At 33.9% G+C, this 72089-nt stretch overlaps 2 protein-coding genes and 1 long non-coding RNA gene across 3 annotated transcripts; 1 reads left to right on the top strand and 2 right to left on the bottom strand.

Moving 5' to 3' along the window:
• Positions 1 to 1428: 1428 nt before the first annotated feature.
• On the top strand, positions 1429 to 2360 carry LOC106799521 (protein MAIN-LIKE 2-like). Its single transcript, XM_014778364.1, has 2 exons — positions 1429 to 2010; positions 2091 to 2360. The coding sequence occupies exons 1-2, from the start codon at positions 1429 to 1431 to the stop codon at positions 2358 to 2360; spliced, it is 852 nt and encodes a 283-aa protein (XP_014633850.1).
• Positions 2361 to 21764: 19404 nt separating this feature from the next.
• Positions 21765 to 22264, bottom strand: LOC106794592 (uncharacterized). The gene is made up of 3 exons (XR_001382736.3): positions 22206 to 22264; positions 22008 to 22103; positions 21765 to 21926 (listed from the first exon to the last, which is right to left on the bottom strand). It is a non-coding gene; the product is annotated as an uncharacterized lncRNA (long non-coding RNA).
• A 25548-nt stretch (positions 22265 to 47812) lies between these two features.
• Positions 47813 to 53860, bottom strand: LOC100798775 (transcription factor UNE10). The gene is made up of 6 exons (XM_003516760.5): positions 53392 to 53860; positions 52431 to 53067; positions 51262 to 51363; positions 51076 to 51141; positions 49033 to 49416; positions 47813 to 48180 (listed from the first exon to the last, which is right to left on the bottom strand). Exons 1-6 carry the CDS (start codon positions 53490 to 53492, stop codon positions 48094 to 48096), a joined length of 1377 nt encoding a protein of 458 aa, XP_003516808.1. The 5' UTR covers positions 53493 to 53860; the 3' UTR covers positions 47813 to 48093.
• Between the last annotated feature and the right edge of the window lie 18229 nt (positions 53861 to 72089).

Below are 72089 nucleotides of genomic sequence, written 5' to 3'. Positions count from 1 at the left end.
CAAATCCAAGCCATTCCAAACCAAATGCATATACCTTGACATAATTAGCTTAATTAAAATTTAAAAAATAAAAATAAGGCTATAAATTGGCAGGAATTATGGGTAATTAGTATTACTAATACTCAATACAAACCAAATATCCTTATTTGCTGATAAAGCCTAGCTGTCTATTTCTGACCATTAAATCCCTTCCTTGACAAGGATGAAAAGCTCTTATTGAAAGAATAATAGACAACTAGGACACATTAAATGACACATGTGAGCTATGTATCTAGCCCTTCCTAGTAAGAACAAATGCTTTGTTCGGGTGCTTACTCTTTTCTCCATACCTTACCATATGAACTAGAATATTGTAATAGTTCACTTTCATTGTAACTAAGATTCATGTGCAGTTGGTGATTACAAATCCAAGCACCCACATGGATCCCCAAGCCTTGTTCCCTTTTTGAATATTTTACCATACTCTCTATTTTTATAAATTCTCAATTCACAATCAATCAAAGTGTTTGACTTCACAATCATATAATTTCTTTGATTTAACTTGAACTTAGAGATGAATTAAAGGAATTTATATGACAGTAATTGATTCTAATAGCAATGTATAAAGGAAAGAAAAATAAACCTTCTGGTTTAATAACTAGAATTGTGTCTTGAGAGAATCATAATGACAGGATTTGAGTTCTACTAATCAATTGAATTATATTTGGTGTGATTTATATATGCATTTGTTATATATGCATTTGTATGTCAATTATTTGGATAAATTATGTTGATCTAAATATATAATCTGTGGATTTGGATAAATTATGTGGATTAGTTAGGATTCCAAAGCTTTGTTACACAAATTATTTGAGTGTTTAATTTGACGAAAAAAAGTAAATGTTCTTCATGATTTCAGGTCATGGTTAGAACACGAGGTCTACGTCGTGTGGTAGGCACAGGTAGAGGCAGAGACCTTAGTCAGGATGTGCCTAAGGATGTTCCTCGACGTCGTAGGCCCACTACCTCAGCACGTAGGCAACGGGTTACCCAGAGAGTCGAGGATGTTCCTCAGTTGCCTGAGGATGTTCCTCAGTTGGCTGAGGATGTGCCTCATGCGTCTGATGGTAGCCCAGAGAGGACAGGAGCTGCCGATGGTGCTGAGATAGATCGATTGGCTAGTGATAGGACAGCTAATGATGATGAGGGGTTCCCCGGTGGGCCACGCGATCCATCTATTTTGATAGGATTTGCTGATCATGTGGCACACAGCATATGGAGTGGACAGGTACGTACTTATTTTATTCCAATAATTAGAAATTAGTTTCTTTTATTTTCAAATACACAAATTTATAAACTGTTATTCAATTTAGGAGCGACCCAATCTCAAGTTGGTCTCCCATGGTAAAAGTAGATAAATTTGGGAGACCGGCTGCTGAGATCGAAGGTATGATTGCGGCCACCGGATTGGATCCATTGATCAGGTGTTCTGTGATCACCTCTGATCCTGGACTCATATCCGCCTTTGTTGAGAGGTGGCATAGGGAGACGAGCAGCTTGCACCTCCCAGTAGGGGAGGTGACGATCACTCTAGACGACGTTTCGTCACTGCTGCACATTTCGACTACTGGCGTGCTGCATTCATTCGAGTTGCTGGTTACATCAGACGCAGTCGCCCTGTTGACGGAGCTACTTGAGGTCACCGCAGACAAGGCTACAGCTAAGACATGTCAGGCAGGTGGGCCTCATGTTCGGTTGTCCTGTCTTCAGGACATGTACCAGAGTAGGTGTCGGGCCAGGCAGTGGGTTGCTGCAGCTCGGACATACCTACTTCATTTGGTTGGTTGCACTCTTTTCGCTAACAAGAGTGCAACCCATGTCCATGTTGTGCACCTGCAGGCATTCAGAGACTTAGGTCAGGCAGGGGCATTCTCTTGGGGAGCGGCCGCTTTGGTCCACTTGTACGATCAGCTTAACGAGGCGTCCCAGGCCCCTACATGGCAGATGGTTGGTTACATTTCACTACTTCAGGTGAGTATCGCTGCTTGTAATTTAAATTAAAGTAAAATTCAACCCATGTTTGATTGCTGATGTTGACTTTGTGTTTGTAGTGCTGGATTTACGAGCACTTTCCATCAGTCCACAGGTCTGTTGTTGACGATGGTTATGTTGAGGCTAGCCCACATGCCTGTAGGTGGCTTACGGGTAAGGCCCAGATGACCGGGATTAAGGGAGCCCCTTACAGAGCACGTATTGATGCCCTGACAGTGACCGACCTCTGTTGGATGTCGTATGCTGAGCATCGGGGAGTTCGAGGCTATGACTTGATCTCCTCCTACACGGGGCAAGTCAGATGGGGTCCGATCATCGTCTACCTTTGACCAGAGAGGGTGGTTCAGCAGATGGGGTACATTCAGACCATTCCTCCGCCACCGGTTCGTGATTCGTTGACAGGTACTAATATAGACGACCGGTGGGTACACTTTTCAGATCATGTGGCGCCTACAGGGGAGCTCTGTGTAGTTCCTGGGCAGGTGGCCCCAGACTACATGGAGTGGTTTTTTCAGATTTCACACCTCTTTGTGACGCCGACGGAGGACACTACTGAGCTGAGACCTGCGCCTCCCCCTCCCACTCATGATGATGACTTCGTCGAGCCACCTGTCGCCGAGGTTCCAGTCGCGTCAGATCCCCCTACGCATTCTGTGGTAAGTTGTGCACTTTTTGTTAACTTAATTATTTTTTATAAATTTATACTGACTTGTTATTTTCATTGAGACAGGTTGATTGCACGGCATGTGTTAGGATGGGAAGGATTGGTGAGCATTTGGAGCACGTCATCAACCTCAGGATGGTGACTGTAGGGACTGACTTATATCATATCATGGATCTTTGTCTAAGGATAGCTAGAGATGACGACCCAGATGATAGTCTTAGGCCGCGACAGAGACCCCGCATAGATTAGGATTTATCTTTTTTATTGTATTTGTTTATGAATTTAAATTTTAGTATTTGTTTTTGTATTTGTTAAAACATATTGACTTAGATAATGTCTCTATTTCTTTATGTATTTAAATTATCTTTTTACTTAAATTGTTAATTTTAGTATTTGTTTATGTATATGATAAATATAAGTTAGAAATTTTTTAAAATAAGTTAGAAATTTTAAAAAATAAGTAAGACATTTTAAAAAGTAAGTTAGAAATTTTAAAAAAATAAGTTAGAAATTTTAATTGATTGAAACAAATAAGTTAGAAATTTCAATTGAATGTAATTGAATGGACAAAATAAGTTAGAAATTTTAATTTATACTGAAAATTATTATATAATTTAAACAACAATAAGTTAGAAATTTCAAAAAAATAAGTTACAAATTTTAAAAAAATAAGTTAGAAATTTAAAATAATAAGTTAGAAATTTTAAAAAAATAAGTTAGTCATTGAAACAAATAAGTTCCAAATTTTAATTGATTGAAACAAATAAGTTAGAAATTTTAATTGATTGAAACAAATAAGTTATAAATTTTAATTAAATGTAATTGATTGGACAAAATAAGTTACAAATTTTAATTTTTACTTAAAATTATTATATAATTTAATCAACAATAAGTTACCAATTTCAAAAAAAATAAGTTAGAAATTTAAAAAAAAAATAAGTTAGAGATTTAAAAAAATAAGTTAGAAATTTCAAAAAAATAAGTTAGAAATTTTAAAAAAATAAGTTAGTCATTGAAACAAATAAGTTAGAAATTTTAATCAAATGTAATTGATTGGAAAAAATAAGTTACAAATTTTAATTTTTACTTAAAATTATTATATTATTTAATCAACAATAAGTTACAAATTTCAAAAAAATAAGTTAAAGATTTCAAAAAATAAGTTACAAATTTTTTTAAAAAAATAAGTTAGAAGTTTTAATTAAATGTAATTTATTGGACAAAATAAGTTACAAATTTTAATTGTTTTTGGTTGTGTAATTTCTTTTCAATTGCTTGTAATGCAGTGGATAAAAGTACTGTTTGCACCTTTTTTTTCTCTTTGTAACTCCTTATAAAAAATTTTGATAAAATTTGATTATAAAACTTTTATTCCTTTTTGATACATACTACACATTACAAACGGGTCACAAACATAACAAATTGACACACTAAGACATATTGCATCGACTACAACATCATGGACACAAATTTAATTTGCACGAAACAGCCTAACATTTAACTAGCATTCAATCACGCAAGGACGTAACCACATCGTCCTCATTTTCCATAACCACTTTACTAAAGAGAGCCAAAATTTCTATTGGCACAAATTGTTTCCAGTAATTGGACTCTACCAGCACCTTCAGCACGTCGTCGTCACATTTCAGCTCAATAATTTCAAATTCTAAAACTTTCTCAGAATACTCCAAATGACTAGGTTTTCGATAAAACAAACACCTTAAAACTTGGGATTCGTGAATCCCATGAGGAGGATTCCCTTTAGGTGTTACTTGCTTGATCAAATCCTTCAGTTGATCTATGCTACATCCTTTTGGAATATCAATTTTTTTTGGATTTATTCCGGTGAATGCGTAACCCACAAAGTTGTTTTGGCATGGCATGTTCCACCTTCCGTTGTAATACAGAACCGCATCATGTGTAGGGATGCTGGGGCGTTCAAGTAAGTTTAAAATTGCATCTGTTGTTCTACCAACGGTACATAACAACTCAATCGGTCCAACAAATGAAAATTGATCATTATACATTAACATGGTGTTCACATCCATGTCATTTTTCAATTGCATACTTTCAAAGTGAATGTTGTTACCTGTATCTTCCACTGGTCGCCGGTAATGAATTTCATCCACAACTTGATTGTTGTTTTGTTGAAGGCTATTGTGTATTCTGCTTTTGAGAGTTGAAAAATCGCATAGGTTTGGTACTCGCATGGGCACTGGACTATAACTTTGAAAATAAACCCCACATTCATTGTGAATGACGGTTCCATTTGGAAAAATGAATGTCAACCTCGAGTTCACGATCCTCTGGGATGAAGTCTCTCCTAAGAATGTCATTGTTTATCGAAAATTAATTTGACAAACTCTAAATACCAGTTGTTCTTGAGTACCATGGACATCCCCATCTGTCATTTATATAGATGGCCCAGCCAGGCACATGGCTTCACTTTTACTAGACCCGTGACTATTTTACATTGTGAAGCGTAAAACTAAAGCAACCTTCAGCCACGTCATTCATTGTCAGGTCACGTCAGTCATTGTCGTCTGGCGTCATTAACTATTGTGTAACATCAAATCCAGTTCACAGAACTGCTTATTTCATCAAACCTTGCGTGGAAGAGTCAGTAGAAGGAAGGCCCAAAACTCAAAAAAGTTGGTTTCGGGCCATGTAAAGTTGCCTAAGTACCCCTGTTCGGGGATTTTTAAAAATTATCTGGGAAAGCCGTGAGACTCTCCAAAGGTGCTCTGCCTCATGTTTGCGCATCAACGAATCCAAAAATAATAATAGGAGACACCGGTTCATTCAAACAGGGCCTGCAACGGAAGGCCCAAAACTCAAAAAAGTTAGTTTCGGGCCATGTAAACTTGCCTAAGTACCCCTGTTTGGGGTTTTTTAAAATTATCTGGGGAAGCCGTGAGACTCTCCAAAGGTGGCCTACCTCATATTTGCACGGCAACGAATCCAAAAAAAATAACAGCAGACACCGGTTCATTCGAAAAGGGCCTGCAACAGAAGGCCCAAAACTCAAAAAAGTTGGTTTCGGGCCATGTAAACTTGCCTAAGTACCCCTATTCGGGGTTTTTTTAAAATTATCTGGGAAAGCCTTGAAACTCTCCAAAGGTGGTCTGCCTCATGTTTGCACGTCAACGAATCCAAAAAAAAATAACAACAGACACCGATTCATTCAAAAAGGGCCTGTAACAGAAGGCCCAAAACTCAAAAAAGTTAGTTTCGGGCCATGTAAACTTGCCTAAGTACCCCTGTTCGGGGTTTTTTTAAAATTATCTGGGAAATCCATGAGACTCTCCAAAGGTGGCCTACCTTGTGTTTGCAAGTCAATGAATCCAAAAAAAAATAACAGCCGACGTTCATTCGAAAAGGGCCTGCAAAAGAAGGCCCAAAACTCAAAAAATTAGTTTCGGGCCAACATTTCCTCTTTAGGGACGACATGTGGCCTGCTACTCTGGCACTTATCTGGCATGTCCATCCTTCTTGGACACCTCACTTGTTTCTCTTTCGGCCGCCATCGGTCTTGTCGTCGTCGAAGGCGCCCTTGCGCTTGCCGGCAAAACCTTTTCCGGCGACCTCCTTGCCTTTTCCTTTGGCCTTGTTCGTCATTTCTACAGAGAATGCAATGAGACCAACGCCAATTGCATGGTCAGAGTTAGAGAAATGGAGAGAGGAAGAAGTGTGTGACTGGAGTGTGTATAACTATGAAGAACGAGGAGTCCAAAATGAATTTTACTTTAAAAAATTTCAGGAAAAATGTGACCGACACATATAATGCGGTGCGTAGAAGAATCGGCCATTGGTCAACTTCTCAGAGGAAAAAATCATTTAACTAGTACAAAATAATCTTAAAATTAACAAAATAATTTAACTAAGTAACCCACGGAAGAACCTTCTTCCGTGGACTCCACGAAGAACCTTCTTCTGTTGAGTCTCGCGGAAGAAGGTTCTTCCGTGAGTCCACGAAGAAGGTTCTTTCGTAGTTCTTCTGCAGTTGACAGTGGCGGAAGAATTCTTCCGTGGGACTCCACGGAAGAACCTTCTTCCGCAGTTGACATTATAACTGCAGAAGAAGGTTCTTCTGTGGAGTCCCACGAAAGAATTCTTCCGCCCCTGTCAACGGAACAAGTTTGCAAAAAAGCATGAAGGGCATTTTTGGGATTTTTAAAATTTGCTGGGTGCCCCTAGCAAATCCCTTTCTTTCCCACAAATATCCCTCAAAATAGACTCTCGTTCAAGCCCTTTCCAAAAATTGCATTGAATCACCGTTGTTCCCTTCAACCAGTTTGGATTCATCAATTTTGGCTTCATTTTTTGCTCCCCAAATGCATTGAAGGATGGTGAAATTTGATGCTCCCTTTAACCTAATCTCATCAAGTCATTTCATACCTTCATATTTTCCACCTCAAAGACCCATTCAATAGAGAAATCAACACTAATCAATGCAACCTCGTATTTGCCTATTGTCTGCCACTCACAACTCAAAGTGACCCTAACCCTAACCAATGTCTAACTGCCAAGCCCAACATCGTGAATTAGTAGCAACCCTGACTAAGCTAGCGATCATTCACCCGCTTTAAGATGTTGATTCACATAATTGCATGTAGCAACCTCATCATGGAGTCGCAATGATTGGGTTACTTGAAACAAGTTTTCCTCCTTGTTGATGGTGTATTGTTGCTCTTTGCTCGCACTCACAGTAGGGATTTGACGAAAGAAAATTGCAAGGAGTGAACATTGGGAATGTATTTTTAGGGATATTTTGGAAAAATATAAATAAATAGGGATTGTATTATTATAAAGGAGGAGTGCAAATAGCAATTCCCTTTCATTTTAATGAATTGGTGTGACTCAGGCTCATTTCAATTAAATTTTCACCTACCAATCAAAATTTGAAGTGAAACCCCATTTCATGTCTACTTGGTGGGAGAAGAAAATAAACTCAAGGGACCATAGGAGAAGAGGATGGGTGCTTACCAACTAGAAATCAATCAAAAATCTCTTGAGAGGGACAAGAACCAAATCTCTTCAATGTAAAATCCAACTCTCTAGCTCTAGAGATGAAGAGAAAGCTTGTAGAAGGTGGAATGAGAAAAATGAGAAATCGAAGCCCTGTTTCAGATTTTGAAGCTTTTTAGGAAAGGATTTATGTAGTGGATTGGGTTTCTCCTAAGTTGCTACCTATTTCCTCTAATATTTATATTTATTTTAATTATAATATTTTATATAATTAAAATTTATAATAAATAAATAATTTTAAATATTTACTAATACTACAATTAGAATTTGTAATATATAAATATTTTAGAACTTATAAATTTATTTTAGATTTACAGTCAATAATTTATATTATGAAACAAGGTTATCTTGAACTATAATATTTTATTGGAATTAAATTTATGAATAAGGATAAAAATCATAGATTAAGAGATAAGAAGTTAAGAAAAAAATTTCCATTGAAGAAATATTCCTAAAAAACTCTGTTATGGAAGAATAACTCCTAAAAACTCTGTTATATACAGAGAATTGAATTTCAATATTATTTTAGTTATATAAAACAAAAATTTATCCTATGCATTAAACTCATATAGGCTTAAATCCAGATAAAATATGGAGATACAAAATAAAAAAACATACTAATAAAATGAGAAAAAGTAATTAAAGATGAGGAAAAATAAAATTTAAATTAAGAGATCTTTTCACTACTTTATTTATGTGTTTAGCTTGGTCGTATTTTATTGTACTAATTGACATTCTGTTTGCATTGATTCAATAATCCTTGGTACTTGCTTCATAAATTCACTTTGACAATAAAACTATTTTATTTATAATTTATGTAACGACATACAGGGATGATTAAATAGTCCATTATCTTCATTACTTTTTTTAATCGGTAAATTTAGTTATTAGAATGTTGGTTTCGTTGACAGAAGAAATTGAAGTCGCGACCTTTTCTCCGTTTTCCTTCTCCCTTAACATGTAATCCATCTTATATCTCCCATTTTCTTCATTACTACTAGAGTCCTGTACAATGCGAACTTCCTTTTCAGCTTGGAATTGTGTGAGGAATACAAGGAATCAATGTTTCTTTAGGAATGAGTCCTTCGACAGTGAAGATCTCATTATGTTTTTAGCTTGGAATTAGCTACACGATCTGTCGGATGGGTTTTGTTACTCCTACACACAGTGGTGTATTAACCCAGGAGCTTGCTTGTGCATTAAACAGAGGTCAGGTCCCACGTGAATGCTGATTTCGCAGGAGTATACTTGAGGATGGGGATAGAAATTTTTTCATAACAGAGTCGGGATGCTTACTACAGTCTCAACGAAGGATCCTTTTCGTAACTTGATTTCGATCTGTTATTTGGTATACTGTCCAGTTCAAATGGGAGGGTGCTTTCTTTGAATTTAGTGTTTGTTTTGCTCTAAATTCCTAGTAACCAGCTGTTCATATTCTATCATTGCTGATGTATGTGGGTTGGAGATTTGCCGTAGTTGGTGGGATTTTTATCATGGGCTAAGACAATTCTGTTTTAGTGTCCGAAGTTATGTTTTTTGGCTAGGTAGGAGGCTTTTCGTTTTCAATTACTTCCTTGGGGGTAGAATCTTCGGTTATTCAAGTTTTATGTTGTTTTGTAACTGCTTGTGTTTTATATATATACTAGTAGCTAACCGTGCATACGCACGGGTCGTTCGTCAATTGATTTTCGATTAATAAATATAGTATAAAAAAATACAGTAATATAGAGGATTACTACATAGGCAAATTGGTAAACAAAGAGAACTTACGCAAAAACAAAGCAGTGAAAGAAAAACAAAAACAAAAAGGAAGAAGGAAATACCTGAAGGTGAGTGTGTTGCACTCGAGAAAGAGAAATGCAAAAAGGAAGAAGGAAATACTTGAAGGTGAGTGTGTTGCGGTGGAGAAAGAGAAATGTGAATCCGAAAGGAGAAGAGGTAAATCTGACGATGGAGGCTGAGTTATATCCTACAGGAACAACAGAGAGATAAACCATGACTACCTAACCCATCCTCAAACCCTAACCAAAATCGTAAAAAATAGAATGAAGATGAGAAGAGAGCTATATCAAGAACAGAAAATGCAACACACACAGCATAATACCCACCATAACGTTTCTGGAACCCTCCTACAAAGATGAAGAGAGACGAAAAATCTCAGTCTGTCGCTGCCACATGTCAACAACTCTGCCACGCGTCAGCAAATTACGCAAAGGGCAAAATGACCAAAAAACCAACAAATGTGCCACGTGTCAAACTGCTAGGTAGGGGCACAACAGGGTTTTCCAGGGGCTTTTTTCCACCGTTTTTTGTTGACTTTTCCACGAGTCACTATCTGATTGGCAGATTTCAATTCCCCATTTAATTTCACTCAATCAGAGCTGCGCTTGCCACATGTTGCTTCCTGATTAGCGAATTTTAAATCCCAATTTAATTTCATTTGATAATCAAAACTGTAAATAACTAAAACAAAAGATGGATGAAAACTGGAGAAAGAAAATATTAACAAAGAGAGAGAGTAATAAGGGAGAGAAAGAGATAAACGGAGGAAGAAAAGATTCAGGATTTGAGCCAAATTATTATGTGAAATTAAATGGAAAGTTGAAATCCGCCAATTAGAGAATGACACACGCTAGGAACCTCAAAGAAAAATCTCAATGTTCACTCCTTGCATTACAACATAAAAAAGGGCCTTTAGCTAGAGCATACATAATAATAATAATAATAATAATAACAATAATAATAATAATAATAATAATAATAACAGCAACACTTGTTTTCCTCGTCGTGGTTGACCATCATCTCAAGGCTATACCTGACAATGTATATAAGAGTGTAAGAAAGTGATAAATGAAAGGCACACCAATCGAGCAGGAGTGCAATAACTGCTGCCAAGGTTAACATTAGTTTTTTTGTGGCATTGAATGCAATCTGGATAACACGATGAATGGTTATCCATAACAATTCTATTAATGGTGTTGATAGTAAGACAAACTATTTATGGCCAAAAACATAGGGATCCGATTTCGGGCCAACTGGTGGAGGAATTCAATAAACAACAACACTTTGATTAGAATTAATAGAGTTTGGTTGCCACTACTTTGGATTGGACTTTCTATTGCACAAAACAAATAGGAAACATAAATAACAGGTTTAGCTCATAAATGTAGTTAATCTCATAAATGGTCTTGGACTCAACTCTTGAAATAAATACATCCTTTGACAATAATTGACTTGAGAGAATTGCTAACTAATATAGGATTATTTTCTGACTTAACAAAGTAGTAAAACACTTGCATATCATCATCTTTTTCTCCTAAGCCAACATTTCCAAAACAACCTTTATCATAGGGTAATTCAGATTCAGATCGATTAATACAATCTATATAGGAGTTCACACAGATTGGAATTAGCTAGTCAAATAGAAGGGTAACAATAATTAAATCCAAATCTAGTAATTATTATTATAGGAATTAACATAAAAAGTTTGTATATAAAAAAAACACCTATTTGAAAGGTAAGACCTGAAAATGAAGAGAAGCAAAAATTTATTATAAAAGACATAGTGAAGCCAATACATATCACATTGTATAGAAGACATAGTATATGTTCACTAAATATAGTGTAGGAGTAGAAGGTCAACATATCCAAGGATATCAGAAGTACCTTGGAATATACCTGAAGTATTTGGGTATGCTAGCAGCTTAAAAACTAAATGAGAAATCTGCTACTTTCAACTGAGGCAAAAAATATAAGTTAGTCTCATTTGTGTCCCAAATCTGCTATGGTACCTCCCTTTTCCTGCTGCATCCCAAATCTCAAACATTTTTCATGCATATCCCGAACCAAAATTGATTATCTTTCCATCTTCCCCATAAGGAAATAGGAGAGGGTATTGCAAAGCTAGACAACTAGAATGTAATTCATGGATCCTTTGTAATTGTCCATGCTGAGTTTCAACAATAATATCTCTTTTTGAATTTGCATCAAAATCGCCTGGTCTGAAGGAGTCATACACATATGTTGTTCCTTAACACAAATTTTAGAATTAACTGTCATATTGAAGAGAAGCAAATAAGAAAATGATATCAGGTTTTCTAACACAACAAGTAATTTTATACCTTAGTTTTAGGGTACCACAGAAATATGAAAAACGCCAACTTAGCTTCACTATACATTGAGACCCTTCATGAAGAAAGTAATTCAAAAATAAGAAATCATAAACTTTTTTTTGGTAATAAGCAGATCTCAGTATAAACTTTTTTTATCAATAAGAAATCCCTATGGATTACATGCTTCCATGGCAATATATAAGGGATTGGGCCAATGATGCAACATACTGCCTCTATCACAAAAGAAACATTAATTTGTCAGTCACTATGGAATTTTGTAAGCCATAAACAATAACATATGGGTAGAGGAAAAGAAGGAATGTTGTTGTATGATATATACTTACAATAGTTACACACTTACATGCCTTTTTGATGAAATATTTGCATTTTTGCAATTCCTTGTAAACATCACCTTTGGGTGCATACTCTAAAATCAAATAAACTCGTTCCTGCAATAGATAATTCATAAATCATAAATAGGGAAGTATCCCAAAATCAGGACACGCATGGAGTTCCAAGATTAAAAACCAAAACTTCATTTAGGCATCTCACTAAACACATAACTTACAACCCATTTCACCAACAATGTAACCGCATGACCATTAATGCTTCCTAAAAGGAAAATGGTTTTCTTTGTTATCACCACCTACACACACCAGGAACCTCAAAGAAAAATCTCAATGTTCACTCCCGGCATTACAACATAAAAAAGAGTCTTCTGCTAGAGCATACATAATAATAACAACAACAACAACAACAACAACAACAACAACAACAATAATAATAGTAATAATAATTAAAGTAAACAAATAAACAACACAAACTAAGAGAGAGTAGGAAAAAAACCGTACATACTTACCAACAACCCCATGCTTTCTTAGCATTTGTGTAACAATCAACACCAAGTCAGTAGCTATGACACCATCTCGTAGTTTGCCTAATAATTTGAACCCAACAACACCTGGTAAGACCATGCTCGTGGGCTGCAAAAATATGAGATAAATAAATATTTCTTACAATAGCTCCTCCATTGGTCAAAACCACGCAGGTCTATACATCATTACAAACAACATGCATACTGTTAAAAGAAATTCGAAGATACTCAGAGAATAAATTAATTTCATTCTCTAATTTTAAAAATAACTCAAAGGGTTCTATAACAAATTAACATGTTAGTTTTACCTGGCCAAGCATTGTAACTTTTGCTTCTATTTCACCAACTCCCCATCCAGCAATACCCAGGCCATCAATCATAGTTGTGTGTGAATCAGTTCTCGTCATTTGTGTTGAACACAACTCTACCAAGGTATTATAAATTAACCTGCAAAATTAAAATCACAAAACTTGATTCAGAAGACAAATTTGAATCACGGGATGAATTTTTTTTCATTGCATGTAAAATTAAAATTATTCTAAATATAAAAGTATCACCAACTCTCTCACATACTGTCAAAACAGCCACCAAAATCCTGGAATAGAGAGAATATGAAAAAAATAGTCTTTAATATATCCCAACATTTTATTTTTATACGTGGTAGCATGAGAAATAATCAGAATCCAAACACAACTATTTTCCATGTTTGCTATGGTGGCACGCCAAAGACAGTTCACTCATGCCTTCCCCTGCATTGGTAAAAAGCAATTATCCAGGTAAATTCTCTAATTTTAAAAGTAACTCAGAGGGTTCTATAACAAATTAGCATGTTAGTTTTACCTACACAAATTAAGAGAGAGAAGAAAGAAGACATGTGTCATCACAACATACAAAAGGGCCTTCAGCTAGCGTCTACATAATAATAATAATAATAATAACAACAACAACAACAACAATAATTAAAAAAAACAAAAAATAACACAAAAATCACTGCACAACGAAATTAAAATGGAATATTGAATTAGGAAAAAAGATCACATGCCTTAAAAATCACCGTACAACAAAATTAAAATGAAATATTGAATTAGGCAAAAAAAAAAATAAACCTGACTCTCTAAGACCACAGGTTCTACCAACGAGATTGCTCAAACCTGAAATTACAATCAACAAATTAGCTAGATTGAATTACTATGATAGCACACTTTTACAAATTACAAAGCAAGACGGGTGCCATTAATCATTGCATCAAAATAATCTTCAACACACCAAACGAAAGAAGATATCAGCAATGAGCATCCCATGTATTCCCACAATTAGTTTAAACTTTATCACAATTTAAAATACAAAATTTAGATACATTCAAAAGATCTTAGTAGCACAAAACATAATGTTTTCCTATGTTACAGGTTTTGCCTTAAAATTGATATAGTTCATAGTTACAATCTAGGAATCACACCGTCAAAAAGTTAGCACATAATACCTATTATATAATCGATTGATCATGACAAAACTTTAACGAATAAAATAAGATGTGTTACTGTGTCGGAGATTAAAGTATATAATACCTATTATATAATTATGTATACTATAAAATTTAATTTAACAATTGACTAAAAGATATGCAGACATCCTGGAGATATATATTATGTTGACCAACAAGGGAGAAAAAAATACCTCAATTTCAAAAACTCCATGTGCAGCATCCCCAGCTCCATCTTGCCCAGCTCCATCTTGTTGAGGTATATATCCACCAGCATTATATTGAGAAGTCAAATCATTGCGTGTTCGCTTCCCTGACGGCCTCGTGAAGAAGTCCTGCATCTTTTTAAAGCATCAATAACATCTAAATGTAATGGATTTAAGCTCAGGTTTGACATTCTAGACCAAAATACCTATAAAATGTTTTGCAACAACAGTAACAATGTTTGTTGGCTTTATAAAATAACTCTACCATGATGAGGTCTCTTCAAATTTTGACAACAGAGGAAGCATTCTTCTATCAGACCTAACTGACTTGTTTACCTGTGTATTAGAAGTTCCTTTGTCTGCCTCATCCCTCCCTTCCACATAAGCTACAGTTCCACACCATCATTACATTACTGCAAAGCGATTTGATTAAACACTTTATCTTGAATTTAAATAAAACTCACCAACATTGACATCAAGTGGAGACCTTTGGTTCATCCAAGGAGAAGGAGGTTGTTGTAGAAGATTATAAAGACAATATCAATGTACACTTAAACATGGTTATCAAATAATTTAAACAGAAGAGTTTGGGCACTGTAGAATAGCTACAGATTCAGATTAAATCAATTGCATAAGCCAATAATGGCATTTTAGAAACTTAAACATAGTTATCAATAGCACACTATAGAGCAATCATGGGCCACTACAAAGTGTATGAGATGAGAACGTAGTAATGTCTTGGAACATAATACCTGCAGTAGCAAAAAATAAAATTAAAAACATTAGGGTGTGTTTGGTTTGTATTTTCATATTCTATTTTCATTTCTTGTTTTCATTTTTTGAAAACTATTTTCATTTTCAAAAGATTAGAATTCTGAAAATATGGTTGGTTTGACTTCTTGTTTTCTGTTTTTAGGAAATAAAAACATTGAAAATTTATGATATATTGACTTCTTGTCTTTTTTGTATTTTTAAATTTGCTTAAAATTACATTCATTGTCATCTCATTTTCATTTTACCCAAAATGAGGTTCCTGTTTTCAACTGAAAGCATTGAAAGCGAAATTTTATTGTTTTCATTTTCTGGTTGTTTTCTGTTTTCATTTTCACTTAAAATGTTTTCAAAAATCCAATCAAACACATTTTCATCATCATTTTCTGTTTTCAGTGAAAATGAAAACAGAAAATAGGCAAACCAAACACCCCCTTAGCTACCAAGCTGCGTTGAAAATGTTCATATCCTTCTTATTGTCATGCTAGAAAAAAACAGCAACAGTACCGACAACAGAAATGTTTTTGCCCTTGTACCGCTTAATGAACAAATCTATTGTGTCCTTAAATGCTTAGGATCAAGCAATAGAGTAGTAATGTCTTGGAACATAATACCTGTTGTAGCAAAAAATAAAATAAAAAACATTAGATACCAAGCTGCAATGTAAATGAAATAAAAAAATGAAACCTTCATAATTTTTTTATAAAATAAATTACTTAGCCACACTTTAGAGTAGTAATGTCTTGGAACATAATACCTACCGTAGCAAAAAAATAAAATAAAAAACATTAGATACCAAGCTACAGTGAAAATGAAATACAAAATGAAACCTCCGAAGAAGACTTTCAGAAGAAAAAGAAAGCCACTAAATAGGCAACATAAAACTATCATCAAATTTTATTTGCTCTATCAGATGTGTTTTATCAATAGAAAAGAAGATGTATAATGAGGAAACATAATTAAACAAAGCAAATCTTAGGACCTTCATAAATTGAATAAATCTTATCTAACAATCACATAGTGAGAGCATCACTTAAATAACGAAATTGTAGTTAAAGGACATCCCATCAAAGATATTCAATTGGTTTGGAAATTTTGGAGATTGCATAATTTAGTTTCCAGTAGCCAAATCACCATGTCAAGAAGAGGTCCAAGGCGATCCCCAAAGCTAAGCTACATAATTGTTGCTTCACAATCTGATTCTTGATCTATTAGAACTATTGGCATAGGAACACTATTAGGATTGTCACCAGATTGCTGCATAGTAAGAATTATCCAATCAAACATCACAAAAATATATCTACATAAAAGCATGGCATACATAAAAGCATGGTATATGTAATGAATAATTAACAAAAGCTCAGATTGTTGCCAAATACATTTGTCAATTATAGCAGTCACTATCTTAGACCAGCATAACTATTGGCATAGGAACACTATCAGGATTGTCACCAGAATGTTGCGCAGTAAGAATTATCCAGTCAAACATCACAAAAATATATGAACATAAAAGCATGGCATACATAAAAGCAGGGCATATGTAATGAATAATTAACAAAAGCTCAGGTTGTTGGCAAATACATTTATCAATTATAGCAGTCACTATCTTAGACCAGCATAAACACCACCACCAACAATAGGGGTGAAAATATCAACCAAGAAAAAGAAAAGCGAGATATTATTGAAAAAGTAAAGCATGCATAGTTCCATTCTTAAATACCATATCAGGCAGCCAAGATCAATGTCACCACCGGAAAAAATGACTATTGGTTAAGAAGAACACATGCATAACAACAGACAAAAATAAAACCTTGCAAATAGAGACAAACAGTAATGAAACAAACATGCATAACAGCAAAAGGGAAAAAAACTTGCCTGTTGGATGCTTCTTCGTCGATAGCCTGGTAAGCGGGAAAATAAAAAAGGAACGAAAAATAAAGTGGAAAAAATCAGTAAGAAAAAATAACTATTAGTTAAGAAGAAAACATGCATAACAATAAACAAAATTAAAACCTTGCAAATAGAGACAAATAGTAACGAAACAAACATGCACAACAACAAAAGGAGAAAAAACTTGCCTGCTAGATGCTTCTTCGTCGATAGTGCCTACTGGATGCTTCTTCGTCGATAGCCTGGTAAGCGGGAAAATACAAAAGGAACCAAAAACAAAGTGGAAAAATCAGTAAGAAAAAATAACTATCAGTTAAGAAGAAAACATGCATAACAACAAAAACTCAATAGAAAACCAAAGCAAAACTGGAAGAGATGGACCACAAAAATGAAGAAGAAAGAATGCACGGAGGAAACCTCGTGTAGCAAACAGAAAATGAAAAACCTCAGCAAGTGGAAAACTCAACAGGAAATAAAAGCAAAAACTGGAAATGAAGCTGGAAGAAGAAAGAAAGAAAACGAAGGAAGCATATTGAAGTTGGTGAGGAGATCACGCAAACAGAGGTAGCAGGAGTTGGTGAGGACACGACGGGTGAAGGGTGAAGGTTGAAAAAGAAGGCACATGGAGCAACCAACAGAGGTGGAAGTGTGACGCGGAAATGACTAAAAAACCAACAAAAGTGCCATGTGTCACAGCCTTATATAGGGGCATTTTTGGCTTTTCTAAGTATTTTTCTTTTATTAGATAGTATATAGATATATAAATATAGGGATCCCACACATTTTTTTTTAGAGCTAGCAAGTTACACCAAAAATATTTAACAGAAAAATCAATAAACTCTTTGTTTTAACAGATTTAATATAATGATATTACTGTTGATCTCCGTGCGTGCATGGCAACATGTTGATGACTTCAACATTCAACAACATCATTCCTTACTCGTGCAGGGGTGGAACTGTGTATTGTCGCCCCCCCTGAGAATTTTTTTTACTTAATATCTACAAAGAAAAAAACCACTGCCCCGCTTCTAATATATGTATAGGGTATGCAGAGTATGCAACTTTTATCTTTTACTAAGAAACAATCCGATTTATTTATTTGTTTCATTATAAGAAACAAAAGTTTTTCTTTTTAGGGAAAAAAGCTTTTATCTTAAAAGTTTTTTATATTTAAAAAAATATATCTTTTTTTATTTTATCTTTAAAACACAAAATAGCTTTTATCTAATAAATATTATCCAAAGGATTTCACCGATAAGCAGAAGGTTAACTTGAAGATTCAATTACAACATTATGAAATTGATTATATATTAAAATATTCTAAATTTCTAGATATATCCACACTTTCTGAGTTATGAAAAGTATTATCATCTTCAAGAAGATCCACAATTTATCGTATAATTGATAGAGTAATTAGTCTTGTGTTAACTCTTCTAATTTCAATTACTTTCATAGAACCTGCTTTTTCACCTATGATGCTTGTGAAAACAAGGCTTCACAATAAAATGGAAGATGAATTTCTTGCTAATACTTTAACAATTTATTAAAAATATATTCCAAAGACATTCACAACCGAATAAATCATGAAAGAGTTTTTAAAAAAAAATCAAGAATTGAAAAGAAATTGTTGTAGAATTGTTGTAATTTTTCAAAAGTATAGTATGCTGATTAAAAATAAAAATATAGATGTAGAATTGTTGTAATCAAGAATCAAAAATTACAGTATAATATGCTGATTAAAAATAAAAATATAGATGTAGAATTGTTGTAATTTTTTTACATATTTTGTATATTTTAAATTGCAATAAATTATTTTTAAAGAAATTAAATTAAAAAATGACTTTGACAAATAGCCACAAATTATAACATTATTAGCATAAAGAATGACAGGAATTAAAAATAGTTTTTCAAAAATTTGAAGGACTAATAGAAATAAATTCTTTTTTGAAGGACTAAGATAAATAATTATCCAACTTTAAAGGAATAAAAACATATTTAAATCCTCTTTATTTTGTCTACCATGTGAAATATTTTCCTGATTTCGTCCCTGTACTCGTGGTTCTAGAATTGTCATCTCAAAGTGAAATAAGGAAATAGGCATAATGTAGTTCTTGGGATTTTAATATTTTGGGACATTCAGGATTTGTTCCCTCCCTCATTCCATCACATGTATCCTCTATTCCCCATTCATCTTCTACCATTCCTGTCGCGAATTCATCGCAATAAGAACTCCATCTCGACAACCTGAAACCATCGCCAATGACACCTCGTCCTCGGCATCATCGTCGCGATCACTGTGCGAGGATGTGGGAAGATGAATGAAAAATTCATTCTAGTGATGTGTGAGAGAAGAAATAGGAGAGAGAGAAATAAGTGGGAAAGATAGAAATATAGTTTCTTATTTAAATTAAAAGTAAATTACAATACACACACATATTTAAGTATATGTTTGTTTGCCAAAAAAAGGAACCCTTTTGTATTTTAATTGCTTAAATATGTGGTATATCTCTCCCAAATCAAAGACAATTTTGGTGGAAAATCTCTCCCAAATAATGAAGACCATTCAAAGACAATTTTGGCGGAAAATCTCTCCCAAATCGCACATCGTACAATTGCCACAAACATATCACCGCCCTTGGATTCTAATCACTCCTGAACTTTCATCACATCATTGGCATCATTTACGACCACATTAAGCGCATGATAAAAATCTAGAAAATGGACTTTAAACCCCTTTGAATGTGTGAAGGCACGTTAAGCATGAACAATGTGACACTGAATGCCAAAACTAAATAGTTAGAGTTTGAATTTGTTGACCTATAACAATAAAATCTTCTATGTTACTTTCTATGTTAAATTAATTTTTAGGTCTCTAAATTATTTGGCAATTTTTAATTAGGTTTTAAAATTATTTTCTTATTTCAATGGGGTTCCTAAACTTGTATTTGCTTTTTTAATTAGGTCCCTGGTGGGATCTAATTAAAAAACAAATACAAGTTTTAAGACCCAACTATGGACCTAATTTAAAAAACACATGCAACTTCAAGATCCAATTAAAAAAATGGTTTAGGGGCATATTTAAGTATGACAAATAATTTAGTAACCTAGTTAAAAATTCTCAAAGTCTATGCAAGATAGTATTATCACCTGGCAAGTTGAGAATACTTAGTTTTAACTGATAGAGTTTCATAAATGAGAATAATGGCTTGGAAAGCTAAAAATACTAGCATGCATGTTAAGTCAAAAGACATTTATGTCTTAAGATGAATCAGGAGCCTTAAAATTTTGATTAAATGCAAATAAATACAAAGGTTAAAAATTGTGTCTTATGCGATATCAGACTATGTGATGGAAGCTTGCTTGTGGGGCTTTTATGGAGGCTGGATCTTTGAGCTTCAATGAGGTCCTTTAATGGTGATTTTCCACCATGGAGATGCAGCGGAAGACAAAGGAGAAGAGGTGAGAGGAGGCGCCATCCACTAGGGAATAAGCCATGGAAGAAGAAGCTTCACCACCAAGATGAGCCTTGGATAAGAAGCTTGGAAGGATGCTTCAATGGAGGAAAAGAAAGAGGGAGAGAAAGAGAGAGGGGGGAGCATGAAATTGAAGGAAAAAAAGGGAGAGAAGTTGAACTTTGAGTTGTGTCTCACAAGACTCTCATTCATCAAAGTTACAACAAGTGTTACACATGCTTCTATTTATAGACTAGGTAGCTTCCTTGAGAAGCTTTCTTGAGAAAACTTCCTTGAGAAGCTTCTTTGAGAAAACTTCCTTGAGAAGCTAGAGCTTAGCTACACACACCCCTCTCATAACTAAGCTCACCTCCTTGAGAAGCTTCCTTAAGAAGATTCCTTAAGAAGCACTATTAGAAAATATGCTTTCTACATTGGTTATTTATGACTTTCAACATCGGTTTTTCAACCGATGTTGAAAGTACCGACGTTGATAGTATTATCGTTAACATCGGTTTTTCAAAAACCGATGTTAACGTAAAATTACCAACATCGGTTATATAAATAACCGATGTGGCTAATATGAATTACACCCAGAAAATGTATATTAATGTTGAAAGTTAACATCGGTTTTTACAAAAAACCGATGTTAACGAATGTGTTACTGTTGACAGTTAACATCGGTTTTTTAAAAAAACCGATGTAAACCCACGTTAACATCGGTTGTTAACATCGGTTTTTTATAAAAAAACCGATGTTAACGAATGTGTTATTATTGACAGTTAACATCGGTTTTTTATAAAAACCGATGTTAACGAATGTGTTACTATTGACAGTTAACATCGGTTTTTATAAAAAACCGATGTTAACGAATGTGTTACTATTGAATTTTAACATCGGTTTTTTACAGAAAACCGATGTTAACGAATGTGTTATTATTGACAGTTAACATCGGTTTTTTCAAAAAACCGATGTTAACGAATGTGTTGCTATTGACAGTTAACATCGGTTTTTCTATAAAAAAACCGATGTTAACCCACGTTAACATCGGTTTTTATAAAAAACCGATGTTGTTTTCAGGAATTTTTTTATATAATGTCTTTGTTTTTACAAAAAAACCAAAATTTAACCTATAAATTTAAAATCAGACCACACAGCACACAACATATATCATTTGCATTCAGTTTTCAAATAGATTTTAGCAAAAAACTAGCTATCAACAAAGGTTGTTTAATGTTAAGATGAAACAACAATTGTAAAAAATGTAATGCAAAGTACGTAAACTAATTAATTAACCTAAAGTTACATAGTTGCCTAACATCCTATGTTTGATTTCTAACTTTTAGATAATACTGTGCCCACTGTATGCGAAGTGCCTTGAATCTCTCTGCTTCCAATGGTCTAACTTCATTAAAATACTGCATGATCAAATAAAAAAATAAATTAATAATGTAATAACAATTATAAAAAAACCAAATTTGTTTGTAATAAACAATTACCGTCTCCCAATTATTCCTGAAAGATCCTAAGATTATCGTGGACATGCAGTGCATCACGTAGTAGCCACATTCAGTGATTCCTTTTTGTCTATTACACTAAATACATAATGAAATTTGGATATTAATTAAACGTTAACTACAATTAGTGTACACACACATAAAATATATATAAGTAAAACTTTTATTTAAATCACGTACCTTAACAACAATTCACCTAGCAGCAGCCTTGGATTTCGGTTGTGGAGTATCATCAAGTCCTTTCAAAGCACTAGTGTTGAATATAAGGAACATTAAAATATTGATGTTATTGAGTTATGCCAATGAAAATGTATTGAAAACAATACGGACCTGTTAATTATTCCCTTAAGGTAGTTGTCTGGCCTGTTATGCAAAGAACAAAACCAGACAACTAGGTTTTCCTTAGGTAGAATGACGACCATTTGCCAGTGTCCACTGCAGTAGAGACGAATATGGGTTATTGTAGTAGTATAGATTATTTAAATTCAATTATTGTGTTTAACTTACCTATTCAGATAGGCTCCAAGGTAAACATCTCGTTTTGAACTCTGTATCCAACTCTTGATGTAACTTTCGGATTCAAATTGTGATTGCCCAGATCTCTGAATGGACTGTGGCTCGAGGAATCCATACACATCAGAATTCCCCGCTCGCACACTTGTGTCAGTCAGATGGCTGTGTTGTTAAGTCAAAGTTAATTATGTATGAATTTAAAACAATTACTTTGGTAATTAATAGTAATCTAAAATGACTTACAGAATCCACAACTGTATAACAGATATGCTGAGACATTGACCACCATGTGCAATTTCAGAGAGATCTTCGTGCTTTATTTACAACGGGAAGTTTTGATTAAACACCCCGAATATGGTAGCATCCCACATAACCTGGAGCGGCTTCAAAAACAGTTGTGGGATGGTCAATGTCATCAGGTACAGGGGATCATCGACCTCTTCATCCGGGCTCTCTGGAGGTTTTGTTGGAGACACAGCTGCCTATTGATAAAACATAGTTAATTAGAAAGTTTTGATTACAGTGAACAAATTAATTGAAAAAAATAAATATATAATCAGAGTAAAATACTTGTTCTGATAAACGCTTCACAAGATGTGTTGGCCAAGCAAGGAAAGTGTTAAGTGTCTGTCCCACTAAGGTAACCTCGTCAGTGGGTACAGGAACGAGAGCCTCTGTATCTTTAACCTCCTCAACACCAACCTTGACTTGGCCATGCAACAAAGGGATGTTGTGAACTGTTGTGGATCCCTCGTAAAGTCTTCCTAGGGCAACCAAGCGGGAAGGATTTTCTTCAATATATAGGCCGCATTTGTCTGAGTCACCCGTCCCTGGATCGTTCCCTGAGGGAACAACACAACTCTCCTTTGTGCTAACACGAGGACCTGAGGGACCAACCTCTGGCTCTAGAGGTAGTGCAATTCCCTGTGATTGCATCTGAGACTGAAACTGGGACTGCATCAGGCTGAAGGATTCCATCATCTTTCGAGTCACTTTTTATGTGATTGACTCCTCCAGTTGGTCTCTGATTTGTTGGGTCAGCTGTTCTAGGTCTTCAAGAGGCATGGAGGAAGAACTGCGGGATGTTCGTGAAGCTGATCCAAAGTATTGCTTTATGGTGACACCGGCTCCAATAGCACGAACACGGCCAGGGTGCTCTGGTCGCCCAATGGCAGCAGTCAGGATATCCTGACGTCCATGAGGGACGAACGATCCCTGTGACGCCTGCTCGTCCAAAGAATCCTGTACCGAACACATATTTGTCCAAGGAATTCACAAAATACACAAAGATAATTACAATTATTAATTAAAAATGACTTACAATCCTGTCAGCTATTTCCTTTGCTGCCTCAAACGTCATCTGTCCAGTTTTCTTCGTGCGGGCCATCTTCCATTTCACGTGGCGTCTGATGGGAGATGGAGGGTCAATGATTCCCTCAGTGCTTCCAGACTGGGCAGCTTCTTCCAGTCTTTTCTTTGTCTTCTCAGCCATGAGCTTTTCTTCTAAATATTCATAACCCCCACGAGACAATACGTGGGGGGCAGTGTTTTGCTTCTGGGAGGCCTATGCCTTTTTCCGTACATCCTGCAAAAGTATAACATTAATGAAAATGATTATTACAATAAATTATAAGAAGTGATTTTGTTGTGGAAAACAACTAAAATGACAAAGTACATACCTCTCACGAGGGGTCTCTGCGAGTCTGACAAAACTGAGTCCATTTCTCCTTGCTAATGCCATATTTTTCACAGACAATGTCGTTCGCACCGTCCTTGTCGACTGCAAGTGCCCATTTCCTAGTCAAGTCAGATTTAAACTGCCTCCAGCGCTCGCCGACAATCTGAATAATTTTCTTCTTTGTCCTACTATCAGAAGCTTCAGGGATTTGAAATTCCGCCTGACAGACAATAAATTAGGTTTTATTGTAAGTAAATAACAAATTTAGACTATTAAAGAAAATCAACGAAGAAAACTCAAATACCTGAATATCCTCCCATATCAAATCCTTCTAAGTAGTAGGGACTTCCTTCCAGGTGTCATATGTCACGTCGACCTTATCACGAGCGACAATCCCCAAATATGTTCTTAATTTCTTCTTGTGGGGACCGTCGGCCTTGCCGGTAGCAGGATCGACGTTGACCACAGGTCTTTCTGCCCCAGGTGGTCTAGTGGCCAATGATCGTAGCCGTGTCGCCTTGCGTGTCCGCTTCAACGTAGATGGAGACGCATCAGCGTCTGCAGGAGGAGGAGGAAGAGGAGGAGGAGGTGAGGCAGGTGGAGTAGCCATGGTCCTTTAAAGAGAAAAAGTTGAGTTAGTTAATATTATCAAAAAACACTGTAGAGTTATGTAAATGAATGTACCGAAATGAAATATTATATTAGAAAATTACGTTAGACGATGTAAATTAATTCTCCTTCATCATGATCATTACGATTAGCATGAACGTCGTCAGCTTCTTCTTCTCCGACGTTGTTAGAAGTCATTTGCATAGACAAAGGACTAACATAAGTGTCCATGTATGAATCATCATCTTCTACATTAACACCAATTGTTTTCCCGTTTAGAACCACAGACCACCTTTCATCACAAGGGTCTTGCACATAAAATACTTGCTTAGCTTGTTCTGCCATGATGAAAGGGTCATTCTGGTAAGCTAGTTTCTTTAAGTCTACTAATGTAAATCCTACATCATCAGTTCGCACACCGGTGTTGCTGTCAACCCACTTACATTTGAAAACACAAACAGTAAATGTTCATGCTGAACTATGTATGGCAAAACTTCATTACTGTTATTCAATACATACAAGTGAGCTTGTAACAAATCTTCTACACTTGGAGTGATAACATGCAGTCCTCTTGAACCCTTACCGCCCACTCTGTCATCATGGAGAGACTCAGGAAGGCCAACAGGTTTAGCCTTTTCAATGTACTCTGAACAAAATTCAACGGCTTCTTCTGCGATGTACCTTTCAACAATAGATGCTTCTGGACGATGTAGATTCTTGGTATACCCTTTTAAGATCTTCATGTAGTGCTCAACCAGGTACATCCAGCGCAGATAAATAGGACCACAACATTTGATTTCTCTGACCAAGTGAACAATTAAGTGGACCATGATGTCAAAGAAAGCAGGAGGAAAATACATCTCCAACTAGCACAGTATAATTACAGCCTCGTTTTCCAAGTCATCAAACTTGACCGGATCAAGGACTTTGCTACATATGGCATTGAAGAAAAAGCACAGGCGAGTTATGGCTAACCTGACTTTGTTAGGCAAAATGTCTCGTATGGCCACGGCTAACAATTGTTGCATCAACACGTGACAATCATGAGACTTTAACCCCACCAGTTTAAGCTCCTTGTACTGCACAAGGCTCTTAATATTTGAAGAGTATCCTTGTGGTACTTTAACCTGGCGCAGACACTGGCACAAACTGATCTTCTCCTTTCTGGATAAAGTATGACAAGCTGGAGGCAAGTATATTTTTTTACCATCAGACCTTGGATGCAACTGCGATCGTATGCCCATGTCAGCTAGATCTTGACGGGTATTTAGACCATCTTTCGTCTTGCCCTGAATGTTAAGGAGTGTCCTAATGACACTGTCACATACATTTTTCTCTACATGCATAACATCAATACAATGTCTAACATCTAGATCAGACCAGTACGGAAGATCAAAGAAAATGGACCTTTTCTTCCATATGCAACTCTTACTTTTATCCTTCTTTTGGGTCTTTCCAAATACAGTATTTAGGTGTTCAACCCGCTGGAAGACCTGCTCACCAGTTAACGGTGTCCGCGCTCTTAACTTCCATTAAAAGCTTTTTTCAATCTTCTGTAAGGGTGATGAGCTTTTAGAAAACGGCGATGTCTAGTGTACACTGTTTTTCTACCATGTTTCAGTTGTATGTAGCTTGTGTCTTCTTCACAGATGGGGCATGCAAGATGACCCTTAACACTGTAACCGTTGAGATTCCCATATGCTGGAAAGTCATTAATGGTACAAAATAGCATTGCACGCATTTGAAAAGTCTCCTTGCGAAACCCATCAAACACTAAAACCCCCTCATCCCACAACTTTCTCAGGTCTTCAATCAACGGACTTAGATAAATATCAATGTCATTTCCTGGTTGTCTTGGGCCTGATATCATCATAGACAACATCATGTATTTTCGCTTCATGCACAACCAAGGCGGAAAATTGTAAATTACTAGTAGAACTGGCCATGAACTGTGTTGAGTGTTTAAATTGCCATATGGATTCATTCCATCACTGGCTAGTCCAAGTCTAAGATTTCTTGCCTCTTTGCCGAAATTCAGATACAAACTATCAATCTTCCTCCACTGGGAGCAATCAGCTGGATGACGGACCATTCCATCAGATTTTCTCCCATTTGCATGCCAGGTAAGATCTTTTGCGTCGTCCTCATTAGCAAATAAATGCTTAAACCTTGGAATGATGGGAAGATACCACAACACCTTCGCTGGAGGGCCCTTCTTTGAGTTTTCATCAGAACTGCAGTCCTCATCATCCTTCACCTTGTACCGTGACGCCCCACACCTAGGGCATTTTGACATTTCTTCAAATTCATGTTTGTACAGTATGCAATCATTAGGGCAAGCATGAATCTTCTGATACTCCATACCCATCGGACACAATATCTTCTTTGCCTGATAGTAGCTTTTAGGCAATGTGTTATCCTGTGGAAGCAGATCGTGCACTATTTGAAGCAATGAAGTAAAGCTTTTGTCACTCCATCCATATCTGGCCTTGACATTAACCAGACTTAACACCGCCGACAATAGCGTCAAGGAATTGTTGCACCCCGAATACAAAGGCTTCTTTGAGTCACCCTGCAATCTTTCATACACAGGGGCATGTGCTTGCTGGAAAGACTCTTGTCCAAGGTCACGAATCATATCCTCCAAGCGATCTCCCATTTCTACATCAAACGGTTCGGATTGTTGCCCACTCTGAATGTCTGTCATTTCACCATGCCATATCCACGTCGTATAATTTCTCTTAATTCCATCACACAACAGATGCTCTCGTATGTCATCCAGTATTTGTCGTCTTCCGTTCAAACAATTGATGCAAGGACAATAATATTTTCCATCTTCATCCGGTTGACCTCTTTGTGAAGCAAATTGTAAGAATTGCTCGACGCCTTCCTCATATTCTGGGCTGATGCGACTTTCATTCATCCAACTTCGATCCATCTAAGTAATAACTCGGTCATACTCTCAAAGTTATTCAATGCATGAAAATCTCACTTTTTTATTAAAGGTGTGACCCTATCCCATTCAGGAAGATCGTCTTTTATGGTAGCTTCATACATCAGGGTTAATTCTATTTTGTTAAATTTGACAAAATTTTGGCAGCATTTCGCATTGGTCTCCAAGTACACGACATGAAATCGGTGAAATTAACTTCCCGATAATCAAGTATGCACTCAGAGAACAACTAGAAATGCATTACCAAAATTTCATCAAATTAAACAAAATAATTTTAACCTTAACACATGAATCTACTATAAAAATATCAGTCTCCCCAAACTTTCCAAACGGACAATTCAAGATTGAATACAATGATTAATGCAAACTATCCGCAAGAATCATTGCATCCAATCTCAAACGGGAATCTAAGGTTCACTCATCATGAACACAATTTGTATAGCATATATCAATTGTCATTAATGGCAGTGAACACGTAATAAAAATATTCATTGGTAACAAACATTTGTACCTGTGATGATGAGTAGCACGGTCCAAAATGAAAGCAAGAATCAAAGAAATAATTGAATGAACACCTACATAAGACAATCTTGCGTATGATAAAAAAAAGAGTAAGATTAAGTATAATAAGCGCTCAGAAGATATGAGAACAATTTATTCTAAATTATATTAAATTTATTCTAGAAAGGAGAGTTCTTAAATTTAACACAATTTGACTCGAGATTCTGAAATTCGCATAACATGGGATATCGTGTTCATTTTGTACTTAATTTTGTTTTTGTTACTCGCAGGTGTCTTATGTTGGGTCAGTGGAAGGATTTCCAGTCTTGGACTGCTCTTCAGAAGTATCATGTATTACACTCATATTTACTTAGTTCTTACTATTAGTTTGTGGTTCATACTTAATGAATTCTCTTTCATTGGAAGGGAGTCATAAAATGATATTGGATACCAAGAACTATCTTTGAACTCTTAATTTCATAAAATTAAAAGAATTTTTCTCATCAGAGAAATGTGCTTTACTGTAGACATGTACTGACATTTGTTAAATACTGAAATGTATATGGCCATGCTGGGTTTTCAAGTGGTATCTTGGGGTGAAAGTTATTGATTGTGTATGGCTCTATTTATTGTGACATTTTCATGAATAATGACGTGAAATTCAAATCATCATATCTTATTCTAATGGAACTTTAAGGCTGATGTGACGTGAACTTCAAATCGATCTACTCGTGAATTAATTTTTTTTGTGATGTTTAAGTGCCTGAAGCAAATCATATAATAATATCATAAATCCAGTTCTATAAGTTATAAACTAAGTTCTTAGTTAAACTAAAATACCATAAATATATATATATATATATATATATATATTCATTAATGTGCGGGAAAAAAAAATCAAGCTAGTAATTTGGTGTGAATTAGAAGGAATACCAGGACTCCGTTTCAGTATAGCTGCATGGAGTGGAGAGTTTCCAAAGCACAGTGGAAGCTAGCTTCTCAACAGATAGCCTGTTTAACCAAGTATGATTAATTAATTAATTAATTAATTAATCAATTTATGTTCGTTGGAATAACTATAAAAAATAAAATAAAAAATTGTTACAGAGCAATCGTGAGCCAATAGCTATTTATTTATTATTTATTACTTTGGTGAGAGCGTAAAGAGGATTGTTTAGGAAATGAATTTCAGTTTTTCAAATGACATTGATGAAATTAAATAAAGTTAACTAACATTTTTTACTATTGTGAATTTATATTTTTTGGTTTATATTCGAGGCCAAACTAATAATTTTTTTATTGAAAAATATTTTAATTAAATTCAAAATTAAATAAGATTTTTTCTAATTTCAAAAAATCATGGTTCAACCATCCTAAAACTAACTAACAAAGAAACATAACAGTAGTTTAATTAAATTCATTAATTATATACTTATCGTGATGGGCATACACTAAAGTTATTTACTGCATCAAAATATATATATATATATATATATATATATATATATATATATATATATATATATATATATATATATATATATATAAATTAATACATTAAGATCAAATAAGCAGTATTCAATCAACGTTAATTAAGGGACGATAAAATGATACTTTTATTATTAAATATTAAACGTTTACTATTATTTATCTTAGGATACTGATTTAAAAATAAAAAAAAGTGTGAGTCTTTTTTTTTAAAACAGAAGTGGAGTTTTTTAATTAAGCTAAATAGACATGAAAAATAAAGAAATAAAGAAATAAAGAAATTTCTCCCTGTTTCTTTAGAGGTAGATGCAGAGTAAGTCAAACATAAATAAATTTTATAAAATGGTTGTTATACTAGTTAAAAAATTCAATTAACTAAAAAATAAAATGGAAAGGTAATTGATAATCATGGCTTAATAGAAAATGATAGTATGTCACTATATATCACCTTATCCATATAAAATTTAACGACATAGCATCACTTTGGCAAATAATTATGTATAAATTAATTTTAAATTATCGTAGCATCACAATGTTATATTTAATTTATGTATAAATTAATTTTAATTTATATAAAAAGGCAGTCCAGGTGTATTCTGTCATTTGATGAGAATATCTAATTAGCATCACTCTGGCAAATAATTTAGTTAACTAGTAAAGATAAATTATATAAATGTGGTTATATTAACAAATAGAAATAGCATTGAAATGGAGTTCAATTGTTCAATTCGTAGATACTTACTTGATTATAGGGAAAACAACGAACTTGAGGAGGTGGGACCAACGGGCATCCACATGCACCTGAAACATCAAGTTAGTAAAAATTAAATGGCATCTACAATTTTTACCTAACAGACCACAAAGCAAACTGCATCAAGTTCAATAATTAGTTGTCAAACATTCCACTTTCCTAAACCCAATAGCTAGGCCCAAAAGCCTATATCAAGAATATCCTAATAAAGGATGAACCTTGTTACAACCACGAAGCACCGGATGATAACCTAAGATTTGCCAGAGGTAGTGATTGTTATGAGAATCGCCTTTAGAGGAATTTCCCACCTCACCGTGTGTAAGAAACACCAAAATAACAAAATTGAGAGTGGTATAAATAGGACGAAAATGCCTAAGTATAATCTCTTTTGGTATTTTACATTATACTTATATCTATTTCACACACCATTCGTAGCACCAGCAAGTGGAACCAACAAATAAGCATTTTGATGGCTGTTAATTTTAAACAAGTAGCACACATATTATCAGGGAGCACTGATATATCTTGGGAAATTAAATTGCTAATTTCAGAGGCAAGGAGCCCTGGAACCTTCGCTATCACATATTTAACAAAACACATCAGTTATTTTAGTTTTACTTTTGTAGTTTGTTAACTTAGGAGCATCATCGGGTTAACATTGTAAGAGATAACGAACAAACCTGCTTCGTGGTGTTGTATTTGTTGGCAAACTCTTTGTCAATATTATCTGACTCCAGATCAATGGCTAAATCAATTTTGAATTTTGAATTTTTAGGTTTCAACCTTACCTACGCAATAATAAAAAAAATAAACACAAAAGACGGACTTAACATGATTCCTTCTTTTTCCTCCAAAAAAAATACTATTCAACAAACATACCTCTTCGCATTGTTCATCCAACGGGTACGGTCGCCGACAAGGTCCCGAGGAAAGCTGCAGCAAAACGTATAGCTAAAAGCAACAAAGAAATGTTAGTTTGAAAAGAAAAAAAATGCAGAATCGATTCGAACAAGCATTATATACACGTGACAAAAGCGTAACAAAATTCGGTTAGCGTTATCGACCCTCACCCGCGGCCACTCCTTGTCCTCGTGGTCCCTGCTACGCGTGGTCCCTGCTATGCTTCCAACACAAAATCAATATAAGAATGGTAGAAAAATGAAACTGCACAGCAAAACAAGGAAGAGATAAAACCGCATTTCACTTACCTAGGTTTCACCAAGTTTCAAGGAAGCACCATTTTTGTGGTGGCGAGAGCATGAGAGAGAGAGACTGCGTGAAAAGATTTGGGGTTTAGGTTTTGCTAAAACATCAATTTTACTAAATCACAGGTTATTTTATTTTTTTTAGTAATAAAGGATTTTTTTTTGACAAAATATATAAGAATCCTTTAATTTAATATGAATATTTCTATAATTATTCAATCAAGCATGGGGAAATGATTCAATCGAGGATACACGACAGTGCTATATATTTTATCACATAAATGATCCACAAAATGCCTTTTTTTTATTTGTGGGGATTTTTTTATGCATTTGAAACTATATGTTTATTTCTGAAAGTTTTGGGGAAAAATATTGTCCTTGGTATATGTTACTTTAAGTAATAAAAGTTATATATTTAAATTTTATTATTCGACATATACTTTATATGATTTTTTCTTCTAAATAATAATAAGAAACATAAATATTTTCATATATTAAATGTTATAATAATATTTTAAAAAAATTATAAAAAATGAAAAGTCATACATGTAATTAAAGTCCAACAATGAATATATCATTTATCATATTATTTAAGTTGATTATATATTATTTTAATAAATATAATATTTCATATTTTCTTTTTGAAGTCTTTTCTTTGGGTAACGTTTTATTTAGTGAACTTGACATATATTTCATATTTGTTAGTAACCCTGCGGCAAATTGCTCAAACTAGGTCCCTTTTAGAAACTAATTCCCAAAAAGGGGCTGTTTTGAAACTTTTTCCAGGGGGTCTGTTTTTGAGGGGGACTCGCCAGTGGAGTTGGCGAGTTGCTGTCCATGTGGCGGTTCCCGCCACTCGTACTGGCAAAATGCTTTTTTACGGAAAAACTCTAAATTTAAAGACTTAAAACATAATTTTCGTGTCTCATGAAAATATTTTTATTTTTGTTCTGAAAATTTTGTTTAGAAATAATGAAAATATCATTTTTTTTTAAATCCTACAAATATATGAGATAACTATAATTATTTAAATTAAACCACTGTAACATATATTTTCAATAAATCAAATTAATATATACAAATATTTTAATTTATTTTTAATTTAAAGATAATACGATAACATAAATATAGTAGGATTTCATAGAATTTTTAAACAATATTCTCCATTTACCTTTTTATGAAGATTTTTTTGAATTCATTTTAAAAATTTATTTTAATTTTTAAATGTTTACCTTTTGAATTTATTATTGTTTATTAATTATTATTTTTTTAATTAAAATATAATTAATAACGCAATATATGTTTTTTTTTAAATATATAAATAATTAAAAAAAAGTTTATATTAACATCGGTTTTTTCAAAAACCGATGTTAACTAATGTTAACATCGGTTTTTGAAAAACGGATGTTAACTAATGATGTTAACATCGATTTTTCAAAAACCGATGTTAATGTGTATGCATTAACATCGATTTTTTGGAAAACTGATGTTAAGAATAATACTTTATTTACAAATATGCCACCGCGTTTAACTTAACATCGGTTTTGTCCAAAACCGATGTTAATAAACTGATGTTAAAACTGCTTTTTGTAGTAGTGAAGCTAGAGCTTAGCTACACATGTGACACCCTCTACCCCTCATCTATATACTAACAAAGGAATAAAAATTCAAATATTAATTAAAAGTATTTTTTTTTTACATTTTTAAATACAAGTCTTTCAAAGGGATAAAAGGTTCACAATCACTTTCTTCTACATCATTTTTAAAATTGTCCAAATAAATAATAAAGTCATCGGCTCAAACAAGGCCGTCTGAGACTTCATAGAATTAATATAAAACCTTATATCCCAATGTCACATCCTATCAGAGTGTTGTGTCTCGACGTCCTTCAGCACAATATTCCTTAAAGCAGTTCACCTAGTCATCTGCTCCCCCGAACACAAAGTTCAAGATCATCACAGGATCCAAACACAAACAACAAACCGGGAGTGAGTTATCACATTCCTAACTAATAGAGAAACAAGACAACTAGATATACATATCATATAAACCAAATAAAACTTACTTACACGTAATTCATGTAATTCTACCACTTTGTCATTCAAAGTTCACTTTTCATCCATCAATCACACTTTTCAATCATCAATCACATTACACAAGAATCACACGCTCTGATCAAGACATAATAACACCTCAATTTCATAATAAATAATTAGCAAGCGCATGAGACAGTTATGCTAAGACTCAAGCCTATATGCAATGTGGTACCATGTCAGTGAAAAACCACCCTGGGGCGCTTAGGAGTACATAACAAGACACACCACACAATGAGTTTGTCAGGTCACTCTCACTAAGTAAGATCATAGGGAGACCAGTCAGGGTCATGATGTTTTGCGAGAATGCTCCAACCATATGGGATCAACATAGGCTTAAAGGAGCACTCAAACCCGGTGACCCCCAAGGCCTACACTCCGAAGAGTCCGTCAGGGCCTCTCCCTCCTGATTCAGGTCCAACCCCTAAAATCATTTTAGCACACAGACACTGCTAGTGAATTATACAATACCCACGGCCTCACACTCGTGTCTTAAGCACGTACAACATATTGCGCTACAATTTAGCACTGGTTCCTAAATAGGAACCTACACTTTCTCTTTAACATTGGTTCCTAAATAGGAAACCTACACTTTCTCTTTAACACTGCGCATTTACACTTTTCTCAAGATAACACTGGTCGGGTTATTGTACAATTCATAGCTTACAACATAAATAATGTCACATCAAGAGTTAATCACACACTTATTCACAACCAAAACTCATTCACAATTTCACATCTCATAATGTCACAATCCACCATCACATGTTTTCACGTATTTCACAATTCAACACATGTTCTACTTTACACTTTTACTCAATCTCAATAACAATATTATAATCTCAAGGCAACATATCATTTCATAATTCATCACATATTTCATTTATAAGCACTGCTCATGAATTATACAATACCACGACCTCACACTCATGTTTCAAACATGTTTAACACAATTGCACTATAATTTAACACTGGTTCCTAACTAGGAACCTACACTTTCTCTTTAACACTGCGCATAAACACTGGTCGGGTTATTGTATAATTCATAGCTCACGATATAATTAATGTAACATCAAGTATTAACACATCCACTTATTCACAATCGAATATCATGTCCACACTTTAACATCTCATAACATCACATCAAGCATCTCATAACATTCCCAATGATATTCATAAGGTACAACATACACATGTTCATCAAATTTGACCATAATATTCTCAAACTCCAACACTTAATAATTTTTGGAATCATACTATAACACTCTAGAATATTATTTACATAAATTATTAATATAAATAACTACCTCTATATATATATATATATATATAAACTAGCGTACATCATATTGAATAACAAATTACAAAGTAAGCTTTCAATGCATAAATTCTAAATAATTATATGAACACATTGGTCGGTTTCAATTATGATATTAATTTTTTTAAATTATATATAAAAATCTAAACAGCAAGAAAAAGAGAAAATACAAAATCAATATCTCTCTCTAAATTTCTCCTTACTTTATTTCATCAATTCATATTAATTATAAAAAGTACTCAATTTATAGGGTTCACGCTCAACACAATAGCATATCAATTTCACAACAATTGATCTGTCAAACATATATAATTCACTGTAATAATTATAAGGATAAAATGAAATTGCAAAAACACCCAAAAACTCGTTCCAATTGATATCTCTAAGGATCCCTACACATGTTCTCACTAGTTCCCAATTGTGAATAACTCATCCCTTACCTCTAAGCAGACTCATGTGTCTTCAGCCAGCGATAGCAGCATCTCTAGCGGTTCCCTGATATCCCTCCAGTTATTCTCTCGACTGCTCCGATAGAATTCTCAAACGTTAGAGAGACGGAGAAGAGATTGAAGCCTCCACTTGTACTGTCTTCATGCGATTCCTTTTTCTCCCTTTACGAAGCAAATCCCAACGGTGAACATGTACGAAATTGAATTTCAAACAACATATCTAAATTTCATGAAAATCCAACGGTTAACGAAATCGGGATCATAATTTTACTGAGACCGTTCTGGGTTTCTGCGGGAAAGGAAAAGGCTACAATGCGAAAGGTACTTCTCTCAGCTCAAACATGATATCAAAATTCCCAACGGTGAGAATTCTCAAAAATGGGCTTCGAACATAGTGTTCAAATTTCACGACGATCCAACAGTGAACAAGTCCAAGATCGTCATTTTTCTAAGACAGGTTAGGTGGCCTGCGGAAAAAAGAGAGGGTTTTGGGAGAAGAAAGAAAAACGAAATTGTGAGGCAGAGGAGACTGAGGAGTCAGTCTGAAAACTGACCTATCATGTTGTTATTTATCGCTAGGGGCATTTACGACCTATTATTTACTCTATTTATTTATTATTTTATAAAAACAAACTTTATTTTATTCTCTATCAAACAAATAAATAAAATACCCTTTTTATTTTCTCTCAAATCATTATTTTAATTAATAATTATATCTCCTTATTTATTTATTTATAAAATCTCATCATTTTTTTAAAACTCTATTTATTTATAAATAACAATCTTTTTTAATCTAGTTTACGAAAATTGGGATATTTACAAAGATAAGCGGGTTCATACTTAGCCCATGGGCTCAAAATCTACCCTAAGGCTCATGAGAACCCTAGGGCCTTCCCTTAGATCTGTAGCTCAATCTACTAGGAGTCTTCTAGCCAATGCCCTTGCGGGGTAGGATTGCATCACTATGCCTCATACATATGTGTTTGTGTTATCAGACGATAAAAGAGTCATGTCATGATCTGATACAACATTAAATCAATGGCGTTTAAGAATTCATTTATTGCACCGTGTCTTAGATTCATTTTTCAAGGACATTCTCCTAGGATCTGTCAAATCCTATAAAGAATAAATGAACCTCAAGATCTTGAAGTTGTCAAAAATCACTAAAAGATGCACACTACTAGTGTCAGACCTGCTATGACTTAAAGCAAGTGGTTTTCTGGTGAATTTATCAACACAAAAGCTTACAAGAATGGTTTTCCAACATGAAGGAGTATCTGCATTTAATGCAAGCATTAAATGCTCTAACGAATACAATCTTCAAAAGCAAGCTCAAGTGAAGAAATCTATCCGTTTAGAGACAATGAACACTTGCTGAAGAAGGCCTATAAATACCAGAAGATTTGAAGACATGGACACGAACTTATGCATTCACTCAAATTCTTATGAGAAAAGATATTTGTATATTTCTGTATAGTTCTAAAAAACTCTCAAAACACATAGAACACATTAAGAGCAAAGATTAAGTGTTGAGATTATATGTTTGTCTTAAAGACGATTAAGAGTTAGCCATTGTGAAAACAATCAACAAATTTGTATGATTTGTATAGAGTCAATAGTGACTTCGTAGGACAAACAATACTAGAACAATGTTGGTGTAGAGCTCATGTTATAGAGCTAGAAGTGGTAGTGGTTAATACTTGCAACTTGTTGAAGTTAATGGAACTTAGTGGTTTGCCAAGAACTGGACGTAGTCTCAGTGGTAGAGACGAACCAGTGTAAATTTTTATGACTTATATGCTTTCTTTCTTTTTTTGCATTAAACAAACCAAGGGTTTGAATTTGATTTTGATTTGAAAAACTTTGTCTATTTTGTAAAATTTGTTTCCATTGTCTAAAAGTTTTTTTGTGAAAAACTATTATTTGTCTTACTATGTTTCTCTTCAGACAATAACTTTATTTTCTATAAAAAATGATTTAAAGTTTCTAAAATCACAATTCAAACTCCCTTCTTGTGATATTTGTCTTTATAGTTTTGTATTAGAGCTTAGCCTCTAAGGGTTAAGCACTTAACAATGTCTAGAGGGAAAAGAACCTAATGGTAGATAATAACCAGTTCATTGATAAGGAAGCATTCCTCACGAGGCCACCTGGCTTCATAAGAGAGGATTACCTCTACTGGAAGGGCAAAATGGAGATGTACATCAAGTCCACTCAATACAAACTCTAGCTAATCATCACAAATGGAGACATACCTATTTCTAGACCAAAAGCAAAATGGGTAGACACAAACTTTGCTATAATGGAGCTAAACACAAAAGCTCTTTATACTTTTACATGTGCCTTGTCTAGGAATGAGTACAATAATATTTGTAGATTGAAGGCAGTCAAAGAGATTTAGGATTAGTTAGGCATCAACTGTGAAGGAACCGAAGATGTTCAACTGAGAAAAGTTTCCACTCGGATAAGGCACTATGAGAGCTTCTCCAAGAAAGAATAAGAACTTATGGATGATATGTTTCAAAGAATTCAAGTGCTTATAAATAGGCTTGAAGCTCTAGGACACATCTTCACCAAAGCTCAAGTAAACCTAAAGATCCTAGACAACATTCCGAAGGTGTGGTAACCAAAAACAACAATCATCCAAGATGCTACAAATTTAAAAACTCTAGCATAGGATGAATTTTTAGGCATCCTAAGAGTTCATGAAGTCCATCTTCAAAATTGAGGTCATCTACCAAAGAAATATTCCACGACCCTCCAGTTTTGAGAGACTAACTCCAAAAGATAAAAAAAAAGTAATAGCTCCTCTAAAGCTCTAAAAGTGCGGATGGTTGAATCTGATGGTTTAGACAATAGTTACGAAGAATCCATAAATGATGAAGTGGCTCTCATGTCCAAAAAGTTCAAGCAGATGATGATAAAGAAAGGAAAGTTTTGGCATTCCTCCAAAAGAAAAACACAAGATTCAAAAAGAAATACAAGGAAGAAAACAACAAGATCATCTACTCTGAATGTAGAAAGCATGAACATATGGAGGTTGAGTGTCCCCAGCTAAAGAAAAGAAGGTACTCTGGTGATAAGAAAAAGAAAAGTCTAATGGTCACCTATGACAACTCAGATAGTGAGAATAGTACTAGTTCAAACAATGAACAAGCCAACATTTATTTGATGGCAGACATAGACGAAAATTTTGTGGTAGAAAATTGTTCTAGGTCTGATACCTCTTCTTATGCTTCATCAAACAATGAGAAAGATATGCCTATGATGTTCTTCTTCAAAACTCATATGGTTTCTCTATGGTGTAAAAAGTATAAAGAAAAATATAAGACATTTGTTTTTGAAAACACTGAACTAAAGAAATCAAATGATGTTCTAGAAAAGAAAATCTAGACTCTAAAAGAGAGTTTGATTCAGGTCAGTAAGACAGACGGATCCCCTATAGCAAAAAAAACTGAGAGAGGAAGAATTTTGTCTTACGAAATACATTAGGAAGTTTTTGGAAAGTTCAAACACATTAACTATGCTTTTAAAATTCCATTAATATCCCCATGATAAGTTTGGCTTAGGACTAGAAAAAGGGACATCATCTTCCAAGTCACAATCTGATTCAAACAAATGTGACTTTTGTGGAAAGTCTGGAAACTCCAAGTTCATATGTATTCTTAAGAAGAAGAAAATGTCCAAGGATACTAATTCTACTGAACCCAAAAAGATTTAGGTACCAAAATCTCATATTGTTCCTATTGTAGATATCCTTGGAAAGAAAAGGCTATGGTTCAAGTTGGTATCCTTAAGTAGATATCCTTGGAAGGAAAGGTCTATTTTCCACTACCTAAGGCCAATTGAAGGAGGCACGATTGCCTTTGGAGGCATGGGCAAAAGGAAGACCATTAGTATATGTAAAATTGGTATTCCTTCTCTAGACTCCATAGACAACATCTTATATGTTGAAGGACTATAATATAATTTGTTGAGCATAAGTCAATTTTGCGACAATGGTTATATTGTGTCTTTCAACAAAGACCATTGTATAGTCAAGACAAAATTAAAGATGGTAAGTCCTTCTTTACTGTCAGATGACATAACAATTTGTATGAGATTGATCTGATAGGTCTTAGCAAACAGAATGTAACGTGTCTGCTATCCAAAGAAGATGAAAGTTGGATTTGTTCTAAAAAAAACACAGGCATGTCAGTCTAAAACATATTTCAAAATTATCCAAAAAGGATTGCCTAAGAATTGTTGGAAACCCATCTTTTTGAAGCATGCCAATAAAGGAAACAAATCAAAATCTCTTTTAAATCTAAAGATGTTGTTTCCACTTTCAAACTATTATAACCATTGCATATGGATCTGTTAAGATTAAATAGAACGTTGAGTTTGGGAGGAAAGAAATATGGCTTTGTCACAGTTGATGACTATTCAAGATATACGTGGGTATACTTCCTTGCACATAAACATGAGTCTTTCAAGGTCTTCGAAATATTCTATAAGAGAATTCAAATGAAAAAGATTTTTGCATCTCTTCTATCAGAAGTGAACATGAATTGAGTTTGAGAATGCTGAGTTTAAATCATTGTGTTAAAAGAATGGTATTTTTCACAACTTCTCTTCACCAAGAACACCTCAACAAAATGGGATAATTGAAAGGAAAAATAGAACTCTACAAGAAACTGTTAGGACCATGCTTTGCAAAAACTCAATTCCTAAGTACTTTTGGGCAAAAGCAGTGAACACAACTTGTTATGTTCAAAATAGAATATTGATAAGAGCATTGATCAAAAGACTCCTTATGAGCTATGAAAAGGAAGAATACCCAATATTTCATACTTTCATCCTTACGTATGTGAGTGTTTTATTCAAAACACCACAGATCAACTTGCAAAATTTGATTCAAAAATGGATAAAGGATCCTCATAGGGTATTCTAATACATATAAAGCATATAGAGTGTTTCAACTCAAGAACTTCAACTATAGAAGAATGCATCCATGATAAGTTCAATGATGGTCTAACAACTGATAGAAAGCTATTAGATCTTGAGGATAATTTTGGATATATGCAGATTGGTTTGTCTATTCATCTAACATTGATGAAGCCAAGTGGTATGCTAAAATTATTCCTCATACTAGAGAGTCATCTAGCTTGCAACCTCAAACGAAGGATAAGAAATTTGTTAACTACCACCCTTAAGATCAGATTATTGAAGATCAGACTGAAGGAGTCAAAACCAGATCATCATTTTAAAGATCTTATGTCTTATGCTTTCATGTTTGAAATAGAACCTAAGATGATAAATGAAATAATCACATATAATAATTGGATTATTGCAATGGAAGAAGAACTCCACTAGTTCACTGGAAATGATGTCAAGATGCTTGTTCCCAAGCCTGAGAACAAAAGCATCTTGGGAACAAGATGGGCATTTAGAAATAAATTGGATGAACAAGATAAGGTAGTAAGGAACAAAGCTATGTTAGTAGCTCAAGGCTTTAACCCACAAGAAGACATAGATTTCACATAAACCCTTGTTAATGTTTCTAGACTTGAAGCTATGATCAGGTATTGAATAGACGACCCTTGAAATAAAGTAATTGGTCCTGAAAACTAAAGTTCTCCTTCATAGATGAGTCTGTGATAAGCTTCTTATTAACTTTTTGCCCTTTTAATGTGAGAAATAAAACTACTGCAAAATGCTCACACAACTCAAGGATAGGAGATGAGAGAGAAACATATATGGTGGGTCATCAAAATACTTCTTGGAAAGAGCATCAACAACTAGATTGGTTTTTCCAGGTTTGTAAAATATTTCAAACTGAAACCCTTGAAGCTTGGCTGTCCATTTCTGTTGTTCTAGAGTTTGGATTGTTTAAGTTAACAATGTGTTTAGGCTTTTCTAATCTATGTATATGTGAAAATGTCTTCTGAGCAAATATTGATGCCATTTTCTCACTGCTTTAGTGATGGCATACATTTCCCAGACATACACTAAGGAGGCCTGAAGGCAGGGACACATCTTCTTGCTAAAGAAAGCCAGTGGGTGGTGATTCTAAGTCAAAATGGCCCCAATAGCTATTGTAGTGGCATCTGTCTCTAGAACAAAAATTTGAGAGAAATCTGGTAAGGCAAGGACTAGGAGAATTGTCATTCTTTTTCTTCTTCTTTTTTATTTATTCTGTAAGCACTCTTGAAGCATTTGTATTCCAAGAAAACTTAGTGGAACCAAGTAAATCAGTGAGGGGAGCGACGAGAGTGGCATAGTGACACACAAATTTTCTGTAAAAACTAGTAAGGCCAAAACAACTGTGTAAAGCTATGAGAGAATGTGGCTCCAGACAATCTAGAATAGCCTGCACTTTGTCGGAATCAGGGGCAACCCCTTGAGCAGAGATTGCGTGTCCTAAATAATTAACAATAGGAACAACAAATATACACTTAGATAACTTAGCAACAAAATGATGAGTAGTAAGTAAGTAATCTAAGTGGATAGAAATTGTAGGGCTAAAAATCAGAATATCATAAAAATAACTAACACAAACCGACGTAGGTACAGCTAGTGTAAGTCATTCATGGCTGACTGAAATGTAGATGGGGCATTAGTCAAGCCAAATGGAAATACTAGAAACTCATAATGGCAATCAAAAGTCAGAAAAGCAATCTTGTGGGTGTCTTTAGGAACTACCTGAATCTAGTGGTAACCCGAGCGCAAATCAATCTTAGTAAAATTAGTAGCAACACCTAACTCATCAATTGTGGGAATGGAGAAACGGTCTATAATTGTAACAACATTAAGAAAGCAATAATCCACACAGAATCGCCATGACCAATCTTTTTTTTATCAATAGAAATAGGGAGGAGAAAATTGCTATTGTTGGGTTTGATGATACCCTCTTCTAGCATCTCATTGATAATTTTTTTTGTTGCTTCTTTTTTAGAGTAAGGGTAACAATAAGCTTTAACATTGATAGGTGGGGTGTTTGGAATTAAGGGTATGTGGTGATCATGGGATCTAGGTGGTGGTAGTCCATGTGGGGGTTGGAATATAGAAGAGTAGTTGTGAATGATATTTTGAATTTCTAAGGGTAGAGTGTGTATAGGTGAATCTAGCTCAAGTAAGGGTTGGGAAGTTTATGTTGTGAGAGAGGGTGTAGGTTAGAAGGTGAGTAGATGGAAGGAAGCAATGGAGTTAGTTTGTACCAATTGGAAAATTAGAGGATAAGTAGATGGGGTGGGGTTAGAGTGTGGGTTGCCAAGCAAGGTAAATGGGGCATTCTGACAGGTAAATAAAATGCAAGGAATAGCAAAATCAGTTGTAATGGGTCTTATGGTATGCAACCATTCAATAGCCAAAACGATGTCATCCAATTCAATAGGTAAGAGATAAAGTGGGATGGCGAAGGTAATGTCTTGCAATCTCAGTTTAATATTTGGACAGAATCCCTGGCATTGGTTGTGATCATCATTGCCAACCATGACAAAGAGAGGAGTGGTGGGAGTGATGGATAAGTGAAGATGGTGGGTAATTCTAAGTTGCAGTATGTTATGTGAGCTACCCGAATCAACTAGCACAGTGAGAGGTAAATTTCCAATAAATCCTTGGAATTTGAGTGTTTGAGGGGAAGGGGATCCAGTAAAGGCTTATGGGGAAAAATGGAAATGTATAGGTTCTGACTGGTCATCAAGGGGGGTGGGTTAGGAGTTGCTGGGTCAATGGTTTTAGAATCAGCATCATCCTCGACCAACAACAGGAGAAAATGCTTCGCACTACACCTATGGCCAAGCACATACTTTTCATCGCAGTTGTAGAATAAACTTAGTGTTTTATGGTCTTGCATTTAGGTTGATTTCATTGTAGGTATGGGAAGTTAGGGGGTGGCTGGTTTAGGGATTGTAACTTGGGAAGGGGTGGGGATGAAAGTTGAGTAGTAGAAGTATGATGCAAAATGGACGGTTGGGTTTTGGTTTAGAATCTTTGATTTTAGATTCAACAAGCTTAGCTAAACCAATGGCTTGGGAAATGGAAGAGGGTTGTTGAATAGCCATTTCGTGGTATTAAAAAAAAGCTAAGGATCACATCTTGAGGTAACCTCAGAATCTGATTGTAGATTCTCTCACAATTGTTCTGATAGTTAATAACAAAACCATATTGTCTTAGTTTAAATAATTCTTCCTGATAATTTTTATATGAAGAAGGACCAAAACACAATTCCAAAACCCTTTTAAAAGAACCCCAATTTGTAAACTGAGCATTTTGATGCATCCACTTAAACCAACTAAGAGCATCAATTTTCATATTAAAAGAAGCCAAGTAGAGTCGTTGTTCAACTTGAAATAACCAATCAAGAGGGTAAGATCCGCAAAAAATGGCTAGCTGCAATTTGGGTGGGCGTTTAGGGTTGGGTGATGAAAAGGGAAAGGAGAAATGGGGAGTAGATGGGGTTGTGGTAGGTGTTGTGATTGTGGTAAAGATAGGGTGTGGGAAAAGAGGACGAGTGTGAGGAAGGGAAGATGAATTGTGAGGAAAGTGGGGTTGGGATGTTGAAAAGGAAATTGCTTCAGTAGGAAACATAGAAGGAACATTGGGAAAAGATAGGGTGAGAGAAGGGTTAATGCTAGGGGGGCTGCCATATGGGTATGAAGTGACAAGGGTTTGAGGTGTTATAGCTAGTGGGGAGGAACCAAGGATTTGGGTACTAGTTAGAGTTAAAGGAACAATTAATGGTTGAGTAGCAAATGTAGAAATGGGGAGTGAACCTAGTGGAGGTGAGGTAAGGGGCAAAACTTGGTCCTAGATGTTGGACATGACTATGGTGAGGTTCTCATGACGAGTGCCCCATGTTTTACTCCAACAGTTGCTAACAAATGTCTTGAGAAACCATTTTAGACTGCATGGTGGTGAGGAGCTCATGGATGGCCTTGAAAGGGTCACCCTCATCCTTTTGACAAGTGGGATGCATGGGAACAATGGACGAAAGCTCCAATTTGTTAGGATCTTAAGCTACTACTACTAAAACTAAGAACAATAAATGCAAGGGAAACTTAAATAGATAAAAGAAAGATTGTTGTGCTTATTTTCAATAACCCTAATCTTCAACATAACTATATATAGTGAGATAAAAAAGACCGAATCAATAAGGCCCAACAGAGGTTACAACTAGAAAACAATAACATAAGAGTGTGAACTTAAAAGGCCCCTAAAGGCTACACCAAAAAGAAAAGAACAAGGTCGTTGCTTTGGGCACCCAGTGTTTTTGCTAGGACACCCAACAACAAAGGTGAAAGGGCTAAAATGCCCTTCACCTTTTGCCTATAAAAAACAAGAGTGACTCATCTGTAAGAGTCGTTGATCATGCACGGTTTTTGTTCTTCTTCTTTCCTTCTTCTTCCTCCACTTCCTGCACCACTGTGGTTCTTCTTCTTCCTCTTCCCTGTGTCATTTCACTCTGTTGGTACTTCTTCTTCTTCCTTCGTGGGTGTTGGTCCTCTGTTTGTGGTTTTTCTTATTGGTGGCTCCTGATCCTTTGTTGTTGGCCTTATTATACTTATTTTTTATGCATTGTGTTGCTACTCCTTCGTTGTTGTTGTTGTTCCTTTCATGTTGTTGTTTGAAGCAATGTCAAAGACAAAAATGACATTTTTCTGAAAAAATCACATACAAATCATCAATCCATATGACCGCTAATCCGTATGGGTTTTTTTTGTTAAATATTTTTTTTTTCAATTCTTTTTTTCTAAATTTTCTTTTTTGAAATTTTTGTTTACATTGTAAATATATATTTGTCAATTATTATTTAAATTGTTTCGTGGTGTAATGTTGTTTTGTAATGTTGGTGAAATTTTATAATGTTTTCTTATTTATATGTTAAGTATTGATTTTATTTATAAAAAAAAATATATTAGTTATTACTAAGATTAGATTGATAAAACTAAGATTAGATTATATTGCTAAAATTAAGATTATATTGGTGAAACAATTAATTTTCAATATTGTTATATTATATTTGTTTAACTTTTAAAAATATCGAAACAAATATTTAAAAGATATTAAATTTGTTACTTATGAATAATATTGAAATCATAATTAAAAATATTTTAAATTTTTTAGTTACAAAAAATATTTAAACGAAAATTTTAAATAATTAAATTTTTTTTATAAAAATATTAAAACATAATTTTTAATTGTCCAATAAATCTGTTAGTTACAAAATTATAAAACCAAAATTTAAAATTTAAAATATGATAAGATTGTTAGTTTACGATAATGATTGAAATCAAATTTAAAAATATATTAAATTTGGTAGTCATATAAAATATTGAAACCAAAATTTAAAATTTAAAGTATGATAAGATTTTTAGTTTAAGATAATGACTGAAATCAAATTTAAAAATATATTAAATTTGGTAGTTATAAAAAATATTGAAACTAAAATTTAAAATTTAAGATATGATAAGATTGTTAGTTTAAGATAATCATTGAAATCAAATTTAAAAATATATTAAATTTGATAGTTATAAAAAATATTGAAACTAAAATTTAAAATATGATAAGATTGTTAGTTTAAGATAATGATTCAAATCAAATTTAAAAATATAAATTAATTTGGCAATTATAAAAAATATTGAAATCAAAATTTAAAATTTAAAATATGATAAGAATGTTAGTTTAAGATAATGATTGAAATCAAATTTAATAATATATTAAATTTGATAGTTATAAAAAATATTGAAACCAAAATTTAAAATTTAATTATTAATCATTGTATAAAAATTTAAATTTTTTTAAGAAACATACAGATTGTCAATCCGTATGACTCAACGATCCGTATGGGTCATATGGATTGCTGATCCGTATGAACCATACGTCCGTATGAGTCATACGAATTGACAATCCTTATGTTTCTAAAATTTTTTACATACCTCTTCTTCTCCTGCGACAAATAACCACCCAACTTCAATTTATCCTCTTGATCAACGCACGTATACTACCGGAGACAAAAAACAACGCTCAGAAAAGAAGACTAACAAAAGCTAACGAAAACAACTTATACTAATTAAGGGTGTGAGATTTTACGGAAAAAAAGGCGCTGCAGAAATGAAAAATCAAACCTTCTATTTGTAACCTAGGTATTTTTGGCATTTCCAAAAACTACTGGGTGCCCCAAGCAGTTACCAAAGAGCAATAACAAAGGCCCACGTAGAGATAGTTATGGCCCATATTGAATAAAATTATTCAACCAAACAAATTTTGGAGTGTTTCTCTTGGGTCTTGCTTCGTCCAATAGTTGTGGCCCATTAACATGTTGACTTTTTGTTTTCAACCACCGAAATTGTCTCCGACACAACACCTTCTCAGCCTCTGCCTTCCACTTTTTTGATAGACTTCAACGATACTCGGTTCCCACTCTAGCATTGGCACATTGACAATGTTGAACCATCAATAATAACTTGCTCTGTCGTGGAGGCATTCTTGGTTTCAACAAAGGCACGACGTGATCGGTAATACGTTGCGACAACCCACACATATTAGTTTAGTAGAACAAATTTCTAATTAGTTTCAACGAAGCTAATCATATAATTCATATTATAGTATATTTTGAAATGTTTATATTACGTCGATTTTAATCTATATGAACGAGGTAGCAGATGATTTTGGATTAATATGAAATTTTACATATGTAATTTATGTGGAAAAAACTTTCAATCCAACAGTGAGTTTTAAGAAAATATTATTTAGTTTATAGTTATAGAATGATGTAATAGTTGTTAAAGTTTTACCAATATCATTTAATCTCTCATCTCCATGTGTGTGTATATATCTAAATTGATTGGTAATGTTAATTTTAATTATCAACGAAATGTTTTAGTAGGAAAAAAAAACAAGTGAAAAAAGTGAGATGTTAGGAAAAGAAAAACAATAAGATTTGAATGAGGCCAAACTCATTATTCAATAAAATAGCAAAGCATGTTATGCAAGTGTAAATTTTTTTATTAATATAAAATTTTACATATGTGAAAAATATTATTTAGTTGAAAGTTATAAAATGATGTAATAATTGTCAAAGTTATACCAGTATAATTTAATCTCTGTTCTTCGGGTATATATATATATATATATTTTGATTGATTGGTAATGTTAATTTTAATTATCAACACAAAGTTTTAGTAGGGGAAAAAACTCAAGTGAAAAAAAGTGAGATGTAGGGAAAAGAAAAACAATAAGATTTGAATGAGGCCAAACCCGTCGTCATTCAATAGAATAGCAAAACACGTTATGCAAGTTGCAAATTCAATGAACATAGATATGAAGGTAAAGTAACCAAGAAAGCCACCTAATCTTAAGAAGTTACTAACTCCAATAACAAATGAGTATATATATTCTGGTATTGTTTCTCATCACTTGCTTTGGAGCTAATAATATACGCATTTCTCACAAAGAGTAAGTATGGACATTCTTGTTTGTAGCTCAACACTATCACAACATAAGAATACTGCCCAGCATCTAGCTATCTCAGTTCTTGGAACCAGAAGCAGGAGGAGGTTGGTGCAGTTGTTGATACATGGCAGCAAGTCTACTGTAGGCATCGATGGTCATGGGCTGCAAATAATTATTACATTTTATTAGTTATTAATTATATAATTTTATAGATTTAAGAAATCATCATTGTTTTCTCTGTACATAATAATTAAAAAAATAACATAACTAAAGAGGAATTACCTCTGAACTAAACAAAGAATTTATGACCATGTATCTAAGTGGAGAGAGGAACAAAAATTTCAAAATGCCAAATAAAGGTGTATTCTAAATAGCTTAGAGTCTTCGATCAATACAAAGCCATCAATGATAATGATGTATCTTGTTTAATAATCAAGGGGTGAAGATAATTTTAAATTTATAATTGAAATGCTATTTTGAGGAATTTCTTTGGAAGCTCACGATGACGATGCTCTTTATTCTATTAAAACCCAGGAGAGTGATGAGGTATAAGCTATTTAAATTTATTAATTAATAATTAATTTTGTGCAGTGCTAAAAACCAGTACGCAATATTAATGCTGCAATGAATTCGATTTGACTGATTTCTACAACCTTATCACTTGTGCCTCACAAATTCAGTACCCAGCCAATTCAGCAAAATCCTGTTGCTTTCGATAATTATAAGAAAATTGAACTTCTTACCTTATCCGCAATAAATATGAGTCAAACAAATATACAATAGGATCAACCCAGGGTTTGGATAAATATAGGTTCAAACATTAGAGTGTCGTCATTGTATAAAACAAGAAGACCAAAGACGATTGTTTAGTGAAAAATAAAATATGATTTTTTTTTGGTAATGAAAGTATATGATATTTTAAAACTATATATTTTTTATTTAATATCTTTCATTTGAGAATTCTTAATAAATGTAATTAAACACTCGTTAGCATTTAGCTAAATATTTGCTTACCTGTGATTGGCATCCAAAAAATGTCGACAAGGGGTCAGGCATCACGTTGGCCGGAGTCCCTTGAAGTCGGTCGCCGCCACCAGCTGCGGCCGCGGCATCCCACGAGGCTGCCATGGGCATGAAGGCAGAAGGGTGGAGGACTGGAGGGATGCCAGGGATGTGAGCACGGTTCATGGAGTTCATATCCATCCCCATTCCCATACCCATCCCCATACCCATCCCTAATCCCATGCCCATTGGAGACATCATCGACATTTGAAGCTGTTGCTGCATGGTCAATGGCAGCATCATCGATGACATGTTGATTCTATTTATCATCTGCAACTGTGCTTGCAACTGCTTCAAATATTCTATCACCTCATCCAACATTGAAGCTTTATCACTCTGTAACAAAAAAATTTAAAGAAAATTCATATATATGAAAACCATAAATATATAATGAATCGTAAATTAATGTCCCATATATATGAAATTCCATATAGCAATGTCACATATATAAAAGCAATTAATTCTATTGTTAAATATATTTTTCTACTAGAAATTGGTTTAATTTAATTAGGTAGCTAATTGAATTCATAAATAAACTATAAAATATATACTAAACATTGCATGTTGCTGTTGAAATGTTTCTTTCTTGTTTTTTTCCCCTTGTCTACTATGGTTAAGTGTGGGTTCTTTTTCTTTCGCCTTTCTCCTTCTTTTCCCTCTCTGATTTGTACTTTTGTGTTTTTGGCGAAAACGTTAGTTGTTTTAGTGTTTATGGCATAATGGACATGTACCACTGGAAACGATTTCCTGTGGGAGCAGTTGGGTGCCTCTTCACCAAACAGCCTCCTGTCAGAGTATGACAATAAGTAATTGGACTTTATGTGGACTCTATAACTGCACATACTACCCTAAAATTCTCACTTCCATAGCCATATATATGATATGATTGGAAAAGGTTCAAGAGCACAATTATCCCCACCGGCCAGTATATCTAACTAATTAGAATCTTTATGCCTTTACAACTATAATATCACATGGATTAATTATCTAAAAGAATAGTAATCATGTAATACTATTAAATTAATTATACTTTTAGATGTTCTAATAGTAATTATAAAAAATTAAAACTAAATTGATGACACAAAATGTGTAAGACATTTTTAGATGTTTATTTAACATTAGTATTTTTCCAATAATGTTGGGACCATATGTGAAGGGACAAATTAAGGTAGTAGGATATCATGTAAAGAATTTGCATATCAAAATTTTACATGAAGTGTATAATAAATGGTATGAAAGTAGATACCTTATCTACAAGGACGGTTCCATAAATAAGAAAAGCCAAAATGAACAAACAATAACATATCATATATATTAAAATGTAAGTACATGCATAAAAGTCAAACAAATAGATCTTAAAGTTGAAAATCAAGTTAAAATAATAATAAAATTAATATCAACCTAAAAAAAATAAATTAATATCAATAACAACAGTTATGAATAATATTTTTATCATTAATTATTATTATGAATAGTATTAGTTCAACGAATGTATATAATCCTCAGAAAAATATCTTGAGAGGGGAGAGGGTCCATATTCACCCCCTTTATTTGTCCACAGCTGCCAATCATTTAGGCCTTGGATACAAGTTTAAAGAAGTCACATTCAAATTAAAATGTAATTTACGTGAAATTCTGTTTCTTTTTTAAGAAAATAATTTATTTTACTTCTGGGAAGAACTAGCGAATAACATAAAAAGAAAAAACATGAGGAGGGAAATCAGTCTGAAACGGTATTTATAACTATAGTGGCTATCGAATCCTCAGGGGACCGCTAAAGTCTACGAAAGTGAATATAGCAAAGAAAGATGTTACGTCAGTATATAGCAACTGTTTCTCTCAAGGATTTGGGACCAATAGATACTAAATAATTGGCTCTGATACCACATATACAATATCATGATGATTTCAATAATAATAAAAAAAGAAAGCAATATCATGATTACCTCAGCAAAACCCCACCCTACTAGTTGCAACTATATGCTATATACTTACCTTGCTGGAATTTGGGACCAACTTTTGCAATGTCTTCATTCTTTGGTTTATCTTATCCCTCCTTTTCTGAAAAGTCAATGCATAAAAAAATGAACCAATGAACAATAAAATCTTGATTTTGTACATGTTGTTAGAATATCATCATAGCAACTTGCAACTAATTTGCAAAGTTTATTCAACGCTCACCCTTTCAGATTGGTTGTGTATAGCCGCAGCTCTGCTCCTTTTAGTGGACACCGATGATTTTCCGTTTGCTCTCTTTTTCTTCCCTTCATCCTGGTCTTCTCCCTATACGACAAAACACATCATAAAATTAATGTAACATATAAAAAAATAAAATTTAGTTAATTAAGATAGACTTATATTAATTTTCTGAATTTTTCCTTAAATTAATCAATTAAAAATTAAAAATTTTATAATATTTAATTTTATAGAGGATTATTATGTTTTAAATATTTTTTAAAAAAAAACTATTGCGGGACAATCAATTCCGTAAAAAAAATAAAAGATTAACTTAAATATTTACTGAAACATATATATATATATATATATATATATATATATATATATATATATATAGACACACACACATCAGTTAGTGTTATAAACTAAAGGAATTTTATTTGTACAATACTTTTGTAATAAGCTAAGTGAGGTCAATGTTAAAATAAACAACATGATAAAAATTTATTAAGAGAATAAATTATAAAAAAATATTGTAGAAAATGTATAGTTTTACAATCAGTTTGCAATTATGAAAATTGCGACAAAGGAACCAGAGTACAAAATATTGCCAAAGAGAAAATGTTCCGATAAAAATAAATTCAAAGAAAATTTGTATTTATATAATTCTTCTTATAAAACAAAGAAAAATATTGTAGAGGAAAAGGAAGTGTGAAATAAAATAATGATACAAGGTCGTAAGGGTGTTATAAAAAGTTTTATAAAGTCATATATAAATAAAAAAAATAAAGCATGAACACCCTCATGTTAGTATACATCAATATAGAAAAAATATACATATAATTGATAATATGACATACAAAATAGATAAATAAATAAGATAGACATCAATGAAAAAAATTTGCACTATTGAGATAGTTGCTTATATGAATAATATCAAGAGATGGTATTAGAGAAATCATTAGTAAATGACCAATGCACATTTGGGGGTGGATAGGATATATGGAAGAGAGAGAGAGAGATAGAAAGTGATAAATAAAAAATGTATAAGAAAATGAAAAGAGATATAAGATATTAAGATGAAATGAAAGAGAAAAATAGCATATTATTAATAATAAGCATAGTATTTTAGGTTCACAAAAAAAATAATAAAAACGGTAATTAATTATCACCACTGGTTTACTGTGGGAAACAGAATCGTGGTCGTCTACGGTGGTGGTCTTGGTGCAGTGCTTAGCGGAGCTGGTGTTTTCGAGCGAGTTGATGGAGGTGGAAGTGAAACCCACGCCAAACTCCCTGTCGCACGTGTCTAGGGTCACGTGCTTGCTATCCCTCCCAAACGTGGCACTCCCACTCACGCTCTGATCCCTCCCAGTCGCCTCATGCCCCTTCGCCCCCTTCCCCCCGCAGCATGACCCCACACGCGTGGAGCACCCCACCATGCACGTGCCGCCGGGGACCGACTCCATGCCCTGCTTGCTCTGCTCCCGGTTCGAGCAGGGCACCAATGCGTCCATCGTCACGGTGTTCGTGGTGGTGGCAGTGGCATGAGGGTCGAACCACGGCACCCTGAAGTTCCCGTAAACGCCGCCGCCCCCACCGCCGTTTAATGGTGTCGGCTTTCCTCGGTGAGGAAAGCTCGTGACTTGGTTCACTATGGACTCCAAGGTGCCACTTGCGCGAGGCTTCTCCCATGTGTACTTATTCGTGACGGCTGTTGGGGGTTTTACCGGCACACGCGGTAGCCCTAAGCCATGCATAGAAAGTTGCCCATTTTCCCATGTCAGCTCAGCAACCTCGTAGTCCAACCTGAACTCATCAAGTCACACAAACCAGTCATTAACACCCATGATGTAGTAGTAGGAGAAATTATTACATGGTCGTCACTAATTTCTTCTATTAACTTGTTTTAATTAAAAAAATATGATTGTGTGTATAATTTTTTTTATTGGTAGGAACAATGAAAGAATGGTACTACGTAATTTATAACATTTCTCATCAGTTGAGTTAGACTTTTTTTATTGTCGTACAAAAATTAATTACATAAAAATTGATCACACTAGCTATAGTCTCGAATTATAAAATAATTTCTCGTATGATACAGAGACAAAAGAAGAAGAAAAGAGAGCTAACATGGGAACATCAGGGGCAGTTGAATTAGAGTTGGAGCGAAGTGAGACTCTTGAGGGTGGTGGGTTGTCTTCGACATCCCAACTGGGAACACACTGGCTCATTTTTTTGGGGGAAGAATTGAGGCAGTGCTATGGATGGAACTGCGATTTTGTTTTGTGCTTGCTATGTTTGATGTTTGTTCACATGGCAGAAGAGAAGTGAATGTGAAGAATATTGGGAATTAAGAGAAAGAGGGAAAAGATTGATTGTTGTTAAATGAAACGACGTGATTTGGTTGTTTGGTGTGTGTGACCCCCCTTCTAATATCAGAGAAATGAGGGGAAACAAGCTTGTGGATTTGGTTTCACTACGGGAAAGAGAGAATCTAGTCCATACGTATTGGAGTGAGAAGGTGGGGAAGTTTTTTTGCGGAGTAGTCAGTTCTGTTTTGTCGTTCCAACGATTCTGATGTGTTAATTTGGTGTTGGTGTTGTGTATCATACTCTTCAATTATAAATAAATATACCGTGTATCTGATGAGTTATCATTAGCGATCACCAGTACACCCTATTTTAGAATAGAGGAAAAATATATTAAATAGTCTCGTATTATTTTTTATCAGTAAATAAAAATTTAAAAATTTATTAATTTTTATTAAAAATGAGTTATGAGATTTATACTTGTCATCCCTCCTTTCTTTTCTAATCATTAGATTTGTGATCCCTCCTTTCTTTTTTCATTTTTTTTTCTAATCATTAGATTAATCTTATATGTATATTTAGTCTCATATCATATTGATTCATGTTAATATTCAACACATGCATAATTAAATAATTAAATGTTATTACTTATTTTTATAATTAAGCTGGAAATTTTGAGCATGTGTGCAAATTAGTGGGACTATTAGCTAGTAAAAGTGTTAAACTATCTAATAATTCTTGAAATATCACGTACGTGAATCTATTTATCTCTTTGTTTATTTTTTTTTTATCTTTGTTTTGACCCATACTTTCTATTTTAATATGGGTTGTGTGTTTCTAATTTTTCTTTTGGGATATAAGTTAGGGTTAGGAACAGAAATTGGAAAAAAATTAATAAGTATAAAAAATTATGTAATTAAAAAAAAATTGACTAAAATATATTTCTCTTAATATACATTTTCTAAGATAAATTAACACCTAATATATAAAAGGTTGGAATAGAGAGAGAAAAAATAATAGCACTTTCTAATGAGTGTAGAGGATGAATTTAAAAGGAAATTAATAAATGGAAAATACATGAGCTTAACAAAACATGAGGGGGTCAGCAATATTATATATATATATATATATATATATATATATATATATATATATATATATATATATATATATATATATATATATATATATATGAATGAATGAATGAATGATGAAATTTAAAGTATATTACGACAAAATATTGTTGTTACCGTAGATGAAGTCTTAGCAAATGTTGAAATTTCAAGGTCTAATTATGATTTAAATTATTTAATTTGATGTTTAAATTTTTAAAAGGTTTAATTTGGTTCTTAATTTTTTAAAAATAAATCTATTTGATTCCAAATTTTTAAAAGGTTCAATTGAATTCTCAAATTTTTAAAAATGAATTAATTTGATCTTCAAATTATTTTAAATGGTTCAATTTAGTCCTCAAATTCTTAAAATTTTGATATTAATTAATTGGTTTTAAAGTATTTGAGCACCAAATTAAAACTTTTTAAAAATTTGAGAACCAAATTGATTCATTTTTAAAATTTTGAAAACCAAATTGAACATTTTTAAAATTTGAAGATCCAATTAAATCATTTAAAATAATTTGAGAACCAAATTTATAATTAAACCAAATTTAAACTTGTAGTATGCACGTATAGGTTAATATCGATTATGTCATACACATTTTAGTTGGTTTGATATACTGGGTTTTTTAATAATAAGCGGCATAAATGTAAACCCGTGGCATTTTAAATTGTAAAAAATAATTCTAAATCCTCCTACAATTTTTTTACTTCTTTTATGAGAAGTTTTAAATGTGTTTTATACTTCTAATTTCTGCGTTATGTAGTTTATGCGGATTGTAAATTTTAGGCAAGCCGGGCCTAATACCTTTTTCTTTATATTTTATTTTTACCAAATAATTTTTGGATATATGTATCTTATTTTTCCATAGACGCATTTTCTATAAGAGACAATTTATTTTGAGTCAAATAAAATTATAGGTGATATAACTCTTTCTAGTTAGACATGAAAATGATTTTATAATTTTATTTTTTATTTCAATTTCTATTCTTATTTTAGACTTTTTTTTATCAGGTTATTCATTATATTTATCATCTTCTCTCTATATGTTAATTTTTTTTTCTTATTTCTTAAATAATTTACCAAGTAAATATCAAATACTCAACTTAATTTAATCATTTAAACAATTATGGTCATTGAATAAGTTTTCAAAATTATAAATCTGAGAAATTTTAATTCTTCATTTACTATTTTATAATACTAGTACGTAGACATGTGGAATGCATGGGAAATTAGTATTTTATTATTATTATTCTAATTGATATGTAATATTATTTTTTAAGATAAATATTTTTTATTAGTTTATAAGTTTTTTTATTATATTCATTCTAATACTTAATATAAAAATGACTATAAATTTTAATAATATTAATGAAATTAAGTGTAATGATATTTTTTAAAGAATAATCATGTTTATTTTATGTTAATGCTTGATATGATTCTGCAAAGGTCTAATTACTTCAAGTATTTTTTTTTCAATGGATGAAAGGTCCAATGACTAAAACAAGAATTAAAAGAATCAAGAAGACTTTTCAAAGTTTAGTTATGCAAATGTCCAAATCAAGAATTGTTTCATTTTTAGAATTTGAAGAAAAATTCAACAAACTTAAAGACTATAATTTGAAAAACACAACGAGCCCAAGAGTTTATATTCAAGATGTAGCCGTTGGTTGGAATATATTTGGATGGATCACATAGCTTTTGGACATTAGAACTAATTAAGACTCATTTTTTTTTATTTTTTCTTCGAATTTTCATATTTTATTTTCATGTATTAAGTTTAGATGACTCTTGACATCTTTTGGATAAGTTGTTATGTTTTTTAGGGTTCCCAAGTTATTATAGTGACTAGTGGGATTTTATTTTTATTGGAAATTTAATGTAAGTTGAAATTTAATTATGAGTGTGAATTAATTCCTAGTGGGAATTTTAGAGGAAAGCCTAGTCTATAAATAGAAAAAACTTTTTATAGTTTTGAGGCAAAATGAATTTAAATGAAATCTAAATTTTTTTTTCCTTTGTAAGAGTTTCCCTTGGTTCTTCGACGATGGCTCTTTAGGGTCTTTCATGACGGTTTTCACCATCATGCATCAAATCCACCATCATAGAACGTGGTTAGTTTTCCATGATAATTTTATACGTTTTTACAATAAAAGTCTTTTTACATGTGGTTTGTCATAAAAGATGGACTTTCTGAGATAATTTTCTTGAAAATCATCATTAATGTTAAGCTTTCTATCATGGTTTCCAAAATACCGTCATAATTTTTAATTTTTTTAATATTTATTTTTTTATAGCCAATCTAACCTGTAATTAAAAAAAAAAAAAAAAATTCATGCAGTCCAGACCATAGGTAAGGAAACATCGTATAAAAACGACAATTAAATTGTATTGAATCTCTATCCACTTAAGAGGGTTATTCTCAAGATATTCTATTTTAATTATATTTCTTTTGCTTAAAAACATAAATAAATAAAAACGTATTGAATGACTATAATGTATGCATTTTATTACTAAAGAACCAAATAGTAATTACAGCTAGAAGAGTTACTTTTACCATGATATACCTTTTTTCACTAGACCTTAATTTATAATTTTTCCTTTCGAGCAACGTACATAAATACATATATACATACATAAACATATGATATATATAGTATCTTAGACATGACACATTTTAATTTCACCTATACAAACATCCTCTATATGTTGGTGTCCTGTAATCTGGTCCGCTGCTTTCTCTGTAAACTAGAGGAGTACATGAAATAGGAGCTAAACACATACCTCTGGTTCTAAGGTTTAACTTTGTGTCCTCCTTATAATCTGTTCTATCCAAGCTTCTCCACGGATCCTTCAATCCCTTGAAAACCAATGTCAATTAATTAATAGGGTTAATTAATTATTGATGAGAGAGAAAGCTTGAGAAACTTTTAAAATGAATGAACAACTTTTTACGTTGTGTGAATTAGCTTTCAAGTAAGGGTTGCTCAGTAGCTGAAAAATATGTATGAATTTTTTTTAGTCAGAAAATATGCATGAACACGATTGTAAATTAAGCAAAAAAATATTACGTTAAAGGAATTAAGCAACAAGAAATTTAACCCTTATTGTATAATAATTAATTAGTTATATTTGTGAAGGATAAAATAATAATTAGTTAAATTGTTTTGTGTTTAAAATTGTATCTTAGCTCTATGTTCTATGTTGGGGATAGCCAATGGTTAAGCATTTACATGATCACTCTTTGGGCATCACCCTTGTTTTTTTATAGCATGCAACTCTATTATTGTAAGCCTAAAAGAATGGATATCTAAACAGACCATAATCTGCATTTGCTATTAAACACAAGGACCATCACTACTATTCAATGGAAATTATACTATTATTACCTTAGGATCTTTTCGTGGCCTTTTTATAGCTTTTGTACAACACTTCATAGCCCTTTCTGCTGCGTGAATAATTCATTTCATGCATTTCATTGTTTCCTGTATTTAGAAAGTTAGTTAATATTTTAAGCAAAGAAGGGATATATACCATCTCCATCTTTGTCCAAAAGACAAAAGGCTTCTAGAAACTTACTAATCACAAAGACATATAAATCCAAGCAGATTATAATATCAGTAATAAGTTTAGTGGTTGAAATTCAAAGGTAAAAGAAATACCTCATCATGCAAATCACCTAATTATTTAATTATATATGGCATTTCTTCTAGCACTTTGCCTTTAAGGCCCTTCTAAATACTGAGAGAAAAAGAAACTCATAAACCTCAATGCATAAGAAACTGATCAACTCGAGATCGAATCTACATGTAACAATGAAATAAAGGAATGAGAAATTAATAAAACAAAAGGATGGACATACCTCCTATATACAGAGTTTGGAATAGTTGATGGCATAATATAAGCATGGACCCAATAGTTGATGAAATAATATAAGCCTAGACCTGATAAATTCATGTCAACACTTTGCAAGTGCCTACAAAGAAAAGAAATTATATATAGTAGTATAGTAAAGCTCCTTCATCTCTCTCTTTATTGAAAAACCCCTGACTAAAGAGATTCCATGTATACATTACTATCTCCATACAATCAAGGGGTATCATAATATCCTTTAAGCACAAGAATTTTACTCTTATAGAAACACTTAATAAGATAATATGGATATGTATGAAATAAAACACTTCAATTCAATGAGAATGGAGATAAATTTAACCCGATATCAATGATCTCAAGCAATGTGCTCTAGATTTTGTTACCTATGACCTGGTCAATAAATCATTAATTTGTTCAAACTTCAAAGTCCTTGGTTAAATGAAAATTAACCTTGGTTCAAATTGATCAGCATACTCTGAAGATAAATGTTTACATGAATTTTTGAACAGATATTGGGATCTAGGAATGACTTCACAGTGTTCTGATAACTGCTAATGATGAGTATATTTTGGGATTAAATTATATAGAAATTTGTAATTTTTCTCTCATAATTTTTTCTTTTTGAGCAAATAATTGTTAAATTAAATATTATTTAAGTTTTTGTGCAGAGAATATTAAAAGCGATGAATTTATGATGCTTAGTGAGTAAAATAAAGCCCAAAAAGAAAGATAATTAAGGAAGGCAGGAATAATTAAGGAAAACGAGCTAATTAAGGAAAGCATGACTAATTAAGGAAAATGGCTAATTAAAGAAAGCGTGACTAATTAAGGAAAGTAGACTAATTCAGGAAAGTAAAGGCAAACTTAGTGCAAGAATCCTGTTAATCTACACCTATAAAAGAAGAAGAGAGAAGAAAGAAAAAACAAACAGAAGTTCCAAAAGAATATAATTTCTTATAGAATGCAAAAGCTAGAAGAAGGAGAAGCAAACATTCGAAGTCACTCCTTCCCTCCATTCCCTTTCTTATCTTTTCATTCTTTACTAAATATTTTCCTCTAGCAATTGTAAAGCCTCCATGATAATGAGAGGCTAAACCCCCTTTGTTGGAAACATTATTTTCTAATACAACTAGGAAATGGTATCTAAGTAATGTCATCATTAGGGATATGTTGATATTTGTTTAGCCTGTTATACATCTCTATTCTTAATGTCATTTACTATTTTTGCTCTATAAAGGGATTTGGGAGAGAAAATAGATAAATTAGACTCTTTCATGTGGGAGACCAAAATTAGAGTATACTAGTATATGCAGGTGTAAATTGGAACAATTATAAATTGAGAAAATTTATTAACATTACATCAAAGAGTAGCTTTGGTAGGCTAAATTCTCAACATTTTCATCTTCTGAATTTCCTTCTACAATAATATTGAATTTTCTCATTTTTTCAGTCTTTAATTAATTAATTTAAATTCTTGTTTAATTTTTTTCTCTTGTTTGATTTAATTTTCTACCAATTTAAATTATTGTTTTTTTCATAACTTTTCAAGTCAATTTTATTTAACTTCTTTTTTTAATAAAATATTCATCTACCTAAGTATAAACAAAGTCCTTGTGGATTCGACACTCGGACTTTCGTTTTAACTTTGCTACTTGGGACGGATTGGTGCACTTGTCAATCAACAAGTTTTTGGTGTCGTTGTCAGGGACTTTGTTCTTTGTACTTGGTATTTTGAGTATTCTATTTTTAATTTTTACTTTCCCTTAATTTTTTTAAAAAAATAATTTTTCATTTTTCATTTTTCACTCTTATTTTACTTTTTAATTTTTATTTTCTGTGATAACATGTACGATAGTGTTTTTCTTTCTTGTATGCGAGGAAACAATCTTGTTCCATTGGATCTAGAGATTAAAGCAATGTAGAAGAAACAACACTATAAGAAGAAAGAGAGAACAACAAGGGAATCAAGAACCATCATCCTCTATATCATCTTCTTCTTTTCCACATCCCAACTTTGAAGAACACATCATGGTAGAAGACTGACCACAGAGGATCACCTTGGAGGACTACTATAGTACCTCTACACCTCAATATTTCACAAGCATAGCCTGGCCCGAAGTTCAAGCTGCCAACATCACTTATCCATATTCTCTCATGCAGTTGATTCAAGACAATCTCTTTCATGGGCTACTCAATGAAGATCCATATGCCCACCTTGCTACATACATAGAAAATTTGCAACATAGTGAAAACAGATGGAGTTCCTAAAGATGCCATCCACCTCAACCTATTCTCTTTCTCCTTGGCTGGTGAAGCAAAAAGATGGCTGCACTTGTTCAAGGGAAATAGCTTGCAGAAATGGGAAAAGGTGGTGGAGAAATTTTTGAAGAAATATTTTCTAGAGCCCAAGACCGCTAAGGGAAAGGTGGAGATCTCTTCATTCCACCAATTCCCTGATGAATCACTGAGTGAAGCTCTTGATCGCTTCCATGGTTTACTCTGGAAGATTCCCACCCACTGGTTCAGCGAGTCAGTTCAACTCAATATCTTCATTGATGGCTTTTGGCCCCATTCGAAGCAGTTACATGATGCCTCCACTGGTGGGAAGATCAAACTGAAAACACCTGATGAAGCTATGGAGTTGATGGAAAATATGACAGCCAGTGACCATGCCATCCTTCGTGATCGAGCCTACACACCATGCCATCCTTCTCGAGCTCACATCACAAGACGCATTACTAGCCTAAAACAAGCTCCTAGCCAAGCAACTAGAGACCCTCACAGAGACACTAAGCAAGCTTCCTCAACAATTGCAAGCAGTGCAACCTACCCATTCTTCAGTCATGCACATTGGGGGATGCAACATCTATGGTGGGGCCCATGAGTCAGGCATGTACATGGTCCAAGACGATGCATCCAAAGAAGTCAACTATATGACCAATCAACACCGTCAAGAGTTTCATCAAAGAGTACCTCCTGGATACAATCAAAGGGAAAATTTCTCTCAAGGCCAAGGTTGGAGGTCCCACCCCGGGAATAACTTCAATAGAAATCAAGGAGTTCCATCTAATCGACCTCCCAATCAAAGGCCTAATTTATATGAGAGAACCACCAAGCTAGAAGACACTTTGACTTAGTTTATGTAGGTTTCTCTGTCAAATCACAAGAACACTAAGTTTGCCATTAGGAATCTGGAGGTACAAGTGGGCCAATTAGCTAAGCAATTGGCTGAAATGTCCACGGGAAGTTTTGTGGCCAACACGGAGAAGAATCCCAAGGAAGAATGCAAGGTAACTTTCATTAGAAGTCAAAGGAGGAAGAATGCAAAGAGAAAAAATAGAGCTAATGGAGTATTGGAGGATATGAGTAATGAGGAAGGAGAGAATAAAAAGAGAGAGGAGGATGAAGAAGAGAAAAATGAGAGTAAGGAGAGAGGTGATGAGGTCTTACCTATTAAAACCAAAAGTCAGTTAGCTAGGGAGGCTAGAAAAGAGATACCCTCAGTCCCAGTGAAGGACATCCCATGTCCCTTGGTGCCATCAAAGAAAGACAAGGAGCGATATTTTGCTCAGTTTCTTGACATCTTCAATAAGCTGGAGATCACCATTCTCTTTAGAGAGGCCTTACAACATGTGCCTTTGTATACCAAATTTCTGAAAGACCTCCTCACAAAGAAAAAGAAATATATCAATGATGAGAGCATTATGGTGGAAGGAAATTGCAGTGTTGTAATCCAGAAAATTTTACCACAAAAATTCAAAGACCCAAGAAATGTAACCATCCCATGCTCTATTGGAGATGTGTCAATGGGTAAAGCTCTCATTGATTTGGGAGCAAGCATTAATTTGATGGCTCTCTCTATGTGCTAGAGAATTGGAAATCTAAAGGTTGCTCCTACTAAAATGACTCTTCAATTGGCAGACCACTCCATTATCAAACCACATGGTGTAGTTGAAGATGTCCTGGTTAAAGTTCGCCAATTCACTTTTCCGGTGGACTTTGTGATAATAGACATAGAAGAGGATTATGATATTCCCTTAATATTGGGCAGACAATTCATGCTGACTGCAAAATATATTGTGGACATGGGAAACGACAATTTGGAGATGAGTATGAAGGACCATAAAGCCACCTTCAACTTGTTTGACACAATAAAATATCCCAGTGATAACAAGACCTGCTTTAAGGTGGAGGCAATTGAGCAAGAAGCCGACCTTGCTGGGTAGTACCTGGAGTCTTTGTTTCTAGAAGAAGATGAAGTCAAGCCAATTGTGAATCCAACAACCCCCTCCATTGTCCTCTCAGGGCTAAGGGGAGTCAAGGCCCGAACCACTCTAGACACTCCACTAGCTCCATCTCTAGTAATCCTTCCTCTAGCCACCTCTTCTACAATCGAAAAGCCTTTTTCCTCTTCCTCTCAGTCGGAGCAGCTCCTCCTTATGCTACAAAGCCTCCACCATGGACAATACCTTTTTGATGTAGAGCCTTCACCAGCTATCTGTCCAACAGCCAATGATGACACCAGAGGCATTTCTATCTCAGGTTGCCTGGCCAGGAGTCCAACTTCCTTCTGTAAAAGAGGGGGGGGGGGGGGGGGGGGGCGGGGTGATACCTCTGGTATTGGTAATGATGATGTTGTCGAGATTGGAGCTGATGATGATTACATTACAGACATCACCACTGTCATACCCTAATTTTGTTCGAGGACGTTTATTTACAACCATTTAAATTCTTGCCAACCGAGTTGAGATGCTTAACACTCATCGCCGTGTAATCCGTAAAGTTTCGTGACTTTTCGGAAGGAAATGAGCCAAAAACACAAAATGAGGGTGAACTGATCAATTTAGGGGGGTGTACTGTTACGACTCTCTCTGAAACAGTCTGCACTAATTTGGAATTTATCAGCAAGTGTACTAAGTCACAAGTAATATAAAACGGTAAGAACCGAGTATCAAATCACAGGGAGTTTGTTTCATTCGGAAAAGCATTCATCCAATAAGTAGACATTTGTATAAAACCAGGAAATAGAAATAAGCAAAGATATTTTCTGTAATCCTAAAGTTAACTACAAAATTAACTACCTAAATGTGAGAGATAAACAGATGATTAAAACGTTGGGTCCTTCTACTGAGTAACTTGATGTAATTAGGTATTTTTCTCTATTTAAGGTTGTTTCTGTGTTCTATGCTGAGAGCAACTACCCCAAACCATGATTCCTTGCATGAACGGGTTAATTCTATTTAAACCTCGTTCTCGGATCCCTCGTCGAACTTAGCCTAAACGAATTGCATTAAGATTACAACATATTAAAAACTAAATCCCTGCACTCCGTGTCCAGACATACAGTTCTCTAGCCTGCTCTATCCAATTCTAAGGATTTAAAACACTTTCCAATGCTAAAAATCCTAACTTTACACACAAATGGATGATCAGTCCACAAACATGTAAGAATTAAATGCAGATAGAAGCAATGAACACATAAAAACAACTTTAAATAGATAGTAAAGAGTTTTACATCAAGGCTCAGCAGAAATTCCCAACAAGAGACCTAGCCTTCCATTGCAAGTTATCACCTTTCAGCAACAAGATGAGGTTTTTGAAGTAAAATTAAGATTACACAGTGGTGAGGATGTCTCCTCCACCTCTAGAAACCTAAAAATCACTTCTAAACCTAATAATCCTCTTGAAAGATGAGATTTTTCACTCTACTGCGTCTCTTTTCACAAAAGCTATCCGAACTCTCTCATCACTCCTTTATTTTTCGCCAACTTTAGCTTTTAAGGGCTTTCTGTCCTCGAAGGCTCGCTTAGCACCATTTTCATGCTAAGTGAGAGTTAGTGGATTTTGGCTTAGCGAGCCAGGTGCACTTAGCGCCATAAGAGACAATTGACTCGCTGGGCGAGCTGATGGCGCACTGGGCACGTGCAAGCTTGACAGATTCTCTTTTGGATTCTCCTAACTCGCTAAGCAAGCTGAGTGCCTCGCTTAGCGGATGTTGCTCGCTAAGCGCATAGGCCTCGCTTAGTGAGACACTAGCTGCTTCAACCTTCTTATTCTTCATCTTTTCACCTAAAACTGAAGTTGAACCACATTAATTCACAATGAAGGGAATATCTACTGAATAAAAACTAAACTAAACATAAAAATATGTACAAACCTACAAAAAGAACCATAAATTGGGGAAAAGACATAATTTTATAAAGCTTTTCAATACAAAAGTAGTCATAAATGACGACTAACATGTACGTAGCCCTGGGCCCATCTGGAATATTCTGGAGGGAGGTTGCTTCAGGTGGAAGCTACCTAGCTCGCCTAGGCGAGCTGGGCGGCAACCACTCCCTCATTTTTGCTATAAAATGGCGTTTGAGGCTGAGGGGAAGGGGTTCGGCACCCTGGGTATTCAAAATTCACTTAAATTAGTGAGGAGAAGAAGAAAGAAGGAGAAAATCCAAGCCGAGGCACTTCCGCAATGTTTCCGTGATCAATTCCATGAACGTTCTTCGCCGCTCTTCATTCGTTCTTCATCGTTTGTCAATCTTCAACCGGTTAGTTTTCAATTTTGAAGCTTTGAATTCATTCAATGCACCCTTAGGGGTCAATTCTTGCTTTGTATGTTTTCATCTTCATCTCATCTACTTTCGGTTTTCTTTTTCTTCATTTTAAGTGATTTTCGACCGATCGTTTAAGCCATAACCTCACTTAATCAATGTTAAAATGAATTCCGACCGATCGTTTGCATTGAAACTAATTTAATCGCCTTTAAAATAAAATTCAACCGATTGTTTGTGTTGTAACCTCGATTAATCATTAAAAAGGCAAGTTTCAAACCGGACATTTACTTTGAAAATGAGTTAGGAAATAACCAAGTAAAACTAAGGCTAAAATCAACTCACAAATCAAGCTTTTGCCCGCAAAAAGGTCATTTTAAACCGTTTCAAGGTCCAACGCCTTAACGGTCTTTTTACTTTTATTGATTAAAATGAACCGTTTAAAAGTCTAAAATCAAACACCCCGCATAACTTTTTTAGTTTTTAAAGAACTACGTAGGTTTGAGTTCCTCGTTGCAATTGAGGATACGTAGGAGCATAAGCCCTGCTTTTGTCGACCCCAAAAATCAAGAGATCATTAAAGGTCCAACGCCTTAACGTTTCTCTCTTTTCAAAAATCAAGAGATCGTTAAAGGTCCAATGCCTTAATGTTTCTTTCCTTTCAAAAACAAGAGATCGTTAAAGGTCCAGCGCCTTAACGTTTCTCTCCTTTCAAAAACAAGAGATCGTTAAAGGCGTTTCTCTCCTTTCAAAAACAAGAGATCATTAAAGGTCCAACACCTTAATGCTTCTCTCCTTTAAAAAAAAGAGATTGTTAAAGGTCCAATGCCTTAACGTTTCTCTCTTTTAAAAAATCAAGAGATCATCCAAAAGGGTCCAACACCTTAACGATTATCTCTTTTCAAAAATCAAAAGATCGTTTAAAGGTCCAATGCCTTAAATGACTTTTGTTCGATTAAAATCGATCTTGCAAAAAAAGATAAAAACAGTTTAACCAACGTTTAGTTCCTAAAGAACTACGTAGGTCTGATTTCTTCATCGCAATTGAGGAATATTTAGGTGCGAGGGAAACACCCTTGTCGACCACAAAAAGTAAAAAAACATAAAAGGCAAGAAAATACATAAAAAAGTATAAAAAGGGAAAATACATAATTTTGAAGTCATGATTTGCACACTCGATTAGAGGCTGTCGTCCCTTGTGACAGACGCGTGGGGTGTAATACATTCCCCGTGAGTAAAAACAACTCCTAAACCTTTCATACTTAAAGTTCGTAGACCCACTTTTGGTTTTTCTAACGTTTTCCTCAAATAAACGTTGGTGGCAACTCCGTGCATTTTCCTTCCTTGGAAGATGCACCCATGAGCCTTGCGTTACCCTCCCGCTAAAGGGTAGGTTGCGACAACCACTGTTAAACAGGAAGCTTGGGATCCAGGGCCACCATGAAATTTCGGCCCATTTTGATCAGGAATTTTCTTTATTTTTAGTTTTAATTTATTTTCTTTTAGTTTATTTTATTCATTTTAAATTATTCAATTTAATTTCAGTAGTTAAATTCAGTCATTTAATAGTTTCAATTTAGTTTGATGCATGATAGAGAAGTAGTTACTTATTGATTGGTTGCAACATATTTTGAGTGAATCAATTATATGAGTGAGATGAATTGCATACTAATGGATATTTTGTGAATTGTTGATTCTCGTGCAAGAAGGCATCAATGTAAGTGATGGAATGTGAACTAACGATACAAGAGTGAAAAGGTTAGTATTTCTGACAGAAAAGCATGAAATGGAACCTTCATACTTCAATGAAAATCGATAAGTTGTGTGAACTTTCAATTGTGAGAGAACGACTGATTTTAATTTTCTGATTTTGCATGATTCTTGGATTGCTTGAAATGTATGTATGATGTGGAGATGATCAAGGCCTTGTTTCTTATTAATCAGCTACTTAGCCAAAAAGCCATCATGTGAATGAATGCATCCCTTGCACCCTTTTTGAGCCTAATGTAAAAAAAAAAATTGTCATTGGAACCCAAGCCCCAAAAGTGATATTTACTAAGTACCCTTTCTTAGGTTGTAGGAGAGTTCTCATGGATCCATACAAATTTGTCCTAAATTTGGGGGAATGTTTTTGGGTGATTTTCTATTGCAGAAAAATAAATATACAGCACAAGTTAAATTGAGTTACAAAATATGGTATTACTCCAGCCTGGTATGAATGTTTTTACATTTGCAAAAAAAAAAAAGATAAGATTTAAAGAAAAAAAGCTAGGGTAAACCATCATCAAAGAAAATAAGGGTGCTGAAAAGAGTAGCAAAGCAATAAGGTTGATGTTGTCGAAAATTCTAAGTTGTGGTTTGTCAATAATTTGGGGGAATGAATGCTCTCCTAGATCCTATGTTTTGAATCCAAGAAAAACCATGATTTCTTTGTTAGCCCAATGTTAGTCGTCGGTTACAACTAACTTTTGTATGGAAAAGTTTTCCAAAATGTATATAAATCTCCCAATTTATGGTTCCATTTAGTAGGATTGTAAATAAAATTGCTTTGTTTTGATCTCTGCTCAATAGAAGCCTCTTTCTATGAAATTAATGTTAAATTTTCTTTAATTTCAGGCAAAAAGGAGCTATTTTGAAGAAGTGCCAATGGATTCATCGCGCTAAGAGACCATTAGAAAAGTTATAACCTTTAGAAAAACTTAAAAACCATTTGGAAAAGTTATAACTTTTAGAAAAACTTGAAAACTATTGGAAGAGTTACATCTTTTGATTTTGTTCAGAAACTATCATTGGTAATCGATTACCAAATCAATGTAATCGATTACACAAAGCTTTGTTGTGAAAGGATGTGACTCTTCATAATTAAATTTGAATTTCAATGTTCAAACACACTGGTAATCGATTTCCAAATACTTGTAATCGATTACAACATTTTGAAATTAATTGGAACATTGTAAATTTAGTTTGAAAGTTTTTTGAAAACCATTTTGCTACTGGTAATCGATTGCAATAATCTGGTAATCGATTACCAGAGAGTAAAAACTCTTTGGTAAAAGGTTTTGAGAAAAATTCATGTGCTACTCAGTTTTTGAAAAAAAAACTTTTTAATACTTATCTTGATTGAGTCTCATCTTTATTTTTGAATCTTGAGTCTTGAATCTTGATCTTGATTCTTGGAACTTGAATCTTGAAATCAAATTTTCTTTTGAACCTTGAAGTGTTCTTGATTCAATCTTGAACTCATTCTTTGATTCTTGAGATCATCATCTTTGTTATCATGAAGTGTTCTTGACTTTTGAGCTTTTTGTCATCATCTTTGTTATCATCAAAACTCTTTAAATCAATCTTGATTCATCATGAAGCTTGCTTCTACAATGACAGCATTGACTAAGATGATGTGCAAAGTTGGGAATTTTACTATTCAGTTGTTATAATTCAAACACTTTTACCGAGACACTTATGGGATTGAGAGAAACACTAGCCTTGTGAAGACTGAAGTTGGTGATTATTCCTTGTGATTTGTTATTCTTACTAACCATTTCATTTCAAGTACATCTTGCTTTGTTCCTTTCATGAACATATGATAACTGTGAACTTGAGAATTGACCAATGAAGCTTTTTAGAATGTATGCAGTTATCTCATGAATTGTGATTGGTAAACTCTGAACTTTTTCCTTTTGCTTGAAGACAAGCAAAGCCTTAAATTTGGGGGAGTTTGATAACGACTAATTATGAGTATATTTTGGGGTTAAATTATATAGGAATTTGTAATTTTTCTCTCATAATTTTTCCTTTTTGAGCAAATAATTGTTAAATTAACATTATTTAAGTTTTTGTGTAGAGAATATTAAAAGTGATAAATTTATGATTCTTAGCAAGTGTTAGTCGTCGCTTATGACTAACTTTTGTATAGAAAGTTTTCCAAAATGTATATAAATCTCCCAATTTATGGTTCTTTTTGATAGGATTGTAAATAAAATTGCTTTGTTTTGATCTCTGCTCAATAGAAGCCTCTTTACATGGAATTAATGTTAAATTTTCTTTAATTTCAGGAAAAAAGGAGCTATTTTGAAGAAGTGCCAAAGGGGAATCTGGAAAGGCATCTGCTACGCAAGCACGCGCTTAGCGTGTTATCAGCTCGCTAAGCGAGTCGTCTGTCGCTTTCCAGGCTTAGCGCGAGATTGGCGCTAAGCTCAAATTCACTTACTCGCGCTAAGCGCGACGTCGAGATCAGGAAGCCCTTTTTAAGCCTGATTTGCACAAAATTAGGGAAGAGAACGGTTCACTACTAAGAGGCCTGAAGAGTGTGAATTTCAGAAAGCATAGAGCAGAGCAAGGGATCAAGTTTTCATCTTTTAGGGAGATTAGTGAGTTTTTGAGTGATTGTGAGATTCCTAGAGGTGGAGGAGACATCCCTACTCCTTTGTAAGCAAGCAATTTCTCTAGATTCCTCTTCTTCAGTGTAAAAGGAGCTTCCTTGCCATGAAAGGCTAAAACCCTCAGTTGGGGATTCTTACTGAGTAGTTGATGTAAACTCTTTTTCATATCTAATTAAGGTTGTTTTATGTGTTCACTGCTTCTATCTATGCTTATTGTATGCATGCTTGTGGCTTGATCACCCATTTGTGTGTGCTATTAGGAACTTTAGCATTAGGAAATGTACTGTTTCCTTAGAACTTGATAGAGCAGGGACTGAATAACTGCATTGCTAGGGATAGTATGCAGGGTTTTAGTTTTCTTAATTATGATGTGAGTGTAATGTTGTTTAAATTAGGCTAAGTTCAACAAGAGGGATCTGTGAACAAAGTTTGATTTAAATTAGTTCAAACTTTGGAGGAATCGGTGTTTGGTATTTTTGTCCTCAGCATAGAACACATGAACATCTATAATTAGAAAAACATCTTTAATTGCATCTACTTACTCAGCAGGAAGACCCAACGCCTTTAGATATTTGTTTTCACACTTGCGTGTTCTCGTTTATTGCTTTTACTTAGGATAGAACATACTTTTGCTTTAATTCACAATCATTAATTTCTATTTGCAAAGGCCTGCTTACTTAACAAAACATTGCTAAATGAACAAGTTCCCTGTGTTTGATACTCAGTTCATTCCATTTTAATTATTTTACTTGGCAACCCGGTGTGCTTGCCGGTAAGACCACTCCCATATAAAAACAAGTAATACCAATTTGGATGAGGGAGTAAACAAGTATTCTGGTCGAACAACAAGTAAAATAAAGCCCAAAAAAGCAGGATAATTCAGGAAGGCAGGAATAATTAAGGATAGCGAGCTAATTAAGGAAAACAGAATAATTAAGGAAAACCAAATAATTAAGAGAGGCAAAATAATTAAGGAAAGTATGACTAATTAAAGAAAGCATGACTAATCTGCACCTATAAAAGTAGAAGAGAAAAGAAGGAAAAGACACACAGAAATTCTAAGAGAATACAATTCCTTATAGAGGGCAAAGGCTAAAAGAAGGAGAAGCAAACATTAGGAGTCATTCCTTCCCTCCATTCCCTTTCTTTTCTTTTCCTTTTTACTAAATATTTCCCTTTTGCAATTGTAAAGCCTCCATGACAATGAGAGGCTAAACCCCCTTTGTTGGAAACTTGACACCCAACAACTCTTGATGTGATTTATCTTCCTATCTATTTAATAATATTAGATTTGCATTATCCTTTCTTGTGTTTAATATTATTGCTTGTGGCTTGATCACCCATTTGCATGGTAAGTTTTAGGGGTAGCGTTGGGAAACATTATTTTTTAATAGAACTGGGAAATGGTATCTAAATAAAGTCATCCCTAGGGATAGGTTGATATTTTTTTAGTTTTTTATACATCTCTATTCTTAATGCAATTTATTATTTAAGCTCTGCAAAGGGATTTGGGAGAGAAAATAAATAAATTAGGCTCTTTCATGCGAGGGACCAAAGTTAAAGTATACTAGTAGATGCAGGTATAAATTGGAATAATTATAAATAGAGAAAAATTATTAACATTACATCAAAGAGGAGCTCTGGTAGGCTAAGTTCCCAACATTCTCATCTTCTGAATTTCCTTCTACAATAATATTAGATTTTCTCATCTTTTTTTGTCTTTAATTAATTAATTTAAATTCTTGTTTGATTCCACCTCTTGTTTGATTCAATTTTCTGCCAATTTTAATTTTTTTTTTCTCATAACCTTTTCAAGTCAATTTTCTTTAACTTTTTTATTAATAAAATATTCATCTACCTAAGTACAAACAAAGTCCTTGTGAATTCGATTTCATTTTAACTTTACTACTTGGGACGCATTGGTGCACTTCCAAATCCACCAACATGTTCCATAAGCCTAAATCTAGAAACAACAATTGTTGGATCGAGTGGCCTCAGAATAATTAAGAAGGGGGCGTTGAATTAATTATTCCTAAACCTTTACTAATTAAAAAAATTACTCTTCTAAGGCTTTTACTAAATTGTTAAGAGAATGAGGAGTAGAAGAGAAACTAAACAGAAAGTAAAAGCATAAATTAAATGCACAGCGGAAATTAAAAGAGTAGGGAAGAAGGAGACAAACACACAAGAGTTTTTATACTGGTTCGGCAACAACCCGTGCCTACATCCAGTCCCCAAGCGACCTGCGGTCCTTGAGATTTCTTTCAACCTTGTAAAAATCCTTTTACAAGCAAAGATCCATAAGGGATGTACCCTCCCTTGTTCTCTTTGAACCTAGTGGATGTATCCTCCACTAGAACTGATCCACAAGAGATGTACCCTCTCTTGTTCTCAGTCAAACCCAAGTAGATGTACCCTCTACTTGTACCACAAAGGATGTACCCTCCAATGTGTTAAGACAAAGATCTCAGGCGGTTAAACCTTTGATACTTTATGAATGGGGATACAAAAGAATTCTCAGACGGTTAGTTCTTTGAACACTTTTGTATAAGGGAATGGGAAGAATAAAAAAAATTCTCAGACTGTGTCGTTTTGAATTCTTT

The sequence above is a fragment of the Glycine max genome, chromosome 1, assembly GCF_000004515.6.
Source record: "Glycine max cultivar Williams 82 chromosome 1, Glycine_max_v4.0, whole genome shotgun sequence".
Lineage (NCBI taxonomy): Eukaryota > Viridiplantae > Streptophyta > Magnoliopsida > Fabales > Fabaceae > Glycine > Glycine max.
This window is presented reverse-complemented; position numbering and strand designations above follow the sequence as displayed.

Coding starts and splice junctions, on each gene's coding strand:
- LOC106799521 (XM_014778364.1), top strand. CDS start 1,429: ATGATTGCGGCCACCGGATTGGATCCATTGATCAGGTGTTCTGTGATC. Junction 2,011..2,090: donor GTTACATTTCACTACTTCAG/GTGAGTATCGCT, acceptor TTGTGTTTGTAG/TGCTGGATTTACGAGCACTT.
- LOC100798775 (XM_003516760.5), bottom strand. CDS start 53,492: ATGAGCCAGTGTGTTCCCAGTTGGGATGTCGAAGACAACCCACCACCC. Junction 53,068..53,391: donor ACTGCCCCTGATGTTCCCAT/GTTAGCTCTCTT, acceptor TGATGAGTTCAG/GTTGGACTACGAGGTTGCTG. Junction 51,142..51,261: donor TACACAACCAATCTGAAAGG/GTGAGCGTTGAA, acceptor TTGACTTTTCAG/AAAAGGAGGGATAAGATAAA.